Raw genomic sequence first — 72,089 nt, 5'->3', positions numbered from 1 at the left:
GGTCAATGCTCAGGCCTGAAAAAAAGGCAGCAACAGAACTTCACTGAGTAGGAGATATTATTAAAGAAGGCTGCAGAGCAGCCTACTGTTTAGCATTCTATAACATGAAAAGGCAGTATGTGCATGTTACTGCCCTGCTAATGTGGAGAGTAAAACTCAACCTTTCCACCTGCAAAACTGTTCAATCCAGCAGGCTGTAGAACAGCTAAAGGTGAGGGTGGGTTGTGATTGGAGAAATAATTGTCCCCACTCCCATAGAAATTAGGAAATTGGGAACCTAGTTACAGCTGTAGGAGTGGAAGATGCAAAAAGCACTTGATTGAGATTTTGTGGTAAGAACACTGATACTCTATATGCATTTTACACTAAAATGTTATTGGTTATAATGCACATATGAATTTTATATACACATCAGTCTCTCTATATACCAAAGGATATAGATTAGACTTTGTTCATATCTTGTCCATTCATTTTTTACTGTGATTAGAGAACTACTTATTTATCTTCTGGTGACTTTCAGTTAAAAAATATTTGCCTGTTCCATCTTCCTGTAGTTTTTTAAATGTCTCTTGTACCTCATTTTACACTTTATATTCATACATTCAAGAAAACATGTGGAGGTACTAACAAATAAACAGAACTCATTAAATGTCCTTCCTAGATGTTTTATGGAATTCAAAGAAGTTTATATCATTGCCTAAAATGATTAACAGCAAAATTATGTTTAAATATTTATATCTGTAAGAATCCTTTTATCCCACTGATGGATCATGCATGATTTTAACACTGTCGAAATATTATTTGGATTCATTCTTTCCTTTCTTTCTCTTCCCCTTTGTCACGGTTTAACCCCAGCCAGCTACTGAGCACCACACAGCTACTTGCTCCCTACCTCTCAGAGGGGTGAGGGAAAAAATCAAAAGAGTAAAAGTGAGAAAACTCATGGGTGAAGTTAAAAACAGTTTAACAATTGAAATAAAATAAAATGATAACAATAGTAATAAATTCTAATGAAAAGGAAAATAAAACAGAGAGAGAAATAAAAGCCAAGAGAGACAAGTGATGCAAACAGAAACAATTGCTCACCAGCAACTGACCAAGTCAGTCACCGAGCAGCAGTCTCCCGGCCAACCTTATTCCTAGTTTTATTGGTGAGCATGACACCATGGAATTGTCCTTTTGGTCAGTTAGAGTCAGCTGTTTCAACTGTGTCCTCCATAACTTCTTGTGCACTCCCAGCCTACTTGCTGGTGGGGTGGTGTGAGAAACAGAAGAGGCCTTGACTCTGTGTAAGCACTGCTCAGCAACAACAAAAACATCCCTTTATGATCAACACTGTTTCTGGCACAAATCCAAAATATAGCTCCATACTAGATACTATGAAGAGAATTAACTCTATCTCAGTCTGAATCAGCACACCCTTCCCTTTCCTTTTGTCTTATGACCTCTTAGCCTGTATGGGATATTTTCATTCACATAGGATCAGCTAGGAAATGAGATAAAAAATGTAACTGGCTTCTGAAACATTTGTTCAAAAACACAGTTCAAATATAGGAAACATTGCTCACTTGACAAAGATGCTGATTTGATGGGCATACATCATGGTGTGGAAGTTAGTTTATGTATGCAAGCAGGAGTTATCATTCTACCCTTGCCAACACTTCCTTGGTGCCCGTTCACTGTAGAGTTGATTGCTTTTATGTAGAAGCAAATAGAAATAAGAAAGACTGACAATATTTTTGCAAAACGCCAATCTCAGTTTGACTATGCAGAAAGTAATCTTTGGTTCAGTTGGAAAACAATGTTTGTACAGACATTTTTAATTCACGCAAATCTCCAAAGAGGAGCTCTCTTTCTGAGAATATGGATATCCTTGTGTGAACAACTGTATTTGTTCTGGAAACATTCACCTTGTTGCCTTAGTTAAACAGATGTGTGGCATTTAGGAGGCAGGCAGAAAACAGGAGAATGTTTAAAATTCATTGTCTTTCTTGGATATGAGGAACTACACAATCATTTTAACAGAACTGGAAGAGCAGAAAGAAAAACTAATGGGAACACTCAAAGAACAAGTCTTCTACTGAGATCTAATTTTTGGCATTTAAAGTGTGTTCTACTGCATGACACGTAGAAAGACAAAGTCTGGATAAATATGCTTTTCAGCTGGCACTAAACAATGCAAAGCAGTTTTCCCAAATGACTATGTCCAAAGTACTGCAAGACATGAATTTAAATTTAAAGGAGTTCTCTGTAACCTTCGCAATTAGGACAACACAAATGAGTTTTTTTCCCTCGTGTTTTTTTCTTTTGTGCTGTTCTTAATTTTGTTTTGTATTTTTAACTTCACAAGGAAGCAAATGTATCTGTCTTGTTTATTTCTCCCTTTGTCAAGCTGCCCATTTATCAGCATGAAATGCTTCACAGACCTCATTCTACAGACAGTAGAACACAGAGTCAGCTGCTGTCTGGGATTTACACTACGGGTATGTTCACTGTAGCTTCTAGAGGAAGGAACTGAGGGGACAGCCAGAGAGCCAGAACCAATGATGAACTAAAACATTCTAGTTCCAAAAAGTTCTAAAATGTAGAGCTTCTTTTTACTTTGGACTTTATTTTTAGGGTTATCCACTTTTCCTCTGACAGTTCTTGTGCACTTTAAGGGGCATATGTCACATAGCTACGGAAAACTAGTGGATAAGTGAGGCTTGCACATCTGAAGGATTATGTATTGGATTCAATCACATGGCTGATGTCATAGTCTCCTATTCAAAACAGAATTTTATACATTTATGATAAAGATGTATAGATTGTCTCCTACTTCGTCAACTCTTTCTACACACAACTTTGAAACTCCTGTAGCCAGGATGAGTGTACCACCTTATTTGGGTCCCTGCTTAAAGAAAAGTTGCTAAAATATCTGCTCCCCATATATGACCAACTCTTCTGGCCTCTTCCAGATCATATGGTGCCTAATCACAGGATCAATACAATGACACATGCCATGCCAAGTTACATTATTAACGAGCTAAACTCTCTTCCCTAAGCACAAGGTTCTTCAAACATTGGACCAGAACGGACACTTAGAATGCCTGCTAACTAGTAAACTAGTAATATGAAAAATATAAAATGGTAGTGAAATAAAGATGAAATTATATTGTTACTTCATCCAGTGTGGAAATATCTTTTGAACTTGTGAGAATGCCCATGTACACAGGAAGACAATGTGCCAACTCTATTTATTACTTAAAGAATTGGAAGCACAGGCAGATGTAAGGGCTGTAGCAGTTTCCTTACTAAGTCTAGGACACCTGGCCATTACACAATCTCATCACTCAAAATGTTGAGCAACATCTGAGCTAGGCGAGAACTGACACAATTACCTCCTTGTAGTAATCAATCCTGAAACTTCTTTTAGAATCAGGTAGACAACCTACATAGCAATCTCAGATAGAAGGTATTAGAGTAACGTCTTTCTCAATTCCTAGCACTTAGGAGATGAAACCTAATTTCACTTTTCATTTTACCTGAGAGAATTAAAACATGCATATCTTATTCCTGTTAAGCTGTAAGTTATAGGTTAAACTCTCAATCCGTCTTGGGAAAAGCTGTTCCACTTTAATATTAATTAAATATTCACAGGGACAGAAACAGAAGAGTTTTGATCTGTACAGCCTTGATTTGAAAAGGAGGAGACACATTTTTCATTTTACACATTAATGAAAATTTAAGTATTATGAATTAAACACTCACTAGACCAGCGCTTGGGAGACAGGTTTTCCCCAGGACAGGTAACAACCCTGACCATTTGGTTAGAATTTCATGATGTCTCTTACTCAGTCTTTCTCTGGAACAATGTTTTTTAATTATTTCGTGCAAAACTTAATAATTTGAAGGAGAGAGCTGAAGATCCACACTCCTATACCTGATAGCCAGCTGGTTAGTTTATTCACCTGGAAGAGCAGATTGAGAGAACTGAAAACCCTTTAGCAAAAAAGAAAGTGAGCCTAGGTTTCTGAACTGCTGAGTAAAGCCCTGGGATACCATCTTCTTTTCTTGCTTTGACTTTTTGACTTAGGAATGCTGAGAATTGCTATCAGCTTAGGTGTCACAAGCAATCCAAAACTGTGTTGCCTGGATTGTGTGTGTGCAGCATCTTTAAGTCTGTTTATCAGTTTGCCTGTTTAATCCTAGGTATTGCTAGAAGCAGGCATTTAGTCCTTAATGATCTTGGAGTCACAGAAACAACGTAAGTGACCATCTACTTTGCTTTGTGGTGTCATTACTAGATTATTAACCATACCAAAACTAAATAGTCTGAAGCTCAATCAGCTGTAATGTACAATGTAACCAATGTACAATATCCATTAAAGCCTGCATAAACCAACATTAGGAAGGTCAGATGCTGATATTGTCAGAATAACCTTACAGTTAGGGAATAGTCAAAAGATTGAATCCACATTTTGGAATGAATTTGGATATTAGTTCACTGTATCCTTAAGGAACACTCTTAAAAAATATTTTCCTGCACTTTGGTGGATACTGGTCTGGTACAAATCCAAACAATTCAGTTATTTGCCTGCAGAAAAGCACCAACGGTAATAGCACCATGTGTCTTACCTTGTGTTGCTGAATCACCTGTTTCCTCTTTTTCCTCCTCATTGGCACAGCAAACAGGAAAGCAGGGGTCTAGTAATATAGGCTAGGACTACTTATTTTCCCTGACTTCTCTGGTGTGACAGAACTCTGGAGCTACCCTTACACTTCTTACACTTTTAAATTAAATCATCTTGGGATCATTTCCAGTGACTAAGGACAACTGAATCATATCTGTATCATTAAATTTTTCAGTCTTTCTACACTAGTGCTCAAATTATGCCCAAACGCTAAGAGAATACTAGCTGGCATCTAAAATCTGAAATGGATCTTTCTAGTAATGTAGATGAATTAAGATCCAGGGTCTGGAGAAGTTTTTTGAGACTGACTAATTTACCTGTAGCCACGTATTCCATAGTCCCAGCAAAGCACTTGTCACATATAATGCTTTCAAAATTTGTGATAATAATACAGAAGTGCTTATTAATACTTTTTAACCCTGTCAAAAATTCTATTTCATACTTAGATACTTAGACATCTGTGAGTATCAGGTCATTTACAAATTATATTTTGCTAGAAACACTCGTAGTAATGTACTAAAACACAATAAAAAAATCAATTGACTTTGATCAGAATTTAGCATTAATTAATATATACTTTTATATAGAGATCACTCTAGATCCATATCACTATAATTATTACATAACTTCAGTTAAATTCCAACATGTGTTAGAAGGGCAACTTTGCATGCTTTGTCTTGGTTAATTGGCAAAGTAAGGGTAAAACAGTATAACAAATCAAAGATCTTGTAGAATATCTTGTGAAATGGTGGGAATAAAATAATTTTTTAAATTTATTATTACACACATGATGATCGACAGACATTCTTACAAGTGTCTGGGAAAGATGATAAAATCACTATGGTATATGTAGTATTAGCTTTTATGGACTATCTTCTCTGAATTTCCTCTTTAAGAAATAATATTGAGTTCATTTCACCTTTTCTTATATCTCCAAGGAAACTGATAATTACAAAACTGTCCAGGGTTCTGCTTATTCAGGTATTTATAGCTTCTATCATAGTGTTTCCCAACTTGCAATAATTTATTCTTACAGCATCCTTTGGAGAAAGTAGTAGTAACTCTTGATTCTGATGAGACATTGAAGACCTTAGATTGCATAAAGTTAAATGCTGGAAGTCTGAGGAGAAACGGGATGATGACCTCTGCCTGGGGTAACTACATACAATAACATGTTCTGTTGTTTGTTACTTAAAAAAAAAAAAAAAGCCAAACCACAAATAAAAAAATCATGAGTCTTTCTTCTTATTCCAGATTAATTATAATTTTTTCTTTCTGAAACTTCCTTCATGACTTGGTATCAAGATTTACTCTTCCAGTCCTCACATAGTGTATGACAGACTGCCATTGGAAACCACTTAATCAAAAATTCCATGAGAGGTAAGAAAATACTTGGAAAAATTATAATCTCACTCACAGGTGTTGGGTTATGGTTTGGTTTTTTTTTGTTATTATTGAATTATTTTTTGATAAGTGTAACCAGAATGTGAATTAATTACTGTTATAATTTATCACTGTTCATAGAAACAGAGGTCATGTCAACCAACATACTTACTAAGGTCATGCTATGTTTCAGCCGAAGATGCAAAGGTTTCTGTGCTTGTTCTCACTGATACATTGGATGCGTTGAACAGTTAATAACACACAAGGAACCTATTGTAAAACCAATGAATTTGTCTTTATTATTTCATGATCCCCACTCCTCTCTTGACTCTAATGTCCCTGTAGTGTCAACACTTACACAGACTTAAACTCCCTCTCTCCACTGCTTTCCAGCCTCTGGAGCCCATCAGAGGTGGCCAGGACACTTCACTTTCCAAAATACGGAATTACCATGCCTCCATATCCCCAAGTCTTCCATGTCATGTCCCTTTCCCAGGCACCTGTACTTGACCCGTCTCTGTGTCACCTGGGAAAGCCCACTGACAGCCTACAATAATTATATGCTTCCACAGCAGATACCTTATAAGACCAGATCTCTGTAAGTTGTGAGAACACACTGCACTGGGAGGGAATGCCTGGAGGGCAATAGCAGGCCTTACTTTCCCTGTGATGAGCCATGTCTGTGGCTTCTTCCACTCTGCCCATGGCCAAGGACCCCATTGCAGTCCCCTGGGGCCATCATCCTCTGCCCCAGTGATGCTACAGCAGGGCTGTTCTCCACTTCTCCGCAGTCCTGCTCAGCCCGGCCACAGGCAGGTATTTTTCTAAACTAGTTCTTTTTCTAAAAATTCTATTGGCATTTTATAGTGTGCAGAAAAAAGAGAATACATACAGCTAGTCTTTAGTGAAAGTAAAAGAACATTTGCTCTAGTTGAAAATCTATAGGATTCGAAAGAAAGCAGGAACAGCTGTTGCCCTAATTATTTAAGACAAATAACTTATTTCATTATATTTCTGTCAAAACACCAGTATGATAGATGTACTGTGAGAATGACCCATCATTTGCAGTGAGAAAAGAAAATGAATATGTGATTTCTGTTACCCACCTATGTAAGTTGAGTAAGATGTCCAGGTACTCACCTCCACCAAATGAAATATGATTCCATCCATGTACAGAAGCAGAGTTTCTAAAAATTTGAGTAATTTAAAAGAAAACAGTTCTTCTTAAGATGGCTACAGAATTGTTCTGGTTTTGGCTGGGATAGAGTTACTTTTTTTTCACAGTAGTTACTATGGGACTATATTTTGGATTTGTGCTGGAAAATCTCGATAACATGGGGATATTTTAATCATTGCTGAACAGTGTTTATGTAGACTCAAGGACTTTTCTGCTTTTCACACTACCCCACCAGTGAGTAGGCTCGGAATGCACAAGAAGTTGGGAGAGGACACAGCCAGGACAGCTGACCCAAACTGGACAAAGGGATGTTCCATACTATAAGATGTCATGCTCAGTATATAAGCTAGGGGGAGTTGGCCAAGGGCAACAATCGCTGCTTGGGGACTATCTGGGTGTCAGTGGATGGGTGGTGAGGAGTTGCATTACTTCATTTACTTCATTTTTTTCTATCTTTTTTTATTTATTATTATTAAACTGTCCTTATCAATAACCGCAAGTTCTTACCTTTTTTTCTCCAATTCTCTCCCCCATCCCACTAGGGTGTCAGGGTGGATGAGTGGCTGGATGGTGCTTAGTTGCTGGCTGGGGTTACACCACAACAAGAATATATGTATTTCTACTATTAGTAGAGGATACATGTTTTTAAATTTTGTGGTTTGGACTTAAATTCTTTTTTTAAAAAAAAAAAATCACTTTAGGTGGCTGAGTCCTCTTTGGAACTTTACTCAAGCATTAAACTTAGGGTGTACTACAAACTTTTCTCCCACCAGCTAGTATATACTAGCATATTGTAGCTAGAATACTAAAGAAGACCTACATACTAAAACCAGAAACAGGTATGCAAAACTAGCACAAGTTAATTTAAAAAAGTAAGTCTTGATCACTCTTCATATAAGGCTATTTTAATTTGTGGCAAACACAAATATTCTAAATGATTTTACAGCAACTTTTACTTATTCAGATAGTTGTTTATCTTATAATAGTAGTACATTTTAGTGTATTTCTGATAATATCTTCTCTTTTCTACTAATGAATTTTCCTCTCTTTCTGAAATGTGGTTTGAAGTTGCATGACTGTCTCTTATTTGCAAGTTACTGGAATCTTCGTATACAGATTTACTTTTCCTTGTTATTATCATAGCCGTTTTTTCTGATTCACTGCTTCTTTCATGTTAGTATTACATCAGCAGTTTTTGTGACTGCAAGAACACTGTTTGCTTTACTTGTTATCAAATGGTTGTGTTACACTACTGCAGATGGTCTTTACAAAAGTTTATCAGCTTAATATTCATCCTATTTTCCTGTTCATTGTGACATTTTTAATTTACTATGAAGTGCTGGATTTTTACAGGCTGTTGAAAAGAACATAATCATAATAGTTATATCTTTCTCTTCTTCATAATTTGTCAAATATCCTTATTGCTGATTTAATAACTTTCAGTTTAGCCAATAGTGACTTCATAATATGAATATATCCCTGCTGCTCAATGCTAACTTCCCATTTCCATTTTCTTTGGGCACATCTGTGAAACACACAGTACAAACCAGAAACTAGGTTTGAAGCTTCAGCATCAAGGAATTGAGAGCAGTAACAAGACTCAAAGTCCCTGATGCATGGAAGCCATGAGGAGTCCCATCTCAAGCCCACCTGGGGCCATCAGCTGCTGCCCCACCGATGTCACAGCAGGGCTGGCCTTCAGCTTCCCATTTCTCTGCCCTGTCTGAACATGGCCCTGCTTCTGGCACCCACCTGTGGGCTCATATCCCAGCCCAGTCTCAGCCCATCCCTGTCCCCATGGAGGTGCCCAGTGCCTGGGGCTGGGTCTTTCCCGGCGGTCCCCAGCTGCCCTACTTCTGGCTGAGGCAGTGGGAAGGACTGGTAGCGCTTTGTTATTTAAGGATCTGCCAGTTCGCATGGCACCCTGACACTGAGTTCAAATCTTGAAATCCGGAATTTGGGATCCCTGCCTTAGGCTTATGTCCTGGTTTAGCCCAGCTGGTAGCTAAGCAACCAAAGCCGCTGCTCACTGACTTCTCCCCCTCGGTAAGATGGGGAGGAGAAAATGGGAGGAAAAAGGTAAAACTCACAGGTTGGGATAAGGAGAGTTTAATAGGACAGTACAAAAAATGAGAAAGGAATAATAACAACAATAATATTAATAAAAGAGCAGTACAAAATGAGTAGTACAATTGCTTACCATGTGAAACCCGTAACTCGAAACCCAGCCAGCTCCCAATCAGAGAATGCAAAAAAAAAGTCCCTTGGTTAGCTCCCTCAATATATGCTCTGGGCATGACATCATATGGTATCACTAGCCCCCTGGCTAGTTTGGGTCAGCTGCCCATGATGTAACCTCTTCCAGTGTTCCTGTGAAAAGTTAACTTTATTCCAACAAAACCCAGGACAGCCTAGAAACCCACTGACCCTTTGCCAGTCAGCATGAAGAAGCAGCTGTGTGTTGGATCTGCAGACAATGTTAATGTATTTGAATGGACTAGCTTGAGGATTGCCCGTTCCAAATACTGTTACTATCTCTCAAATTTTCTTTTAATTCTTGATGCCACCCCATCCGCCCAGGGGGGAAAAATAACACTCGATATCTCCAGAAAAAAGCTTTCATTTCGTAAGTTATCAAGGGTGTGCTTCTTTGGAGAATAAAAAAACCACAAAACGCTGCTAACACAAAGTTAAAATCATTTATTGTTAGCAAGTAGCTGAAGCTGAGCCTCCCTGTGATTATGCAAAACACAGTGAGAATTAACACCTTATTGATCAGTTGAGAAAATGAAAGCTGGAAAAATTGAACACAAAGTTGCCTGCAATCATTTTAAAAAATAATTCAAATTAATCCTCAAGTTTCCTTTCTTTCCCTTTGGGAAATTTCAGAGTTTTCTGTTAATCATCCCCTGATGTCAGCTACAGATTTTCTCCCTAGTTAACTCAGTCAGCAGTCTGTCGAAGTTCCTAAAGTACCACTTGTGCAAAAGTGTCACCTTTTCTCTCCTAACTTTATACTTCTATATAGTGAACTAGTTGTCTTAGTCTCCCCTTATGATCAATAGAAAGAAAAAATATTTCTGGGGAGCAATTAGTGTACCCTATTTCAGGCAGCTACTTTAGGATGAAAAGAATCACTCCCTAAATGTATTCGTATCTATCCCTTGACAGTAATGGTTAACTGACTGTAGTGATAGCCTTCAGTGCCACACTCAGAGGTATGTGTACATTTTAAGTCTCTAGAATTAAGAAGTGGATCACATTTAAATCCCTAGAGAGTTCGCTAAGCTGCCAGATCTATGAAATAAAAAAAAAAAAAACAAACCAAAAACCACAACACTTAAAGTAGTTGTTCAGTCAATTCACAAGTGAAGTTCCCTCATACTTGGTTAGTATCTATGCAGCGGTTTGGCTGCTTTTGAGCCAGTGGCTTATCCTGGAGTTCGATGTGCATTTGCCATCTGCAATAATGCCAGTTTAAGCAGCCCTTCTGCCTCTGTGGAGTAGCTATTTCTAGCTGCTAGGGGAGCAGAAAGAATTATGTGTGAAACAAAAAAAAATGGATATAAATAATGACCCAAGCAGATACTCAAAGCAACTCAGAGACCTAATGGTGCTCAAATACAGCTAGAAATGTGAAGTGCTAAGATACAGTAGAAATAGTCTTTGTAACTTGACTTTCGTATGAGCTTGGATATGAATTTCAGGGATATAGTCGTGCATGTTTATTAACTCATAACCAGAGTTTAAAGCTACTCCCAGTCTTTCAGTAGTCCCAGGGTTATTTCTTTAACTTTTCCTAACTGTAAAATTATTTATTGAAGCTTATGGTACACAAGAAATCAAATTAAATTCACCTTAGAAGTGCTGACTTCTTTCCAACAATTATAAAGGATTAGTTGAGGTATAGACATTGTTTCCATCTATCAGTCTGAATATTTTTATCATACTTACCAAAGTTCAAGCATACACAAAAACCTGGGGATGAGACGTTATAATTTGACCAGTTAACTCAAAAGACACTCTGACCATAATAGCTTGTACTTCCACAACTTCCCTCATTTTTGGATTAGACTGTTATAACTCATTATAACAGCACAAAAATTAAAGATTGAATGATATTGTCTCCACGTAAAGCACTTTGATGACCCTGTATTGTGACTTAACCTTGCAGGCAGCTAAACACCATACAGCCATTTGCTCACTTTCCCTCACCAGTGGGATGGGAGAGTGAATTGGAAAAAAAAAGTAAAATTCATGGATTGAATTAAAGATAGTTTAATAGGACAGGAAAAGAAGGGAAAATAATAGTAATAATAATAATGATAAAATGTGCTGGGTTTATGTGATGGGGTTTTGGTAGCATGAGAGGGGCTGCAGAGATACAACCCTGTAAGAAGCTGCAAGAAGCTCCCTTCTGACCAGGGCCAAGCCAATCAGCGCCTCTGCAAATGCCATATTTAAAAAGGAGAGAAAGGAACTGAACTAGGCTGGACCTATGGTGAAGAGAGGTGGTAGGCGGGTGGCTGACACCCTCAGCCTCCCAGGTGGGCAACTGCCCGCATTGGGCCACCACCACTCAACTGGAGATGGCTGCAGTAGTGCAGCTGGGAGATCTCCAAATTGCCCCACTCCTGGGGTGTCCTTTGTATGGAATTCATGCTGCTGGGACTGCTGAGGTTCATCAGGCCAGTCGGGCCCAGTGCGGCTGCAGCAGGGAGAGGACTGAGATCTGAGAGAAACCACTATGGAGATACCAAAGTCATTGAAGATGGAGCTGAAGAAGGTATGCCAGAGCTGAGATTCCCTTGCAGCCTATGGTGAGGCAGCAGGCTGCCCCTCTGCAGCCCATGCAGAACCCTATGCTGGAGCAGAGATGCCTGTGCCTGAAGGAGATCCTAGAGAATGGTCTCTGTGAGTGGCTGGAGACTGACGACAAGGTGGAGAGGCATCTGAAGTCCACAGAGAACCCCACACTAGAGAGGGTGGCAGCTCCCAAAGAAGTTGTGACTGTGTGGGAAAAGTGTGTGCTGGAGCAATCTGATGGATAAGGATTGCATCCCGTGGGAAGGATGCACGTTGGAGAAGTCTGTGGACTATGTCCTGTGAGTAGGGGATCCATTGGAGCAGGGGAAAGAGTGTAAGGAGTCCTTCCCCTTTAAGAAAGGAGCAGCAGAAACAACGTGTGACAAACTGACCTGCAACTCCCCGTTCCCCAGTTCCCCATTCCCCATTCCCCATTACCCTTTGCTGCTGAGGGGAAGAGGTAGAGCCAGTAGGAAGGGAGGGGTGAGGGAAAGGTGTTTTTAAGATCTGCTTTGTTTCTTGTTATCCTTTCTGAAAACCATTAATGAATTAAATTGATTTATCCCCAAACTGAATCTGTTTTATCCAGGGCCATGGTTGGTGGGTGATCCCTCCCTGTTCTTATCTCGATCCTCAGGCCTTTTGTTACATTTTTCTCCTCTCCACCTCACTGAGGGAGAGGAGTGAGCAAAGGAAGGCTTGGTAGCTTGACTGCCAGCTAGGCTAAACCGTGACATAAAAGAATGTACAAACCAAGTGATGCACAATGCAATTTCTCACTACCTGCTGGTCGATGCCCAGCCAGTTCCTGAAGCAGCAGCTCCCCTGGCTAACTTTCCCCCTACTTTATATACTGAGCATGACGTTTTATAATATGGAATATCACTTTGGCCAGTTTGGGTCAGCTGTCCTGGCTGTGTTCCCTCCCAGCTTCTTGTGCACCCTCAGCCTACTCACTGGCAGGGCAGTGTGAAAAGCAGAAAAATCATTGATTTAGTGTAAGGACTGCTCAGCAACAACTAAAACATCAATGTTTTAGCAACATTATTCTCATCCTAAATCCAAAACACAGCACTACACCAGCTACTAGGAGAAAAATTTAACTCTATCCCAGCCAAAACCAGTACACACTTCTCACCTCAGGGGGGAATGGAAAGCAAAAGGTGCATTTTTAGGTAAACTAATTGAGATACAGTCATCTTCTGCTTAGTCCTTATGAGGCAGATTTCATTGAGAGGTCACATTCTATGGCAACTTCAGTCAGTGCGTTATCCCATGCTTAACAACCTAGGTCTGACTCCTCTGTCAATCCTCACCTTACAGTTTCACAAAAATTACTATTTTTCACTCATGCATGAAATTCCGGAACTTTGTCCTTGGGAAGATTAACTGTGGCCCTTTCCAGATGATATGTAGATCAAGATGTAGAAGACTTAAACAAACTTTATCCTCAAATCCATACTCATATAACTACTGAAGTGTATAAACCCACAGTGCAAAATCACACTTGACTTCATGGAGAGAGTTGGGAGAATGCGTGTTCCTTCTCTCTTTTTTTTTTTCCTTCTCCTCAAAAAAAAAAAAAGAAAACAATATGACGTATATGGAAAGTCTATACTGGAGATATATAGTAGTAACATTACAATATATAATCTATGTACTTACATTGTCTTTAGAAACAGTATGTGTTACCAAATTATCTGTGAGTAATTCCCAGATTATCTGAAAGAAGCTTATGACTGAGTAGCAGTGTAGATTGAATTTATTTATGGTAACAAAGTGTAATTTTCTGCCAAGTCCTTCTCCTTAGTATTTTAATTGTATCTGCTCTGCTGCTGTAGCATGCTTCCTTCCTTTCTTAGTAGCTCTGTTAATTCTGGTTGTCCTATTTTCTTTTCTTTTGGAAAGGGTTATTAAGGGTATAGTTCATCTGAAAAGAGATGTGTGGGTCATTGTAAGTGCAGATAAGCACGAAACTATATACCTGAAAGTACAGCAATTTCTTTTTTTTTTTTTTTTCCATTTTATCTGAACCTTATAGCAATCTGGCATAAACTAAATGAACAGAAACAAACTTTTACAGAACACATTCAAGTCACATAACATTAATCACAGTTTCATTTTACTGCAAGCAATTATTAAAATTAAGCCATACATCAGAAGCTTATGTGCTTAAGTTCAAGTGCTTTTTCAACTATATTAAAAGGATAATGTTCTAGATATATTTGAGTTAGTCTAGATGTTTTTCCTCATTAAAATACATTTTTAAATAAATTCATTGTATCTCAAGACATCTAAGAGTGAGTATAAATTGTACAATAATGTTCTTTTTTATTTCATAGACTTTAGTCAATATTGCCATTAAAGTATAAAAAGAGAGAATTAATATTACAGTTTATTTTTCTCCTTCTCTTACTTTTTTTTTATGCATTTTATAGTTGTCTTGCAATTGCTTCTCATTAAAAAAAAAACAAAACAACAAAACTGCACACAAATTGAATTCACTGACATTAGAAATGAACTTCAATTATGTCAGAATATTTAAGGATGGTGTTTTTATAACATGTTAAAACATCAAATTAAGCTCTGTACTAGCTCACAGATCTTTTATGAGTGCAAGATCTTTATGACAATTAAAAGAAATGCAGGCACATATTGACTTTAAATACCTCTGTTATCAAAAACAATATTATACATGGTGCTAAATTCTTTGAGTTAGGGCATGCTATTAATGTTGCAATATAGTTGCTTTAGTTGAACAGTAGAAGTCATGTTTTAAAAATGTTAAGGATTCTACCCCTTCATCAAGAGAGAAAATTCCAGCTGTATTCCAAGTCTGTATAAGATGCTAAAACTGGAGGTATGGTTTCTCCTATCTGATACAATGTACTTAGTTTTTTAACTGCAATAGCTAACCCATTCGAAGCAAACCATGCTTTATCTCTCCAGTCGTTTCCAGAATCATGTATGTACAATGTAAACCTGGAAATTCTGTAGATGGATGAAAATCATAGTAGCCTGCAGGATATAAAGATCAAAACCAAAATAAATTTTGGTGGCCTTGATTCAACCTTTGTCAATGGTCTCAAATGGCACAAGAAAATAATAAGCAGAAATATTTTGCTAGTATGAGCAGTTTAGCTGTTGATACAGATTAATGGGCTTTAAAAAGAGGTTGCTTCTTGGTCAAAGCAAAATAGTATTCTGTGTAATCTGTCCTTGATATGAACTTTGGAAGTTGAAAGCATGAACAGGAACATAGAGGTAGACATAAAGAGTGGAACCGCCAATACTACTAGAGACGTTGCTACCACCCAGTCTCTGCAAATAAAAAAAAAGTTTTTGCATCCTTGCAGGAGGCACGGTTGCTCATGATTTAGGTTTTCATGTGTATGACAGGTCAAGGATCTGAAGTACCTTGTCTTTTATCTCTTATCAGCTTATAAGCGAGTCAAGCCAGTGTCATGTTACAATGCAATGAGACAGGTTATGAACCATGGGGCCTAGAACTCTTAGGATTTTGGAAACACCTACTAATTTCTTATCATACTTCTTACTTCAATTCCTTCTCTCATTGTCCCAAATCTCAAAATAAGAGAGAGATGTAGTGTAGTGTAGAGAATGAGAAAAGTAAGAACTGTAAAAATTGCCTGCTTAATTATATCCTTTTACTGAATCAACATGTTGGTCAAGAAGAGTCAGGCTGTTCAGCTAAAGTTCTAGCTACAGGTTTTTTTTCTCTCTCTCCTTGTTTAGTCCCTGGCAGCTTGCTGTGGCACTAGGATTTGGGCATATGTGAAGTAGAAGAATAAATCTTTGAGAGGTGCTTTTATTCTACACTGTAATTGACTTGAAATCAGTTGAAATACTTATTTCTTCTGACATTTCTCTCTTCACAACCTGAGCATAATGATTTCTAACCATATCAAAGTTTATTTTAATTAGATGAAAGAAAATTACTCTACAACACTACCACAAACAAACAAACTAAAAAACTGCACCCTGAACCCTCTCCCCCCTAGTTCTCACCTTAATACTTATCCAGTTTATCCTTCAAATAAAATGACAGAATGATGTTCAGCTCTGTTTTGGTTGTATATGAATGGACTTCATTTTCTATCTTTTGCTGTAAAAAACCAAAATCATAACTGTGAAGGCTATTCACAGCAAGAGCCAGAGACCTTGACGGATATGATCTCCATCCAAGCACTATCTGAGAATTTTTCTCTTTTCTTCCTGACACTTTTTCTCCCTGACACTTTTTCTCCTTTTCCTCCTTCTAGTCTTTTCCACTGCTGTAGGTATGCAAAATTCCTCTCCAGATGATGTCAGAAGCTGATAGGTTTTGACCAAGATCATCTCCTTTTGGACTGTGTCTTTGCTTTTTCATCCACTGATACAAGAAGGAGGAAGAATGTAAGGGTATGTGGAAGGAGGATGTCTGCTCCTTTAAGAGTATCTGGTCAGGGGCATTTTCAATGAGGAAAAAAAAGGAGGAAGCCATAACCAAAGGATAATACACACAGGGACTCAAACCTGACCTAAAAATGATGGGAGAGGTGGTGATGAGAGCCAAGCCTGGTCAATCGCAGTAATTAGAAGAGTATGAGGGATTGTAAGAAGGTTTATTCCAGAGAGATTATCTGATTGCAGATCTTGTCAATAGGGAAAATAAGGGAAAACGGGGAAACTAGAAACAAAATATACCAAACACAGACCTGACAAAACGTAGAAACAATGACAAGAGACAAACCTCACCATTCACACTAATTGATGGGATAAGAAACTACAGGTGTCACTTCCTGGAAGATCAAGGTGTTCTTTGCAACTGGTAAGACTGGAAACCAGGGAGACCCTGGACTCCAAGGTGTGCAGGAATTGATAGAGCTGTACAGACCCATGGAGGGACATGCAGGGTAAGGGGGAGCAGAAAATATGGCGTAAAAGGGACCTGTGACGTGTAAAATTGGGCTGGTCAGTATGTTTGCCTGGGTGAGCCCTGAACCTGATCACTATTTGAAACTGTAACTTTGTTCTTACAAAAACACATACGAAGGTGAAATTTCAACATATATGTGATCAGACTTGGGGTGGAGATGGTATAGATAAAGCAAAAGTGGTAAAACTAGCAGTGTAGCACATAATGCTTTTCAGAAACAAGGCAAATTTCCCTCTGAAAGACATTGACACAAAAGAAGTATTAGTCATGATTACGTTTCTTGAATCATGAGATATTTTCTTAATACCGAAAAATAATCAATTAAAAAGAAAGTACTTAGATTCAGAATCTAAAACACAAAACCAACTTATTTTGAAGGTAAATCGCAGAGTTGAGATCTGCGTAACTGCTAAACATTTAATTTTTTTGAATACACCACATTTCTCTGCTTGTTGCCAGTGAATGCAAATCAAGCATTTCTATAACTTTGTTTTAGTTTGGAATGAATTGGAGGAAACACATTAACTGCCAGATAATGAAAATGTCACCTCAAATTCTTCACGTGTTCAAGTTCATTTCCCTCCAATGCCAGTAAATTGTAATGAGATGTATTTCATCAGTTTATTTTTGGGATCAAAGTGTAGTGTCTGAAAATGTTTGATTTGAAATTCTAACTGTTGACTAGTCTTAAGAATCCTACTGAATCTATAGCAAGACTGTAGTAGTAATATAGCAGTCTTTATAATGTATAATGTAAGCGAACAACTGTGTGGTGTTTAGTTGCAGGCTGGGCTAAACCACTATTCCTCCACAGCAATAAGCTGTTGCAGGTTATGAAAGAGCAATACAAGATTTAGAGCTTTTTTTTTTTTTTTTAAAAAAAAAGGTATATTACTTTTACTATGCTTTTAGAGTATTCATTTTAGAAATGTTTCTGATTTTCAAACTAATTTCTGGTTTTGTGTTTACTATTCACTTACTGACTGCACTGCTGCAAAAGAAAATCAAGAACATGACAGGTGAACAAAACATTAAATAATAACTCACAAAAAAATGAAAACATAAGTTGCATATAAATTGTAATATAAATCCAGATCTGTTAATGCTCTACATTTAGTCCGCCATTAGATATTAGGTGTTTATGATAAAAGGGAATTTCTGATATAAGGAATTGCTTATATCAGAAATAGTGTGGCCAGCAGCACTAGGGAAGTGATTGTCTCCCTGTACTCGGTACTAGTGAGGCTCCACCTCGAATACTGTGTACAGTTTTGGGCCCCTCACTACAAGAAAGACATTGAGGTGCTGGAGCGTGTCCAAAGAAGGGCAACAAAGCTGATGAAGGATCAGAGCACAAGTCTTATGAGGAGTGACTGAGGGAACTGCGGTTGTTCACCCTGGAGAAAAGGAGGCTCAGGAGAGACCCCCATCAGAATTACCTTTTTCCCAAGTCACTGCTGCACATGCTCACAATTCAGAAAAACATGATAAAGTTTATACATTTTCTGGGATGTTCCTTTCAAGGACAGCCAGTTCTTTATAAAATGTCTCCCTCCTGATCACTTCTGGCAGCTTCAAGGCTTGTCTTTTGTTATTTTCTTTAGGTATGTGCAAACAGGCTACTAAGCCCTTCATGAAATTCTTACACAAAAATTCTAACCCCTTCATTGTTGGATAACACACAGGCTGCAGGTGGGTATCTGCTCCACCGTTAATCTCCATGGGCTGTAGGGGGCCGCTGCCGTCTCACCACGGGCTGCAGGGGAACCCCAGCTCTGGCACAGCTCCTGCTGCTCCATCTTCACTGTCCTTGATGTCTGGGTAGCTGTTTCTCTCAAGCCTCAGTCCTTTCTCCTCTGCAACCATGCCAGGCCCAACAAACCTCTGCAGTCCCGGCAGGATGAACTCTGCCCAGCAGGCGCACAGGCAGCAGAGCACTTTGAGCTCTTCAAGCTGTGCCGCAGTGGCCATCTCCAGACTAGTATAGCGGTGGCCTAGCACAGGCAGCTGCCCGCCTGGGAGGCCGAGGGGCAGCCCCCGCCTCCTTTCTCTCTTCATTGCAGGTCCAGCCTAGTGCGGGCTCCTTTGTCCCCTTCTTAGATACGGCCTTCTCAGAGGCGCTGACTGGCTCAGCCCTGGCCCAAGGGGATGGGGGGGTCTGACCTGGCCAGAGACCAGCCCGATTGGTTTTGGAGCCTGGGAAGGTTTTCTACATCTCCTTACAGGGGCCATTTCCGCAGCCCCTCTCGTAAACCCAGCACACCCACTGTGACAGTAATTGCCGAGTGATCTCTCCCTGTCCTATCTCAACCCACGAGTCTTTCATTTTATTTTCTCTCTCCTGTCCAGCAGAGGAGGTGGAGTGATAGAGTGGCTTTGCTGGACACTTGGCATCCAGCCAGGGTCAGCCCACCACAGGATATTATTTTTAATGTACAGTAGCATCAATAATGATACCATCATGCATGTATAATATGTATGCATGTGTGCACACATTCACTTTTCTGAAGAAAGCTTGCCAGCATTGTAAATTGTGATTTGACATTTTATACAGTCAAGCCAATTGCTCTGTGTGATATTTTATCCTCAGGAATGGCCTTGCTTGCAAACGGGTTGTATGGGCTTTTTGAAGTCTGAGTGTCCTATTAATTTGCTGGAAATAGAAATGACAGCAAAAGATTTAGGGGACAAAATATGCAAGGAAGGAACAAATAGTGACAGGTGCAGGTGTTGAGACATCTCATTTTGATGTCCCATCCTTTTTTTATTATTAGATAGGCTATTTCTAAGAGTTCTTCCTTATAGTTAGGCAGCTTAGAATGGGACCCCACGTAAGGATTCAACCTATTATCAGAGCTGTGTATTTAAATTTTGTTTAGGTCACTGTTATTCATGCACACAAGAATCACTAATACTTGTCATTTTGTATGTTGCCTCCAATACAACAAAATTACAAAGGTACTTTCTTCAAAATGAGTTTTAGTAGTAAGATTGAATGAAAATACGATTTGTTATATCATTTTCTTCTTATTGTTACAGATTGTTTCCTGGTTTGAAAGTCAACTCCTAGCAGAAGTTTTTTTTTATATTTGAAGGACTATTTAAAATTATAAACTTAAATTAAATATTTGAGGGTTTTCAGTTAGTGTTTACTTTGCATCAAAATGAAAACAAGTTATGGCTAGATATTGACTACAATATCTATAAGTCACTGGGACTTAAGCATATTTTTTTAATCAATAAATATGCAGTGATATGTTTTGCCGTGCCATTTTATTTCAATGAAGGGTATGAAGGTTCACAAGAAAAAAAAAAAAAGGAAGGTAAGGCAAATCACTCTTATTTCCAGAAAAGATACTGAGGGGTATGTGTGTTCCTTAGAACAGTAATGATTTGCCTATTGAATAGAAAAAGATTATAGATTTAAAATGTTGATCTTTTTAAAGATCTTTGTGAAATAGGCAAACTGATTAAAAAGGATCACTCAAATGAAACTCATACATAGTAAAACTGAAATATCACCTTCCATTACAATGGGACTAATAAGTAGCCATTGAATAAAATGAAAGTGGCTTGTATTTCAATAAATTTCTGTATATTTTTTTCCTTTCAGCACGTTTTCCTTCCTTTCTTTTCTCTCCTTCCTTATAATCACTAGACTACAAGGTAGTTTTTTTTGAAGTGGGAAAATAACTTGCAAACTTTGTGGTAAGTAATCATGTTGAGAAAAAGTAGTTTAGGACCATAGTTCTTTTATTTGAATATGCTATATGGTTTGATAAGACTCTATTGGATACATCTTGAAATTCTTATCACAGCTTAAGCTCAGTAGTTTCTGGTTACGAAATGATCTTTAAATTATGAAGAAATTAGTGAATGAGGGTAGAAAGGGAGGAGTCCACCCCGAAGAAAAAAGGAAGTATGATTATATATTGTATGAAAGAAAAAGAGAGAAAATATTAATGAGCGATGAAGTGATTTAATTCTGACACATACAAATGCCCTCAGAGATCTTCTATGCCTACTTGATTCGTGTACTGTATTGATACCTTTGTTGGTGATAGCTACAGTATTATTGACACACTGATAGCTTTTAGAAGATGAATCATGTTCTCGCTACTCATTTGACACAAAGGTAGCCCAAATAACCACTCCTGAAAGTAATAAATCTAAAATGTGAAGTTCCAACAAAAAATGCAAAAACTATAACTCTTTATAGACATCTTGTGTGTAATGAGACAGATCCTATCTGGGAAACTCCCAGTAAGCTCAATAGAGTAAGTTGAATTATCTATGTCTGTCATACCATGATATCATGTCATGGGTTAGGTTGAACCACCCCACACACACACAGCCGGTCACTACCCCTCCCCCACCCCCAGGAATGAGGGAGAGAATTAAAGGATAAACGTGAAACCTGTGGGTTGAGATAAGAGTGATTTAATACAGATGATTTAATACAATGTAGGTGCTCACCACCCCCTCGTATGCGAAGCCCGTCTCATCCCGAAAACTGCAAATCCCGGACGAACGCGAGGCCCCGAAATAGAGAGGGGCTGAGAGGGAGAGATAGTACTCCGAGAGTGGGAGTACTGGGAGAGAGAGAGAAGAAAGGAAAAAAAAGAAAAGCAATAGAGCGAAAAAAAACACAGCAAGCGCAAAAGAGCAAAAGCGGCAAAAGCACAAAAGCCAGAGCGCAAAAGCCCTTCTTCCCATCTGACCCTCGCTTTTATACTGGGCATGACGCTGCATGATATGGAATACTAATTGGCCAGTTTGGCCCTCAGTCTTAAGTTCCACACAAATCACAAGGGGAATCGTGTCCCCCTTGTCCCATCTATGCTCCCCCCTTATCCCGCCGTGCTTCTGCACTCCAGCACACTGAAAAGTCCTTGGCAGCTTGTTATCAGTGTTCTTCTCAGAGTGAGCCTCTGAGTAAAACCAAAACATGGAGCTTTTCTAGCTGTTAAAAAAAAACAAACCCCTCTGTCCCAGCTAAAACTAGGACATATCAAAGTATCCAACTTTTGAATATATACTTATTATGTTCCTAATAAGCAAGCTGAAGCATGATTTCTATTAGCAAACCATTTTACTGTTTTATGTTGTATATCTATTATACTATAGATAATGAGGTTCTGAAGAATTCAGAAAACACCTAAGATGTTTTTTTGCTGGGAAATAGTGGAAGGATGTAGTGAAATCATCCTGAATTCTCCAGACAACAGAAACATAAAAGCCATGAAAAGAAAATTTCTGACAGACATGCCCCTGATTTTAGTGGTGTATATGTTTAATTCAGAACTCAAAACACTGTGGTTCAGTGTTGTGGGTTAGGCCGTTCCAGCAACCAAACCACTCCCCCCGCAGTCGTTGACTCACCCTCCCCCAGCCCCAGGGATGAGGGAGAGAATTAAAGGGTAAATGGGATACCCGTGGGTTGAGATAAGAACAATTTAATACAGATGATTTAATACACAGTGTAGATGCTCACCACCCCCTCGTATGCAAAGCCCACCTCGTCCCGAAGCTGCAATCCCGGACGAACACAAAGCCCAGAAATAGAGAGGGGCAGGAGGGGCAGAGAGAGATAGTACTCCGAGAGTGGGAGTACTGGGACAGAGAGGAAAAAAAAAAAAAGGCAATAGAGCAAAAGCACAGCAAGCGCAAAAGAGCAAAAGCAGCGAAAGAGCCAAAGCGCAAAAGCCATTCTTCCCAGCTGACCCTCACTTTTATACTGGGCATGACGCTGCATGATATGGAATACTAATTGGCCAGTTCGGCCCTCAATCTTAAGTTCCACCACAAATCACAAGGCGAATCGTGTCCCCCTTGTCCCAGCTATGCTCCCCCCTTATCCCGCCGTGCTTCTGCACTCCGGCACACTGAAAAGTCCTTGGAGTCTCACGTCCAACCACAAACATCAACTTGCTATCAGTGTTCTTCTCAGAGCGAGCCTCTGAGTAAAACCAAAACACGGAGCTCTTCTAGCTGCTAAAAAGAAGAGCTAACTCTGTCCCAGCTAAAACCAGGACATTCAGATAACCAATAACCTACAGAATTTTTTCTGTAGCTGATATTGTGAACACCATAATTTTTACAAAAGGGTTCAGATATGATAATCATTAATTTTGTGCATCTAGCATCACATGTTGATTTGACAAGATTAATATATGTTGCAGTAAATTTGCAGTGATTTTACTGCTTATTTTAAGGAAAAAATCTCACAAATATATTAACTCTTCTACAGCATGTAATGAATAAATATAATTAAAGTTAACAACAAATATTTCCAACATCTCAGCAATTTAATACAGAAGCATAATGAACTTCGCAATCATAGAGAAACATAATGAACTTTTTAGTCATAATGCAATAATCAGAGCTAGAGTTGGTGGAAATGAAAATAAAGGGATCAGATAAAGAGGTTTGATAGAGACAAGGTAATTTAGGTATTACATATAATGACATGATAAAATATCTCCGACATTTACATTCTCAAGTCCTTGCATGGCCTGCAGTTGTCTTTCGGCAGAGTGCCCACACAGGTTCCATGTTACTGCAGGTGAGTTTACAAGTTATGCAGAGACTTCAAAAATTCCTTAAGGACTTCAGTATGCCTTATAATCTTTTATTCATGTATATAAAGGAAGAAGTCAAAAATATGTCTGAGGTGTACATGTAAGCAGCTTTATTTTATTTTTTTTATTGTTGACAATCTATTTCTTTAAAAAAAAGATTTTGGTAGATTATTATTCAATTTCCATACATTTTACTAAAATTATGTGTTATGTATTGCATTTATTCTGACATTTTTATAAAAATTTCAGTAACAAAAATGTAATTTTTTAACTGAAAACAGGGACTTTATAAGAAAATTGAAAGCGATGTTGCAGTAAATTAGTACAGAAGATGTTTCAAAAAATAAATCCAATCCAAACTAAGTGGAAAAGAAAACAATGCTGAATACTAGAAGATCGTTTCTCTATTCCTGACAGCTTTGCTGAGCATTTGTCTTTGTATTTCCATTCTTGAATAGCTTGATGATCAGTCTCATTAGAGCTGAATTAGTCTTCTCCTGCTTTGTTTTTCACTCGTCACTATATATCTCAAGATCACTAAGGTTATAAAAAGACATATTTTGAAATTGCAACTCATATTTCTTTTCATCCAATCTTATTCACATATATAGAGCTAATAACTGATCCATTATTGACCTGAGACAAAAAAGATATGATTTATGCTAGTAAAAATAGTTCTTCTATACAAACAGTGCAAATTAGACAAAGATGTATAGTTTTGATCACATATTTTTCAGTTGAAAACATGGGCAAACTTGCATATGAAGGAAACTGATTTTTACTATTTTCTAGATACCTTACTGCCAGAGTAACATCAATGAATGTTAGCACAAACAATAACAAATAGATGGCATGGTTATGAGATTGCAACAACGATTAATTACATGAAACGATATACACTCTTTCAAAAAGATTCAGAAGTTCTTTGACATACCATTTTGAGCTCTTAGACTAAGTTGGAAGCCAGAATTCTAGCTAAAGTGGCAGGTTGCTGATATTTATCTTCCTCTCATCCAGATAATTTAAAGAAGACAAAAAAAAAACCCATCACACAGACACTAGAAAACTGAAAAATTCATTTACTTTCTTTGACGCTGTAGAATTCTGTGTCATATAGTCAAAGAATCATAAATTGTTAGTGGTTTGAGGGGAAATCTGAAGATCTGTATCATAGAATCATAGAATCATGGAATCACAGAATATTTTCTGTTGTAAGGGATTTTAAAATGTCATCTATTCTCACCTCCCCTGCAAAGAGCAAGGACATCTTCAATCAGATTAGGTTGCTCAAACTCCTGTCCAGCCTGACCTTGAATATTTCCAGGGTTGGGACATGCACAACTTCTCTGGGCAATCTGTTCCAGTGTTTCACCACTCTCATCGTAAAAAATCTCCAGGCTAAACAACCCAAACTCTCTAGCCTTTTCTCGTAGGACAGGTGTTCCAGCCTTCTGATCATCCTCTGGACCTGCTCCAACAGGTCCATGTATTTCCTGTGATGAAGACTCCAGAGCTGGACACGATACTCCAGGTGGGGTCTCACAAAAGCAAAGTAAAGAAGGACAATCACCTCCCACCACCTGCTGGTCATGCTTCTTTTGATGCAGTCCAGGATACGGCTGGCTTTCTGGCCTGTGAATGCACCTTGCTAGCTGATGTCAAATTTTTTGTCCACCGGTACTCCCAAGTCCTTCTCCCCAGGGCTGCTGTCAATCCATTTATTCCCTCACCTTTATTTACATCAAGAGTTTCCCCAACCCAGGTGCAGTAGTAATAATAACACCACAGTAATAGTATAATAATAGTAATAATAGTACCATAATAATGGTAGTCGTTCCATTATAGAAGGCCACTAGGTTTGTCAGGCAAGGCTTGCCCTGTGTCCTAACACCCAAATAGGGATCTCTCTAGTACATCCAATGAGGCATGATCATTGTAGTTATGTCCTGAAAATCTGTAGTGTTTGCTGGCTTTTGTTTTATTGTCTGCCAGGAAGAGTTTGACTTTACCGTTTTCGTAACTGCCCTTCAAATACTGCAGGCAGCTATTATACCTCCCCTTAGTCTTCACTTTTTCAGACTAAGCAAGCTCAGCTCCTCCAGTGACTCCTTGTAAGTTCTCTAGGCCCTTTATCAGTATAATACAAATTTATCTGTCTCAGAAACTGGGCATTGTTAAAATTACAGTTATACCACACCAATGGAGCCTATTCACCTCTACATATAGTTAACAGCTCTCCAATGAGCATTTTAGACATTTGGATGACATGAATCCAAACTGACTTTTTCTCTTACTGATTATTCAAAGAGACTAGGATAATTAAGCTTCCCTTGTAGATTGCGCCGTAAGTGCCTATAATTAAATAGAAGGCAGACTGAAGTCCTTATTGGAATGTCTTAATAGAGAGTATTACAGAGTATTTTAATGCACAATAATACACAAAAAGGCACGGATGAGGAAAGAGATGGACAATTTCAGACATTTATTTCTAATTACAATAAAAAATGGGCAATCTATCTCACTGCTTGGGGTATTAACCACTTTTTTATTTCTTCTTAAATTAAAGATGGTACAATAGACAAGAAGAGAACAAGAGTATTCATGCTGCTGTGGGCTCAGATAGTTATGTGCTGAACTAGGTTTTAAGTACTTAAGATTAAAAAGTCATTAGTTTTAATACCAAAAAAAAAAAGATAATAACACGGATATCAGAAGCCACACCTCCTGAAAAGGTGCCTTTTTTAGTCCATTTTTATACATCTACTCATGTACTTACCCTTTCCCAGAGGGATTTCATTCATTTTTTTTTTTTTTAACTTGAGTCATTCACCTTCTTTAGTACTAAATAGCTTGTAGGATGATACTAAGCTAACTTCCCTAAGAATATAAAGTTTCTTTGGTTGGTTGGTTGGTGGTTTTGCTTTTTTTTTAGTTAAATACAGTAAAAAAGAGTGATTTTTCATGCTCCACAACTTGGAATTATGAGGAATGTTTATTAAAGATGGATAAGATCACCTATGTTTTAAGAAAAAAAAAAAATCTGGTATCTTTGTAGGGAACACATTATTTTAACAGAGTATAACATAATTAAATACAAGCTGAAAACATGTGATGGAGTGCCTCAAAGAATACAAGAAGCCTTTCAGCTGCAGTGGGATTCTTTTTGATCCAAGTTTCACAATTTATCTTTAGTACGTAGTCTAAGTTCATTTTCTTTCTGCAGTTTGTGAAGAAAAGTCAGAACCTGCAAAGAAAGTTCATCTTGATTACATCTGACATCGTATTTACAAAGGGACAAATCACTATTGACAACAAGCTTAAATTAGATACTATCTGTTGGATGACCAATGTTAAATGAGATTCATCTCTCCTTCAGTCTGTGATGGTTCAGTGAGGAACAGGCAAGAAAAAAGCACTAATTTGATTCTTCTAATTAAACAACACATTTCTATATATGAACCAGAATAGATCTTCCACCTGCCTAAGAACAATAAGGTTTTTTAAAAAAACACAAACAAACAAACAAAAAAAACACAAACAAAAAAAAAACCAAAAAACAATCCTATGTCACTTATTGAAACAGCAACTGAATATAGTTTTCAGGATCAAAATTTAAGTGTCTAAATTCCCTTTTCCTTCTGGTTCTGATAATGACTTTATTAATCCCTTACTCAATTTCTACCCACTCCCTTAAAACTTATCAGATGAAGATATTGTTCATTAGTTGCAAACTAACTTGAATCCTATTATTATCCTTTGAACATCAGTTTCTGCTTAGAGCTCAGAAGAGTTTTATAACATAGCAATGGCTAAATGCTTCCAATTTACTTTTATGTCTTAATGCATTTCAAAAATTTCCAGTGTTAACATAACAAAGAGAAAGTTGAACACAGAAGGACAGAAAAGGAAAAAAAGAAATTTGTCAAACAACAGGCAGAATCTTTTATACTGAAAAGTTCGAGTATATTTACAAAAGTGATTTTACCTCTGTGTCCGTTTCTTCCCTACTGTCAGGCTCACAATTTGGCTTCAGATGTGCCATTGTCATTTTTCAGCACAGGAAGTCAGGACGATAAAAAAGGCAGGACAATAAAAAAAGGGGAAAGAAAAAGAGAGGTCAAGAAAATTCAAAGAAACAAGTTTCTTTTATATTTTGGACAAGTTTGAAACATGCTTTTTATAGCATGGTGCTAGGCAGAGGCTCATTTTCTGCAAATGGCCATGTCCTTTTAATAGCAGACACTCAACGAACAAAATGCACATCTCACTTTTAATCTACTGTGATGTTTTCAACTAAGTAACAAATAATTTCTGTTCTTTCATAAAGGGAACATATAATGGCAAAAGAAATCTTTAAAGATTCTCTTACAGATACTACACATACATTTTACATGTCTTGCTTTATTGGGTTTCATATAAAATTGGCAACTTTTCATTGGTATAACAGAGGTTCTCAAGCATGGAATAATATTTTAGACTAGTTTCATGCAACTCTTACTTTCACATAAATATAGGGAAACAGTGAATATGTGTTAAGTTTTTTTAAACCTTTCATCAGCATAACAGGAATTTTGCATTTGTTTGTTATTACTTATTTTGGATACTTCCTGTCTTAATTTAATTGGCTATCCAAAGTTATCTCTCAGCAGCAGAGGTACTTATGGTATCTAAGACATCCATAATTGACAGATATGACATGTGACTTAAATGGAATCCATGCTTTTCTGGACCACTGATTGTAAAGCATGTGAGATACCCTAAGGTATCTTGCCTAGCATTAGGCAACTAAGTTTAGGCAAACAAATCCAATCCTCATTTTCAGCTTCACATATTTGCATGCTGGGAGATGAGAATCTCAGTGACTAAAATTATAACAATTATCTTTTTTCAGGAGTGAATCAAAAACTGTAGATTTTTCAAGGACACTTAAACTCCCATGTTTGACTTCTGGTGTAGGCAAAAAGCAAATATATATAAAAAAAATCTTAGTTCTTAAATTCATGTAGAACACTGAGAACCAAGATGAAGAATGTGACAGTGGGAACTGCCAATTGTTCAAAGATTCATAAGTCTTGAGAATATAATGATGTTTCTAACTAAACTTATCTATCACAAAATATTTAAAAAAGCCAAGCAAGATAGATAGTTAACCCAAATCATTTATATAATTGTATTTATATTTCTCAACCACAGTAAGCTGTTTGTTAAATGTTCAGGACAACAAACCCACCTCATCTTGGCTGGTCATCAGGAAGCCTCTTTAAAAGATATTTGTATAGTATCTCCTTAGAGGCACATTTTTAAACATACTTTATGTTAGATCCTGTTAAAAAAATGTAATTCTATTGTATCTTGTTCTCAAAATACTACTCATTAAATAAAAAGAGCATTAAAGATTAAGAATGGACAATCTCATACAAAGGAAAACCTTTTTCTGATCTTTACCAGATTCATATAATAATAAGGTCTTTTAGTCTCTTCTAGCTATGTAAAGTGTATCAAATTGCAGCTTTTTCTTTTCTGCCAAACAAGAACTCTGTTAATACCTAAAATTTTCTTTAAAACCAAACAAATAAACATATATGCAAACAAAAAACACTGGAGGAAAATGTACACTGATAAAGAAACATGGCTTGATTTTTCATGAAGACAATCCAATAATTGTATCTTAGTGATGAGAACCTAGTTTTTGAGGTGCTTTCCCTCAGTTATAGTAAGGGTATTTTTCAGAAAAGTTATTTTGTTGATTCTATGGAAGCATAAGTCATATTCATTAAGAATGTAAAGAATAGCAGAAAAAAATAGATGAACTAATATATAATATCATGGACATCGGTATGAGAGGTCCCAAGTTGTGTATGACTTTTGGAGCAGATACTTCTTCCTGTAGCAATTAAGATCTCTGCTGGAAATGTGTATGGCAATGTATTTTTTTTTATCAGTGTAATCTCAAAGTAAACATATGCTAGCCATCTTAATTGTTATAAATATTCAGAATATGTAAGCCATTTTCATTCAAGATTCTGGATGTCACATTTAAATCTTCCTTCTAAGAAATAATACAGCAAATCATATTTATAGCCCTGATTCCAGAAACATTTTGAAAATGCACATTTCTCAAAATATCTCTGACCTGATGATTCAGTTTATTTCTTATCATGATCTCCATTATAGACATCCTACTTTAAATGATTTTAAACACCAGGATAAAAATATTTACCAAGTTCAAATGTAACACACATTTTTATCTTGGAAATACATGCTTTGTTAATAAAAATGGTGCAGATTTTAAGGACAATTTTCCCAGAATGCATGCAGCGTAATATTTTAGAATTGAATCTTTGGAAAAATAAAGTTTATTAAGGTCATTTGTATGTGGTACAATAGTGCCTCAATCATATTTTATACTGTAGGTAGAAGAAATACTTAGAAAGTAAACCCTATATAATTACATATAACAACAGTAATAATATGAGGGACTCAAATATCTGAGAAACTCAATTAAGTAAAACAACCAAAAGACTTCTAGACATAAATTTAAATTAATAAGATTGAGAAGAGAAAAGTAAGAAAGAACACTGAAAGAGAAAAGATGATTGTGATATTGGAACTTGTTGACTATTGCTTGGTGTGGGATTCTTCTCATTTAACTGTTAGTGTTCCACACAGACATCTTCATCTAGGCTCCCTTCTTCACGAATGCAGAAAAAAGGCAATCTTACAAGGTGATTCACCCTGCCTGTTTTAAACACCCACTTAAGATCAGGATGAATCACACTGTAAATGTGCCCATTTCCTTCCAGTAACCTCGACCAACTAACTCTGATATTGATGTTACACTGTAAACATCTAAATTCGGGTAGATGTTTACAAGGTAGATTCAAGGCATACAGGTAAGTTCAATTCCAATTCAAGCCGTATGTCTTGTTACACTTAAACATACGCACTGGAACGTTGATCCCACAAAGCATATATTGGGTTTCTTCATCTTCTTATTGTCATTAGTACATATTTTTGAACACTGTTTGAAGTTCCATCAGTGTGAAAGCGCTCTGTAATTCACTTATAATGAAAAGTAATACTGAGATTAAATAAGCATTCTCTCACCATTCTCCCTCTGAAAACTTGAGTAAGAATCATTTTTGTATCTAGCAAATTCTCTCCACATACAACAATAGCAGTAAAAAAACAACTCCAGATTTCTTTTTATTTAGCAGCTTCATAGATGGGACACTCTCAGAGCAGATTCTTGTGTTCTGAATATTGAATGTATAGGAGAGAGTGATGTGTACTACTGAATGTTGCTCAAGACCCTAGTCAGAAATATCCACGTTCTTAAGCCTTTTCTCCTGACTAATATAAAGTGGCTCTCCTGTAAGTGCATTACAGTGATTTCTAGTTACTCTTCAAAAATTAGTGGAAAAAAAAATAGCTAAAAACTCTCAATCATCCTACCATAATTAAGCACGTACTTGTTGGTATTATTAGACAAGGGTGAATGCTTAAAGTAAGCAACCATATATATCTTTCCTGTTAGCTTTTGTAAGGAAATAGTCCATTGTATAGTCTGTAAAACCAGCCTGTATGTTCAGCCTCTTGTCTTATACTAAAAATGACTGAATGAAACACAAGAATCACCCAATCTCTGTGAAGCTCCAATCACAGTCAATCAAAAGACTCACCTAAAACTTGACAGATCTACCACAGATTTTCTGAAAAGTTAAAATAATGAAAAATATTAAAATAAAATTTTATGTTTATGCATTAGAATATTTGTGTATTTTAAAAAAAAGTATTTCTATCCTTAGAACTAAGGGGTTTGAGGTTAATAAGTCTTCTTGGACTTTTGGAGAATAAATGAACTTTAAACAAAATAAAGGGAACTAAATCCCTTGTGCAGCTTTGGAAACCTCTACCATTTCATTTTAAATGAATTTTCAAGCAAAGTATGACCTTGACATCACTTCCAGGAATGATCTGAAAGGGAAAGTGTAGCTCAACATACTAATAAGTGAAAAAGGATTCAGAAATTAAAAAAAAAAAAAAAGAAAGAATGAAAATGAGTGAATGTTACCTCATTAACTCATGTCAGTAAGAATGTAGTGAAACATTAATTTAATGAATATTCTATTAGATTTAGCTCAAGTCAAGAAGATAAAGAAACAAAAAATCTTTTGGCCATCAGGAAAGGAAACTGACAATTAAGAAAAACAACATATCTATGAAAAGAAATTAAATGAAAACTCTTAAGAAAACAGTATAACAGCAAGTAATTTATTTAAATGTAGTTTGAGCAATACAAAAACCAATTACACAGTATATATAAAGCTGTGCCAAAAAGTATATAGCAAAAGTGTAGACTGAGAAAAATGACAAGAACTATAAATCCTTAAGTGTTAAGATAGTTTATTTTGATATGGAACTTCAGTGGTGTGAAAAGAATAAAAGTCTATGAATGGTGATTAGCAATAAAGCTGAAACCTTGATGTAAGCCTGCTTTCACAGGGAAAATAAAGTCTTTTAGACAGATGAGTACTAATCTAATTGAATCACACTACCATCTATTTATTGCTCCCAAAGATCAAGGCTTGTTTTAGAAATCCACACAGTATTTGAACTGGAGGGCTATAGGTGACCAATGACACTTTAATTAGTTCAGTCTCTGGATGAATCAATTCTTTGCTGGTGCCTGACAGCTCAGATGCATTCGACATTATTGATCTTTGTCCATTCATTCATCTTCTCTCACTCTAATTTGTTTGGATTCCTTAATTCTTTGTATTTTCACTGTCATCTTTCTAATCACATGCATGTAAGTTGCTGCAATAGATCTTCATCTACTTCATTTGTTCTTTTCCATGACATTCAGTAGAAGTCTCTTATTAAAGTGTTATTTTAAAGATTATTCACATATGACATTGAGTTATTTTTCTTGACCAGAGGTGAAATCTGTTTTCTAACATTCTCTGTGACTGCTACGTTTCTGAAGGGATGTAAAGAATATTTTTCTAAAAATTGGTACTTGACAACAGTACTGAAAGACACTCCAAATTTAGGAAAGGATCGCTTTCTAAATGATCACTAGATCCTTAGTTTGAAATGCAGCTCAAAATCAAAATTTCTTCGGCAGATCCTTATTATTCTTTGTTATTTTCTGAATTTTAATGGGATGATCAGAAACTAGTTACCTGTCCTATGCCAGTGTTCGACCATCTCTACTCTCTTATTAGAGAATATTCAGTGGATATGAATGCTGTTCAGAGGGCAGTTGTACATGGAAATGAAAAAAAAGTGGGAAAAATTTGTTGAATATTATTTGGAAGAAGACCAGCCAATACTTATTGCCCAAATAAGAATATTTATTATCTATGATCTTGAAGTACAAAATCAAATACCTATTTTAAAAACTAATCTTCAAAAAGTGATGTTAAACCAAACTATACTGCAATCCTAGAAAAACACAGGCTTACATTGTACATAATTTTCTGACATGATAATGACACTTTCTATTTCTTTTTAAGGATCAGGAAAATGATCAGTATTGATGACAGACAAGGAGGATCATCTATAACAGTAGTTACTATCTTCTTCTGATATGACACAGTATTGCCTTAACATTACTGTAGTGTTGTTCTGATATCACACTTTTTTTTTCCCCCTGCTTACACTTTTCCCATCTTTTCTGTTCTAAATGATTACATGCTCAACATACAAGAATAACAATCCAAAGATGGAAAAAAAATTCATTTGCTTCAGAACCACACAGTTCTACTAATAATGAGCCTCATTAAGCTGCACTCAAGCTTTACCCAGCTACAAAGCATTGCAATGTATGTCACTGAAAAAGAAAAAAAAATAATATGACCTTATCGGTTCCTTCCAGCATGACTCAGATCTCTTAAGTTATATTTAGAACAGATGGGAAAGAAGTCATGACATTTAGAATAAATATCAAAGCAAATTTAAAAGAAATTAATAAACCATAGCGTAGTTGGGAGGACGGAGGAAAGACAGACAAAACTGCAGTAAAGATATCAACTTGCAGTTTTAATGTCAAGGAATTTTCAGGCAAAATCACCAGTGATTACACTTGTTTACCGTCCTCACCTTCTCTTTGTGTGTATACATATACACACACATGCATTTATAATGTTATTGTAGCCACTGATACTTTACCTTGATAACCTTTAAAGTTGTTGGGAAAAAACAAATCAGACTTTTTTTGATTCTTTTTACAACTGCTGTGTCAATAATGGCATTAGATTTCTAATGTTCCAGTGAAAAATTTGAATAATTATTATTAGTTCTTTATGTAAGCCATGTTTGCTACTTGCCTTTATTAAAAGCATAGGGAAAGAGATAAATAAAACATATGTCTTTTATATGAGATATATTTTATCATCCTTTCTTTATCAGACAAACATAGTGGGCTAGATTTAGGGATCAGTTTCCCTGCTTGACTCTGCCTAGAAGCCTATGTATTTCCAGAACAAAAGGCAACATATAATAAAGTTTGGATTTTGTTTATGTGTACTGAATTCTTTTCCTGTCAAAAGTAACAAAATTAGTTTGCATAGTTATCCATTAAACTGAAGAGGATCAAATTTCATATGTGTTGGATGACAACAGAAATCTGAAAGTAGACTAGTAAACTACTGAGAGTGTATACTGTCCTGGTGGGACATATATATCTTTTATTTGAAATAAAAGAGCTTGAAAGTATTCTAACCAACTTCCATTTTAAAGAAAATAAGTCTTTCTAAAGTCAAACAGAATTTCTTAGCCAAGGGAAATACTTTTTTTACACAGAACAAACCTAGATGCTTTTTTACATTTAATAATATCGGTATGCAGTCAAAATGTCTTTTTGAAAATACATATTAGTGTAGCTGAAAGAAGAATTTAGTCTTCCATTTTTAAAAATGCATGACTAACTACAATAGAACCTGACCATTGTGAATAAATACACAGTTAGATATTAAATTAATGAGATTGGCAGATCTGCTTCCTACTCATCATTTTGAAACGTACCATGTAGTCTCCTAGAAGATCGTGCAGGATGGTAATCTATCAAAGCAGTAAATAACATGCCACAAAAATTCTGACAAGAAAAAGAGTTCTAGTCCTGTAAGGTAATAAAAATAATCAAATTGGTTTAAGTGTTTTTGCTGCAAGCACATAAACTCTTCTATTTAGTTTTCTTCTTTTATTAGAGTTCACTATCTTGTGAGGACTTTGGATCTACTATGGTGTCTTCTTATAAGCATTGACAAGTGGAACGCTATCTTACTGTAAACCTATTTGCAGCATTGCAGCTAAAGCAGTCCTAAGATGTAGAAAATAATTAATAAAATTAATTTGACTCTTTCAGATGTGCCATATTAGCCATTTTTATCACTCAGAAGAAAACTCCACTCTAATAGACTGATATAGATTTATATTTGACTATGAGGTGGAGTTGGGCTGTACAACAAAAAAATACAACAAATGTTCATAGCATAACTATAACTATCTGCTGCGATTGCATTCTTATCTTGCTAATTAGGAGTGTTTGTTTTCATTTCCATACTTTAGTAATCAATTCCCAAACTATTATATGTATGAATAAAAATAAAATATTAAAAAAAAAAAAGTGAGTTTTTTTCTGTATCACTGTGCCAGTAACATCCTGCTAAAATTTAGCATTATGAGATACAGGACAATCAATTAATAGAGGAAAATTGATCTATTTTAAATCTAACACTAACAATCTATATAGGAGGTCTAGAAGAACAACTCCAAGAGAGACATATAGTACTGTAACTGTCCAGAGTTAACAATGCTAAGAACACTTAACGATGGATTTAGACAAGAAAGTGCTACGGTTAAAGAAATGAATCTGTTTGGGTTTGGGGGTTTTTGTTTCTTTGTTTGTTTTTCTCCAGATCAGAAGATTGTATAAAATAGATCTAATCCATTTCAAACCAAATTTAAAAAAAAAAAAAAAAACATTGGTATGCTTAGTCATTAAAAAACTTCAGGACTAAGAGATCAGTAAGTCATGGATTTTGCAGTTATCATGTTTTTACACACTTTTCATTCCTAGAAGGTCTATTAACCAAACACATCCTTAAATGATCAGTTGTGAGAGGAGTTTCTCACTAGCAGTACGTGCCTTATTGTTACAATAAACAATACTGTTATTATCACATGGAACACACAGTATTTTAGAATTTAATGCTCATTAAGTCTTCCTGCTTTCATATAGTCAATAAATAAAACCTTCATCAGATCAAATTGAACACTTTGGGTGTCCTAGCTCTATACATTTTATAAAAACTCTTAATTCTACCATTTCAGATAGTAGGACTATATAAACACACTAAAAAGACACAGAGAAATATATTTCGATATTAATAAAAATGTGACAGCTATTCCTATGATGCTTTAGTCTCCATCAACTTCATACTTAGTTTTATACTAGTGCTGCTCATATACAAACAGGCAAATGAATGTTTACATATTCTGTGGAACAAATGAAAAAAATTTCTCAGTTCATCTCAAGAAGAAAGTCACAATCTTTCTTTGATCATTACCTTTTCTTTGGTATTTCTCGTTTTCCCGTGTCCGTTTGTTTTCTCACTCAGCCTCTCTGTCCCTCATTCACTGCAGCTTTATCTCTACAACTATTGCCCTATCGTTTCAAGAAAGGAAGTGCCTTGGTAAAGTGAATTTGGAAATAGGAATTCACAGCTGCCAAAACTACCATCATTCCGATTCAGTGGTCCTTTTTTGAGAGATACGTCTCCATATATGAAAAAAAATTTGCAGATTTTTAGATTGCCATTACTTTTTATGTCATGGTTTCATAGCAAACTTAAAGACGTTTTGTAAGAGAATCAAAGAACAACTGGTGATTGCGCAACCATGCCATCACGGCATAGGTGCTGGTTTCAAGTTAACTAGTATGACTGTGCACTGATGGGCTCTATACAATGATGACCAAAAGTGTTATTGGTTTTAAAATGGTTCATAAGCTTTGCTTTATACTCCTGAGTAGCAGCTCTTGACAACTCAAATATTGATTAACACTCCACATATATTTACATACTGAAAATAAACCATTTCTTCTCTCCCAAATACTATGTTTATCAGTTTTATAACGTACAAATGGCAGTATTTTTGTAATGTCCTGATACATGGATTAAGTAATTTGGTAACTTTACAAATAAAAGCTGTGAAATTAATTTCCTATTGACAAGAAAAACTGATAAAGTGGGAAATGCATTATCGTCTAGCAGTTTCAATGCATAGAACACTGTCTCACATTAATGGGCAGCTGATAGAAGAAAGCAATTCTGCACACATCTCATACAGAACCTTATGCCGCTGTTTACATTTCTTGTTCTGCAAAGAGAGAAAGGCTTGTAGTACCAAGAATATAAGCAAAACATCTCTGTTGCAGTGTAAGCATCACAGGGCAAGATTTTTCATGATAATCAGGAAAAAAATCCTCTGATTCTTGTTCTTAATATTGATAAGAAAAAAAACATAGTTTCTTATGTCCCAGGATCTGGGAAAGAGAATATCAAAATTAACCATCATCTCCAAGTAGCCAGAACTGCTTAAAATATTTATAGACAGTTACTTCTAAATAAGTATTATAATCTCTGAATTATAAATATTTATAACAAATTTTTGTTCTATTTTAAAATGTGCTGTAAACATTTGTAATTTTAAATTCATTTTTGAAAATGTGGAATGAACCTCTATCAGAAAGACTAGGGACCTTTCCTGCATTTCCATGTTCTTTACATTGTCAAGCAGCCACAAGCTCTCCAATTTTGAATGCTCAGCATGGACTGGACTCTGAAAATTCGTCAAGTGAGACCTGAAGCATCTTTCTTTCAGGATGAGACTTGCAAATCTCACTGTATGACAGAAAAATGGATTGTGGTGAACTCCATCTAGTCTCACAGTCCGGTCTGCCTGAGAGCTAGGAATGCAAAGCCCACCTGAGAATGCACTTTCTCCAAATTGTGAATATATGGTCACTTCCTGAGAACCTAACTGCTCTCAGGAAGCAGCCTAACTGCTGCTTCAATTAGCATAGTTTTAAAATAGTTAAAATGTAATATGTGCAGAGTTTTTCCTATTAAACTCAAGTGAGGAATTAATTTCTTTATTAAATACATTATTTTACTGCAAATACAGAAGAGGAATTGGTTTTTTTTTCTCCTTTTCAGCAGTCATTTGCTGCATCTTTTCATTTGAACTTGACAGCAAAGTGACAGTATAATAACAATAATAATAATCAGTATATTTGTTATTGTTGTTATTGTTGTTATTGTTGTTGTTGTTGTTGTAAAAAAACAAAGCTTATGCACAAAGGGCCACACTTAAAGTGAGGCTTCTTCACTTCAGAATTTCTCCATAGTAATGTCCCATTAGCTGCAAGGGTGTTCCTCTTACTTCACCTCAGTATACTTGTTCTCAAGGAAATTATCATACAGGGAAAAGTAGCCTTTGGTTTCAGTTTTGTATTTTCTCTCATATGTAGATGTTTTATAATTCATTTAAATGGAATAAAAGAACACGTGTTAGTTGCTGACAGTGACAGTGATCATGCATATTATAACAAATCTTAATTACACTTATTTGTTTATTCGATTTATTAAACACGAAGCAAAGAAAAAACTTAACAGTTGTTTAGATATGTGCTTAAGCCCAAGCACGTGTTCTACATTCTAAGTGACTAATTATAAATCAAGGTGGATTTTGACAGAACTAGAAGTACAAAGTCAAAGATTAGTGTCAAATCACATAACCTCTGTTAGGATTTAATAAAGTAGAATCATGTATTCAATGATTCTCATCAGCTTCTAGGAGGTTTATAAATGAAGCTGTCAGTGAAAGAAGAATTGTAAGAGATATAAATAAAAGAAAAATCAGCCCATTTGAAGTTTATGTACTCCACATTAAAAAAAAAAACAACTCAAAACAAAACAAAAGGAGCAGGAGGAGATGTTGCTCTGCAATGCAGCATTTCCTCCATTGAAGAGAGTGCACTTTCATGCAGCTACATGATATCACTGAAATGCACAATGTTTCTCAGACTGAAATCCATAGTGGAAATTGCAAGAACAGAAATTATTCACGGATTTCTGAAAAGTTACTTGGTAAATTGGTTTTCATTTTATTCTTCATTTTTGAAAAGAAAAAACAATTACAACAGCACAAAGATACTGTTGATACAAAAACAATGCAACCATGATTTGTTAAGTGTTACAAGATCACAAATTTCTACCATAGGAAGATAGTTAATATTTAATTAATCTTTTCAAGGTTTTAAATAAGTCTGCAGGTAGAAAAAAAATATTCATTTTTTAGAAAAAATTCTAATTAGTTTCTGATTTTGCACTCAAGAAAATGATTCATTTTCTTGAATCATCAAATGTTATACTTTTTCTTCCATACTCATGTTTCAGAGAGTAGATAGATGACTCAACCTTGATTTATGTAAGAAATATTTCCTTGTTTTTTGGTGGTTTTTTTTTGTGGATTTTTGTTTGTTTGTTTGAGTTTTTTTAATTAGAATGTCTAAGAAATCATATATTTGGATACAGACTAGTTTATTCTTCTTGGTTTTCACAATTTTATTACTGTTTCATATTAACAGAAGTTCAATTTTTTTTTAATAAATCCATTCGTTATGGTAATGACATTTTATATATTAGAACTTTGTAAACTGTAAGTTTACAGCAAACAGTTTATTTTCCTTTTTTTTTCCTCCCATCACCTCATAAAAACATTCAGTTTCCTAAAGCATCTAGGAAATTGTAACAATTTTTTCAGATTATCTGTGTACAAAAACATTCTACTGTGCTACTTATAGACAACTGATGTATTTTTTGCTACTGATTTTTAGTAGAAATTGTTTATGTATTTCAAAACTGTTAATCTACTTCAGTTTTTGACCAAGTGCAATTTCTTGCTTTGCATTTCAGAAATATATCCATGTTGTTCTTATTTTGGTATTTTTCAAGAGTAGCTTGTGGTCTTGTATAGCTATGTTTTCCTATGAAGTTTCTTTAAAACAGAATCTGGCAAGATAGGAAGGTGAAGAATGATGACTAACGAAACTGCCAACATCTGTCATATTTGATCACACAAAGGGTGATCTCCTGTTGTGAGATTCTTAAGGCTACCAGATTCATAGAATCTTAGAATAATTTGGTTGGAAAGGACCTCTAGAAGGCATCCAGTTAAAGTCATCTGCTTGAAACAGAGCCAAAATCGAGGTTGGAACCAGCTTCAAAGTTTGATGAAGTTCCCAGAGTCATAGCCATGAGTCTTTAGCATCTTAAAGAATAACAATTCCACTACCTTTCAAATCAACCTGTTCCAACAATTGACCTCTCTCACTATGAAAAAATAAATTTCTGTCTAAATCAGATCAAGAGTAGGAAACAGACCATGATTATTAGAAGTAAATTAGCATTGAATCAGTAGAGTATGTCACTCATCACAGAATAAAAACGATCTTGCCTGGTTCAACACATTTGTGCTTTGCCTTAATTCTTCTCAAAGATTCCAAGACTTAAACATATGGGTACTGAAGTTCAGTTAGAAACATTGTTCTGTCACATATAATTTCATAGTCACTAACAATTAAAAGTTTAAGAATTCAGGAAACGTATTTAAACAAATAATTCATAGTACACATGGAATTTTTAGGTTTTATTTTTTTTCTTTTGGATATTGGAAATATCAGCAATGACTAGAGAAAAAGAATACATACTAGCTAGTGGCTTAGAAGAATGTGGGAACTAAACTGCACACATTAAATGAGACTTAAATTTTGTATTTCTGAAAACGTGAATCTACTGTTGGAAAAGCACAGTGTCAAGAGAAAAGTTAGTAAAGGTATAAGCATCAAAACTTTAGACGCTACAGAAGCAAAACATACTTGTAGCCTTAAGAAACTACTAACATGACTTTCACAATAATCTGTTCTGACATCTATGTCAAGGCAATCATTGAGACTTACTCAAGTATTTAAAGTTTGAGTGCTTAATGCTTTTCTACTAGTAAGAGTGGGCTTTAACAGTCCATTTGCTAGGATTGGACTACTGAGGTCAATTTTTTTCAATTTTTTGCCTAACTGGATGTTTTGAATAACTGAGAGAAGGTAACTTTTCATGGTCAGTGAAAAAGTAGTATAATTACACTGAGGATTTGTTCTTTGAACTCATGCTAACAGAAAAATCATGAAAAATCTTCTTAAAAAGAAAAAGACCAAATTTGGAGCCTCATCTAATCACAAAGTTCAATATCTAATTGATACCTCAGGCTTGTGTCCAGTTGAGTTTTGAATACCTACAAGGATGGCAATTACAATATTTGGCCTCTCACAGTGGAAAAAAAAATGCTTAATGTCTAATTGGAATTTCTCTTATTGAAGCTGAATTCCCCTCATCCTTTCACTTTGCACCTGTGAGAACAGACTGGCTTTATATGGCATAAAATCTCCCATTTGATGAATGAAGACTGTAATTAGGCTTGTCTTTAGTCTTTTCTTCAGGCTGAAGAAATCCTGCTCTCATAGTTTCTTCTTGAATATCATGTTCTACAGCTCCCTGATCATCCTGATGACTCTTTACTGAATTTTATCCAATATCTCGTTCTCTTCTTGTAGTGGGGAGCTTAACTGGATGCAGTATTCCAGATGCAGCCTTACAATTGACACACAGAGGGCAAGAATCGATTCCTCGAAGTGATGGCTATTTGTCACTAATACAGCCTTCTATGTGGTTGGCTTTCATTGCCCTGAGAGCCTACTTTTGAATTGTGACCATTTTTTTTGTCTGCCAGGATCATTAGGCCTTTTTTATGGAAAGATCCTTCCCTGGCTGTTGGTCCTCAAACTATACTCTCACATGAGGTTATTCTGGTATAGACACAAAACTTTGAACATTGATTTTTTTTTAATTGCAGCTTTGTGGAAACTCAGCATTAATTCAAGAAAGGACTAGCACACTCTGCCAGCCTGTCAAGGTTCCTCTAAATGGTAGCCTGGTCTTCTAGAACACAGACTAGTTCCTTAATTTCATAGAATCATAGAATCACTTGGCCTTCTTGAGCTTCATGAGGTTCACATGTGTCCACTCCTCAAGCTTCTCAAGTACCCTCTGGATGGCATCCCTTCCCTCTAGTCTATCAACTGAACCACTCAGCTTGGTGTCAGCCATAATCTTGCTGAGGGTGCATTCTATCCCACCTCTCATGTCACTGAAGATATTAAATAGTATTGGTCCCTGTATGTATCTTTAATGGACACTACTTATTACTAGCTTCCACTTGGATGTTGAGCCATTGACTGAAACTCTTCGGATGTAGCCATTCAGCCAATTCCTTATCCATCTAAGAGTCCATTCCTCATATACATATCTCTCAAATTTAGCACTGAGAACGTTGTGTGGAACTATGTCAATAGCCTTACAGAAGTCCAGGTAGTTCTTCCCTTGTCCACTGATGCAGTCATTCCATATAATTTGATATAATCCATGCAAATTCAAAGGATAGATTCTGTTCTTTCATCTGAGTCATTAGGAAGGCTCTAGAGAGGGATCTGGACAGGCTGCATCAATGGGCCGAGACCAACTGTATGAGTTTCAACAAAGTTAAGTGCCAGGTGCTGCACTTGGGTCACAACAACTCCATGCAATGATACAGGCTCAGGGAAGAGTGGCTGAAAAGCTGCCCAGCAGAAAAGGACCTGCGAGTACTGATCAACAGCCAGTTGAATATGAGCCAGCAGTGTGCCCAGGTGGCCAAGAAGGTCAAAGAGCATCCAGGCTTCTATCAGAAATAGTGTGGCCAGCAGCACTAGGGAAGTGATTGTCCCCCTGTACTCGGCACTGGTGAGGTCGCACCTTGAATACTGTATTCAGTTTTGGGCTCATCACTACAAGAAAGACATTGAGGTGCTGGAGCGTGTCTAAAGAAGGGCAACAAAGCCGGTAAGGGGTCTAGAGCACAAGTCTTATGAGGAGTGACTGAGGGAACTGGGGTTGTTTAGTCTGGAGAAAAAGAGGCTCAGGAGAGACCTTATCACTCTCTACAACTACCTGAAAGGAGGTTGTAGCGAGGTGGGTGTTGATCTCTTCTCCCAATTTACAAGTGATAGGACAAGAGAATCATAGAATCATGAAATCATAGAATGGTTAGGGTTGGAAGGGACTTCAAAGATCATCTAGTTCCAGCCCCCGTTGGGACAAGTCATGAGACAGTCAAGTGTTCACGGATAAGGGTCAGAGGACAAGTAGAAGTGATGTCAAGATGAGTACTTGTTATGGCTAATCAAGAAAAGGAAGTAAATGAAGCCTTCTTTAGACAACAGGAAGAAACCATAGAATTGCAGGACTTGCTACTCATGGGGGACTTCAGCCACCCGGACAGCTTCAGAATAAATAATATAACTGGGTGCAAACAATCCAGGAATTTTCTGAGGTGTGTTAATGACAATTTCTTGAGCTGACTAGAGGGGGATTTTCTGCTGGATCTCTTGATGCTCAGAAAAGGAAAAAACTAGCTGACTATGTAAAGGTTTACAGCAGCCTTGGTCAACAAAGATTGTGGACAGAAGTGAACAATACACGTTAGAGTCTCAACCATGGAACGTGGAAGAGCAGATTCTGGTTTGCTGAAGGACTTGCTTGAGAAGATATAATGGAAGACTGTCTTGCAGAGCCAAGGAACCCAGAAGATCTGACTAATCTTCATAGGAGACCTCCTCAGAGCACAGGAACAATGCACAGAAAGTAAGTCAGGCCAGCCTGAATGAACAGGGAATTTTTAATTGAGCTCAAATTTAAAAGGAATTATAGATGAGGGAGAAACAAGGATGGGCTACTGAACAGAGTCAGGAATGACAAAGCTCAGCTAGGTTGAAAATTGAAAAGAATGTGAAGGTCATCAGGATAGGTTTCTATAAGTACCTCAGCTGCAAAAGGAAAGTTAAGAAAACGTGAGCTTGGTCCCCAGGAGCACTTGGGACACAGCAACAAAAGGCAAAGTGGTCAAACACTGGAACAGATTGTTCAGTGTTTGTGGGTTTTCCATCCTTGGAGATACTCAAAACTCAGCTAGACGCAGCTCTAAGCAATCTGGTCCAAGAGGACCTGGTATGAGCAAGATGTTGGACTGGGTGGCCTCCATAGGTCTCTACCAATGTACATGATGCTATGAAAATATTTTTTAATATTCTAAGGAATTGATTTAAGAAGAAAATAAAATTAATTCAGGTTTGAATTCTTTTTCCCAACAAAACTATCTTTCTAAAAGATATTATTTAGTTCATAAATATGTAGACCTATTAAAATTAGTGGTTCCTTCTGTTCACAGATATTCTGAATGAACTACATACATCATTAACAAAATTGTCTGAGAGTAATGAAGAGGAGGTAATAAATCCTTTAAAAAAGTTACACATAAAAGAAATGGTACTTTTGTTTTATTTTCCTTTACCAAGTGCTGCTGAGAAAGTATGATATTTGAGAGGCATTCTAAGGGAATTTTAAGCACATCATTGTATAAATTCTGGTTTGTGTTCTTAATTATCACAGTTACTTCCTTCCAAATCTTACCTACAATATTTATAAAAGAAGGAAAAGTCTATTTTACTTTCTTATTAACATATTTGGAACGATACTTTAAATATGCAGTGTTGGTATGGAAATTAGCTAATAAAATACAGACTTTCTGTTGGTATATGTATGCAGAAACCTATATATAGAATGTTAATATACTGGAAAATTAAGTTTCTCTTTCAATAACCCAACTCAAGCAAAACTGGTTTTAATGTAAAAAATCACAGTGAAATTTGGAAACATTTCTTATGGAAAAAGGACCACGACTTTTCTGTAACCATTATTGTTTTTTCAGACTAGGAAATGGACAGCAGTCAAAGACATGTACAGTTAAAACAATTATTCTGTAAGTGACAGAATAATTACAGATTTCAATTTGCTGCTTACGCTGTCATTTATCCCTTCCACAAAGGAAAACAGAACATTTCTATTTCTTTTCAAGATCTTGTGTGAAAACAAGGAAAAAGTGCAGCTGATTTTCAGTTGAAGTTACTTTCTATTTTTATTCCTTTTTAGATTACATTTCTGGTTTATATATAGAATTATCCGAATTACTTTCCTTAAATTAATAATAACATTGTACAATAAAATAACCATATTGAACTTCCTGATACAGAAATTTCCAGGATTTTTAACCTTTTAATATTTTGTTTTAAATAATATTAATCATACTGCTTTGGGTTCTGATATTTATTTACAATAATAATAAAAAATGCAATTATTTGATAACATGATCATGTTAGAACATCATTGAACTACTTAAAATATTTTGAAACTATGGAGCAAATACAACAACAGAAGGTTCAAAAATGAAGATCATGTAGAAATTTGTCCATTGAAACCTACTTGTAGGTATCAAATTATATGAAGATGTTGGATTCACTTTGCAATATTAGCACACAGAGGAAATCAAGGTCTTAACCTGGAAGAATCTGGTGCTATGACACAGTGATGAGAAAACCAAAAATAATTTTGAACTAGTGCAAAGGGCATCATCTATATCAGTAATAGAAGCATTAGTTCATGAGAAAACATTCAAACTGCAATGCAAGCAGTAAGAGAGAGTTCGATATTTTCTTTCTGAGCAACACTGTAGGTGTGAACTTCGTTTTTATCCTTCTCCGTAAGCAAATCTACCAGGACTTGAACTATCTTATCCTACCACTAAGAAGGTGAAGTCACAAAACCATATTTGAAACAGAGTATGTTCACTTATGATCCAATTCACTATTTTCTGTAATACTTTTTCAAGTATCTGATACAAAGAAGTCCCAGACTGTGCAGTTCCAGATAGCAGAGATGCTCATGGGTGCTCTTTTAGATGCTTTCCTGAGTCACAGTCAGATTTCTGTTATATAGTTTCTGGAGAGCAAAATATATTTTAATCTGAATTCCCCTTCACATCCTTCTCCTTTTAAAAATATCTCTGATAACATCTCACTAAAAAGTTAAGAAAAAAACACATTGGTCTTTTGTGATAAGGGACCTAGAACTACTTTATCAGTTAGGACATAAGAATTAAGAAGCGTAACACTTTTCTGAATTAGGGCTGCAGTGAAAAGTTGTTATGTTGGATCTCATAAAAAGTAAAAGTTCTGCGGAGAAGGGATTTGGAGAAGTACTGAGACGACTCAATATGAGTTAGCTGCAGGAAGTCTCGTTTATTGCGCAGTTCTTATTGCTTATATAGACAGTATTTGCCAATAATCCTGAGACCACACCTTTTCTACACCATTATTGGATGATACATATGCTTGTCATATTTAACAGCTTATTTCAAACAGGTACCCGCCTAGCGAAGCTCTGCTCTAAGCAAACACTACTCCCTTATCATACTGCATAGTTTTCTTATCCTTAACTTCAAGGGCATTCTGCCCTTGAGGCCTAACTTTAGAGCTCCAGTCTCTATTTACACAGGATTTTCTTCGTGCAGTCTCTTCAAGGATCTGCACTCCGACAAATCCCCCTTTCTTTTCTTGCATGAAGAAAATCCTGTGCACGAGACCGTCAACCCCAGTTACTAGCGTGTTGTTTTGGTACAGCCTTGCAAAAGCAGTTTCTAGCATACTACTTCCCTTTCTGAGGGCTTTACTATTTCCTTTATACCCAAGATTCCACTGAGCAGGAGGGTGTCAGTCGGCAGGGTCATCGCAGAGAAGAGAGGCAGGCACGGCACCTTCAGGGCGTCCCCTGTTTATCCACACAGTGTGCTCTGCAGCCTCCTTCCGCTCCGCTCTGAGCCATCCCTTTTACACCCTCAGCAGAGTCTATGAAATAGGTACTGACACGGCGTTGCTGCACGCGTGGCCAGTGCGTGCGACAAGGCCGCCAGGTATGTGCTCTGCTGGCCAACAGCGGATTTTTTAAGTTGTAACATATTTCTCCTAGCTTCCTTTTTCAAAGTTACGTGCTCACAACTAAGTCTAGTTTGTAATTCTTTGTCATTAATTCGGTACCAGTTAATTCTTTTCCTTCCAGTAGCTACGGGTGGAATCCATACACCTTCCGATCGGAGAAAAGACACAAAGCATATATACAAGCAACTTTCACACACGTAATATACTAAATCATAAGAAACATAAAGACAGTTTACATATCAATATACAATCCTCTACCACAATTCTCTCCGAATGCTCTCCAAGCCATTGCAATTGTTTGTGGATGGACTCACCATGGTCACTTAGATTAAAACAACACATGTTTGTGTAACGTGGTTGTTGCTGGCACTACCTACAAATTTTGATCCTAATAAATTTAACTCTTGTGGGGAAATATACGGAAGACTGCCCTTTTTTTTTTTTTTTTTTTTTTTTTTTTTTTTTTTTTTTTTTTTTTTTTTTCGTTATTTGCTTTAATGTTAAATGAATTCATTCAATAACCACTTGTCCCATAGGTGAATGAGGGATACTGGTAGTGTGCGTCACTCCCCAATCCTGTAAAAAGGCACCATACTGGATCACTGTCTGTCCCGATTTTCTTTGGTACTCCCATGGTTTTCTTCAGTGTGAGCAGTAGCAACAACAAAGGCAGAAAACATATCAACAGTTACATGCACATATTTAGATCGATTAAACGATGGAATATAGGCAATATCAGATTGCCATAATTCATTGGCACATAAACCTGTTAGATTTACTCCTGCTGGAGTATTTGAAGGCACAATATGTTGACGGTCAGGGCAGGCACCTGCAATCTGCTGAGCCTGATCTGCTGTCTGACCTGACAGAGAGCATCACCTACCACCAATTGACAAACTGTAGGATTATTCATCATTCCTTGAAGCAGTACAATCCAATGATATTGTTGCGTGGGTCGTTCATTGTTAAGCACTGGAACTGAAAAGGCAAATCTAGGACAATTGTTAGGGTGTAAATAAATAAAAAAGTAAAAAGGTGAAATAACCCAATCTTTTAAATCAATCACCATCAAATGCTAACATTCTAGAATCATAGTAGGATTTGGTACACCCGGTTGTAATGCACCCATTGGTGAAATGATTGCATTAATAGCTCTTAAATCTTTTAACATAAATCTCCGTTTTCCTGATTTCTTTGAGATAACAAATTTTGGAGTATTCTATGAGCTAGTGGAGAGAATTATATGTCCTAATTTGAGCTGTTCGTCGACTAATTTTTGAGCTCACTCCAGCCGCTCGCTTTTTAATGGCCACTGATTGACCCAGACCGGCTTGCCAGTCAACCAGTCCAGCTTGAGTCGGGGCTGGACATCAGTGATGTGTGCTAAAAATTTGAGGTTAGCCTCACATTCCAGTGATTCAACAAAGCCCGACCTCATAATGTATATGGGACATCAAAAACATATGGTTTCAAAATAGCTTGTTTGTTACCTGGGCCTACTGCTAACAAGGTCTGTGCACTCTGCTGTGGGATCTGTGTTCCACCTACTCTGATCACAGCTGCCAGGGCTTGTATCAGAGGCCGAGAGGGCGGCCAGTCAGGATTTTTCACTATCGATACATCAGCCCCTGTGTAAACTAGGCCAGAAAAGCCTTCCCATTAATGATTACTGTTAAAGGAGGCTGTGCAGCTGTGACTGTCTGTGTCCAAAATTCTTTTGTGATAGCAGAGTGACCTTTATTGTTATATAGGCAGCTTTTATAGATTATTACTCTGGCCACGATGTGTCCACGCGGCCCTCACCCAGCTGTGATTGGGTACAAACAATAGTGCACGCACCTATTTTAACTTTACTATTGGCTATGCCTAAAAAGGAGCTATTTTTCACTTGCTAAAGTAAACATCATTTTCTCACACACTCTATATCAACTTCCCAAACTCCCCATGTCAACTTCTCACACTCCCTGCACCAGCTGTTCACACTCCCTTTTCTTTCTCATCCTCTTTATCGGTGTTTCCCAACTTCAGAAAAGAGCACAGGCTTAAATCATCAAGGTGAAACCTCAACTGTAGCTGTGTGTATGATGCCACAATTCCCCTTTTTTGTTTTTCTGTGACCATTACTTGATGAACCGTACTCTGTACCGTTCGCTGGGAGCGTGACAATAGGCAGGGGATGATTATTACTATGCATAAAGAACCACTAGCAATATAATGTCTGCTTTACTAAAGATTTTAACCATCCTGTCAATTAAGAGCTTTGATAAAGCAGAAGCTGTAGCATTAGTTTGTTTTGCAAGCCAACAGCCCAACTTATTCAGTATAGTTAACACCTGTGCCACTCCAACTCCTGGTGCAAATATTGAAGCTGCAATGATTTTAGCTGGTTCCCAAAATTCTGCTCTGGAATCGCACTAGCTATCATAAGCATGCGTGCTGCAGCTATTCTGGGTGTGTCTATGACTTAGGTTCATGGTGGTGTTAGGGAAATACATTCTTAAAGTCCCTATAGTACATGGATCTCCCCTTATATGCAAAGGAATACCTTGCTAAGCTCTATTATAGCCCTGCAGAAGCAGTTACTAGCATTTTAGTGTTTTGTTTGTTTGTTTGTTTGTCTATTTTTTCCTCAGAATCAATTACCCTTGGGAGTACAAACAATCCTAATTTTGTGGTGGATGATCGTCCCAGCAATAGTGCACATAATCCTTGTGATATAAGACCAAAGACACCAGTAGGAATTAAATGCACCAACGTGTCAGTGATTACTGTTGACCAAAACATTTAGCTGCCAATATCTCTGCTTTATAGTGTTCCGAGCCCACATTGTGACACGCCTTTACTAAATCTGCAATCGTTTTTGCCCGATTTCCGATAAGATCAAGAGCTTGTTGGCAGTGTGTGTTAGCATTTTCAATGGCTAACTGGAATACCAACACATCTGCAGTAGCCGGATTTTCTGTTTATCTCTGAACTGCCATTTGTAGCTGATCAAAGAAAAAAAAAAAAATGCTCATAAGGTTCCTGTGCTCCCTGCCGAATGGAAGCAGAGGAAGCCTCCCCTGTCCCAAAAATCAGGGACACGTCTTAATGCTCTCTTAGCCAATTCAGTCAGTTGTTGGAAAGCCACTTGCTGTAACCCTGCCTGTGCCTGATTTTGACATGTGACATTTTATTCATCCCAAAATGTTTAGCTCTCGATTTAAGAAATTTAACACCTATAACACTTTAGCTATTGTTTCATTGGGAGATTTCCCTGTCATTCCCCCTTTTTGTTTTAAAGGCATATTCTCCAAAGTACCATGTGCATGTTCTATGATCGGTTGCTCAGTAGGATTGTAAGGAATACCAGTAACATGCTCAATACCTCATGATGACAAAAATACATACGTCTGATAAGAAGTGTATGCCAAAGTTCCTGCAAGCGTAAACCATGAGGATTAACACCATTCACTGGTGGCACGATCGTATTTTGACAGGTACTACACAATTGTACGATTGAGCAGGCTTACTCTCTTGTTATACCAAATTGTCACCTAATGGCGTTAGCATTCTGATGGTAGCAGTCATGCAAGATGTTTGCCTGCATGAGCGAGTTTGGTACCAGAGCTGCACTCGTGAGAGGCTCAGCTCGCCTGCTCCCTTCTGCTATAGGCCCTGGAAGCGCGGTGTGCGCTCGCAGATGTACAATGGAATATGCATGTTTATGGTTTTGCAACACTGATATTAACTGTTGAAATTGCTGGAACAGAAGAGAATTAGTTATTTGCCGCGATGCCGATCGAGACGATCCAAGTTAAGATGTGCTGTCTCGCGGTACAACCTGGGCCCCGGGCCTCAGCCGGGCGGGGGGGCGGGGCCAAGCGGCCGCTCTCCAGGCGCGGCCGGCGGGCGGGGGGGGCAGCAGCGGCGGGGGGGCGGGGGGGGGGGTGGGGGGATCAGCCCTCCCTCGCCTCAGCCGGGCGCGGGGGGCAGGGTGGCGATGACGACCCAGCGGCCCTGTGCCGGCCCCCCCTTGTTGTCGTTGTTGTTGTTGTTGTTGTTGCCGCAGCTCCGGCCGCTCGCGCTCCGTAACCGCCGCCGCCCCCTCCCGCCGAGGGACCATCAGCTGCGAACGAACCGGCGCAGCGCGGCCCGCCGCGCGTCTCCGTCCCGTCCAGCCGCGGCTCGCTCCGCGCACGGGCGACAGCGCCGAGGCAAACGCCGCGCCCGCGGCCCCGGCCGGCAGCAGCAGCAGCGGCGGCGTTCCCGGGGCGCCGCCGGGCGCGGTGGGCGGCGCGGCGCGGGAGTGCCGGTGTACCGACTTCGTTGGAAGAGGGGGAAAGAAAGAAGTCTGTCTTTCGTTCGGGGCCCTGGATCAAAAGATTCGATGATGACTTTTCCAGGCCAGCAGCATCCCCACAGGTGGCTGCACGCCAAAGTTTAACGTCTATAGTGTCCCAAGTCCTTGTCATGTATATATTTGAAGAGCTTGCCTCCGGTACATGGGCTGATACCCAAACCAGGAGTACCGGGAGTTTTATCAAGTCAGAACTGTTAATAGTGCTGGTTTCTCTAGCACTTTGTCAGCACTTTAACTACAGACTTATGTTCTGTTAAAGCCATGCTTCCCATTGTTCCCAGTCGCTTACCTCCTCCTGTTGAGGCAGTTGTCGCTTTTTTTTTTTTTTTTTTTTCTTCAGTCGCTTACTTCTTCTTTCCTTTGGTTCCTAATTCTTCGTGTTTCCCGATAATATCTTTTGCATACCCCCCTGCAATCAGGGGGGGCCAATATCTTTTTCCAAGTTTTAATCCACGCTTCTCTAAGAAGCTTCCCAACAACGACAATGCAACGTCCCGTTCCATCGTCTTACCGCGACAGTGGATCCTACAGATCTTCCGGCTTTCCCCTATAGGCCGCCTGTATGTAGATCTGCACGGCTTTCCCCGATGGGCCGCCTTAATGGATCCTGCGGATCGTCGGCTTTCCTGTATAGGCCGCCTGGGTAGATCCGCCCGGCTTTCCCCGATGGGCCGCCTGAGGTCGCCGTCCCTTCTCCGCTAAAATAACACTCGTTCAAAACAAGTAATAAATGTCCCGAGTGAAACGATGAGTCCAGCTCATTTTTTCCCGTCCCTGTTCGGGCGCCATAATGCGGAGAAGGGATTTGGAGAAGTACTGAGACGACTCAATATGAGTTAGCTGCAGGAAGTCTCGTTTATTGCGCAGTTCTTATTGCTTATATAGACAGTATTTGCCAATAATCCTGAGACCACACCTTTTCTACACCATTATTGGATGATACATATGCTTGTCATATTTAACAGCTTATTTCAAACAGGTACCCGCCTAGCGAAGCTCTGCTCTAAGCAAACACTACTCCCTTATCATACTGCATAGTTTTCTTATCCTTAACTTCAAGGGCATTCTGCCCTTGAGGCCTAACTTTAGAGCTCCAGTCTCTATTTACACAGGATTTTCTTCGTGCAGTCTCTTCAAGGATCTGCACTCCGACAAAGTTCCTTGAATTTCAGTAAATAAAATTGTAAAGAAAACACTATGCATGACCATATGGCTAAAGCTCTGGTCTAACACTAAAAACATGCATTTTATTCTTGATCAAAGACAAAGCATGTCCTTAAGCAAAGGACAATGATTCTCAAAGAATTTAGAAATAAAATTGCCAGATCCAAAGTCCGTAAAATTGCTGAGAAATTTTTCATGTGCTTTGGATCAAACTTTTAATGGTATCGCCTTTTCCTTCTTTTACTTCATAGTTTGTCTTTGCTTTCTTTGTCCTTTTCTACTTACCTATTGCAAAGAGGGCTCCAATCTAAGCAACACTATGTTACAAAACTAAATCATAAGGCTACTGTGAAGGTTCATGCAATACATTTACTTACCTGTTCATACAATTTCCTATTAGTGGAAAAAGAAATAGTAGGACAAAAGACAGAACACAGTAAAAATTTATATGTCTAACGCATCACTTGGTCAGATTTTAGAAAACAACACTCTGTGCAGGTTTGCTAGTCAGAAATCAAAATAAATCTTCCAACTGGATCTACTTATGTTAAGCTGACTACACAGTGGTGGTAAATAAATTTTAACTAGAGGGGCTTTACACCTATCTCATTTCACTTGCCAGCAGAATGCCTTATGTACCAGGACACCTTGTTGTAACCGCAGGAACACTCAGATGGCAGAGCAAGCTTTGTGTGTCTCTACTTATTCATTTGTGTATCCTAAGAAATATAAAATCCTGCTTGAAGCTGTCATAGAAACACAGGATACGGTTCCAACCTTTGAATCATGATTCCAAAGAGACATCTGATCTTATCTCATGCAAGAAACTGCAATATTATTATTATTTGACCCATAGTTTAGTACCCTAGTTGTTGTGTAACCCAATCAGAAAACTTAACTGTCTCCAGAGAACTTGCATGCCTAATTTGCTTTTGATGAATTATATGCCTGCTGCCAGGTGTCTCTTAAGTTTTACAACTCTGAACATTGCAGTGTCTTAGTATTCGTTTGGGATCTCTGCATTTGCCTTCACTTCTCCAAAACAGTTGTTCTCCAGACCACAGAGAGCTACCTCCAGGACATTGTAAAAGTTTCTTGGATTTTTGATATTTTGTGGGTTTTTTTTATGGAAAGAAACAAATGTTTTAGCCCATTTTCAGGTCTGAGAGCAAAAGATATCAGGTGGTCTCATCTTAAAATTTTACTGAATTTGAGCGAAATGTCCTATGTAGAAATTGTCTGTACTTGTGAGAGAAAAAAGATGAGGCTATTTTAAGAAAAAAGGGAGCAGAGGAGAAATATATTTCAAACTTTACAATAATACTCCAGAGAAAAAGAATTTGCTAGTTTCAACTTTTGCTATGTCTTTGTCCATCTTCGTATTGAAATTCAAATGGCAAGGTTGTTTTCACGAAAGCAAAAATTTTATTTTTCTTTTAACAGTTCTCAATAATGATACATCAGCTGAAGTAATAACCTGTGCTGTGACATCAAAGCTATTTACTCCTCAGCTAGTCGTAGTATTACAAACAGATGATTATGACTAGTTGTGTATATAATAGTGCAAGCAAGAAAGCTCTTTAGAAATGAACACTATGATTATTCATATATTTTTAGTATAAAAAGATGATGATGGAAATAAATAGTCGAAATTGATTCTAAATATAATTCTTATCAAAGTCTTTTGTCAATCTGATCTCTAACAAGATTATATGCCATGCTTTATGTGCAGCTCTCCCTTAGGATCTTTTTTGAATTTAAAGTTTGAAAAAAAACCCATGCTGTTTGTATTGGCACTCAGCAGGAAGATTTATTTTACTATTTTTAGGAAGAAAAAACAAAATAATTTCTACCCCTGAAAAAAGGAGGCAAAGCAACCACCTTCTAATAAATATAAAATGAATGTTAACACCAGTAATTCATGTGTTTCAAAATTACTACATTGTGTCTAAACACATGCCAGTTTCCGGAAACATTTCTATAACAATTAGAGTGAAATAGCAGGTTTTATTTTTATTCATAGTAATTTTTGACAGTGTTAGATGCAAATAAATTGCTTATTGGCATTTCTCTGTGTTTGTACTAGTTTCCTTCCTCTCCTTTTCTATTAGTTTATTTTATCTGTTATGCCAAGAAAACATAAAATTTAAGTGAACATGGTATTTTAGTTCCCTGTAGAAATGGTACGCAGATTACAAATGGATGATGGTGATGATGATGGGTGATTTAACTGAATGATATGCTGGAAATCCTGAATCGCAGTGGTATAGAGAGAATTGTATAACTTATCAGTGTTTCCACAATGTATATCTGTACACAGAAACATGACAAGGAATGAAAATGGGGTTATTATTCAGATAAGAAAATATCTTACTTTTCTTAAACTATTTCCCAGAAAAATGTGTAGATCTTTGTGAAAACAAAACAAAACAAACAATAACACACACACTCCTCTCAAAAAAAAAAAAAATCGTTGCATAACATTTGTTTTTGTATTTATTTTGAACTTTCAAATAAACAAAGAACTGTATCTTTCTAGTTAGGTATTTGCATATTTATCCCCCCAGACTACGTATAGACCACTAGCTATGGGCTAAACAACTGCATTACACATTTGTCTAGATATATATTCACCAATTTTATATATTGGGGGTAAAAAAAAAAACAAATAGAAAAGCCCACTGCAATCGTAGGTTCATTGATTTCAGGTTTTTTATCTACCTTTAAAAATGTGTATTTTCAAAAAGCTTTCTAGGAGTATAGCATTACATGTCAGTAGCCATCCGGGCAACAGATAAAATAAATAGTTTTTGAGCCAGTACTGAATTGCTAAATTTGCAAGCAGTCAAAACCAAATTTAGTTAATTACTTTAATCATACATTTGCCATTTCCTTTCTTTCCAGTTCTCATTTTTATTTGTATTTTTATAACAGTGAAAGTTCATAGGACTGTCGCTTTTAAAATGGGAGATGTAAGCAACAGGTTTGAGTTTTGATTTTCCTCACTATTGAAACAGATACGTGAAAATAACTACTGAAAATAAATTAATTCACATTTTCAGTCAGAATAACCGAATTTACCAAGGCTTATACTCTGAATTTAAAGTTGTTTGATATCAATCTGCACTTGAAAAACTAGATAACTTTGACAAACTTTAAATATTACTTTTATAAGATTAAATTCCCCTTAATTCGCAATAAAAGAACTTTTACAATTGTCAATTAAATTTTTTAAATGTAGAGAAACTACTGGCTTCAAGAACACTTAAACACATACGGTATTGTTTAAAAAGGACTATCTCATTGCCCTATCCAAAGAGCCGGGAAAACATAACCCCACTGATACTAAATTTAGAAGACATCCTACAATTTGTCCCAGTCAAACTTGAAGTGCTGATGTGTGTGAAGATTTTTAGTGATCGCAAAGAATTACCTACCTGACCAACAAGGTACAGTCTTATCTCAAGGCCTAATATTTCAATCTTCGTTTAAAGTCAGAAGTATGCTATGTACTGCAATGTGTAATAAGAAGTAAACAAAGATACTTTATGCTGGGTTCAATCTTGTCATCCACAGCTGGAGGGTGAATGGGTATTTTGTGATCAGGATTCTAAAGAGTAATAGTGCTTGGCAAGTATTTTGAGACACTTCTCATGTGTGTTCTTTGGTACCTCTTTTTTGGACTGAATCTCCTCTTTATCTTCTCTATCATCAAGTATTTACTGAACAAGTCTATAATTTGTTGTATTCCAATGAAAAGCACCATTATGATCAATTAATTTTTATCTGTTCTTAGCAAGTATTATTCACTCAGACAACATTACAAGCAATGGATAAAGAACATCACTGCCATTAGCAGCTGTACCCATGCCGCGATTTAGCCCCAGGTGGCAACCAAGAACCACTCAGCTGTTCGCTCACTCCTTCCCCGCTCCCGGTGGAGTGGAGAGGAGAAAAATGTAACAAAAGGACTGAGGGTGAGACAAGAACAGGGAGGGATCACCCACCGACCATGGTCCCAGGCAAAACGAACTCAGCTTGGGGGCAAAACAATTTAATTCATTATCAATCACATTCAGAGAGGACAATGAAAACAAAGCCAGTTCTTAAATCTACCTTCCCCCTACGCCTCCCTTCTTCCCGGCTCTACCTCCTTTCCTCAGCAGCACAGGCGGACGGGGAATGGGGGCTGCAGGTCAGTCTGTCACACGTTGTTTCTGCTTCTCCTTCCTCCTCACACTCTTCCCCTGCTCCAGCATGGAGTCCCTTCCCATTGGAGATGGTTCTGCACAAACCTCTGTGAATGAATCCTTCCCATGGAATCCAGGCCTTACCCATCAGACTGTTCGAGCGTGGGCTTTTCCCATACAGTCATGATTTCTTAGAGCGCAGTCATCAACTCCAGCATGGGGTCCCATCCCATGGACTGCAGGTGGATCTCTGCTCTGCTGTTAATCTCCATGGCCAGCAGGGAGGACACTGCCGTCTCACCATGGGCTGCAGGGGAATCCCAGCTCTGGCACAGCTCCTCCTGCTCCATCATCACTGACCCAGTGTCTGTGTAGTTTTTTCTCTCATATCTCAGTCCTCTCTCTGCTGCAGCTGCATCATGCCCGACAGGCCCAATAAACCTCGGTGGTCCTGGCAGATTAAACTCCCTCAGGCGCGTGCCCTGGGAGCGGGGCACTTCGGAGCTATCCAAGCCATGTCACCACAGTCATCTCTAGTCGAGTGTTGGCAGCCCAGCGCAGGCAGTCGCCAACGTGTGAGGCTGGGGGCCAGGCCACTCCCCAGCTCATTTCTTGCTTCACTGCAGGTCCTGCACGGCATGGGTTTCTCTGTGCCTTCTTTAACATACTTATTCACAGAGGCACCAGTTGGCTCAGCCCTGGACAGGAGTGGGTCCAGCCTAGAACTGAGGAAGCTTCTTGCAGCTCCTTAAAGGGGCTGTCCCCAGCGCCTCTCCCCTGCTACCAAAATCCCACCACATAAACCCAGCACAACATGCAGCTCCTGGAAGAAGCGTTCTGACGTTAAGTACAAAGGTTCTTGGGAAAACACACATATAAATCAATATGATTTCTATTTTTTAAAGTAAAGAGATTAAAAAATAGCAGTTTGGGGTTTTTTTTTAGTGCTACTCATTTTTTTCATCATTTTCGTATTTGCTCGTGTTTTATTAGACATCTAAAATGAAAATTCAAGTCTAGATTTGAATGAGAATCCAAGTTTTCCAAATTTCAATGCTCATATAAGACTCAAAAAAAGATGCTACTGAATCATTTATTGGGACAACAGCCAAGAGTGAAATGGTGTTTCTCTGCATTTTTATTTCCCCAAGGTCAGAAGAGAGGAAACTCCTGAAACAGTGTCTGGTTAAAAATAATTTCCTACACTAATTAATGTGGTCAGTGTTGACACTGAGTAGTGAGTTCTTAAAAAACCCAATAGATCAGCTTCCTCCTGTGCCATTTAAACTTGCCATACACCATAATAGTATCAGATGGAAGCTTCTCCCCCTCCTTTTATTTTTTCCTTCTTTAAACACAGACTCTTAGTATTTTCAGGACACTGTTTTTCATTAAGACCTTGAGAAATACAATAACAGAGACCCCACAGAGTAACTGAGTGTCTGAATATTAATAAATATGCACTTTATATAAGGTAAAAATTCCCTAGAAAAGGATTTTGTAACATAGCCAAAAAGACAGCACACTTCCCATGTGGTAAAATCAGACTGAACTAACCAAAAGATGGATTCTCTAATTCTGACAGTGAAATTCCAGCTCTAGGAAAAAAAAAGATGTTGTCCCATGCTCTTCCTATTCTCATTTACCTTAAATCATTTTCTAACATTAGCACAAAGAAATCCAAGTTTTTCTTTGTAATGATTCTGATGGGATGTCAGCACTTTGAACTGACAGTATCGTGTTACGTTTATGGCTAATTTTCATTGTTAAAGTGAAACAACATCAGCATGAAAAGATACAAGCACAAACTTATCTCAAATTGAACAAACAATTGTTACATTCCCTGTTTTTATGGCATTTATGTTCACCTTCAGGAACAATAGAACAATTTAATGGAGTCATATTTTTTCTTAAGGGACACATCAACTGCAGCTGCTTTGATTTGGTGTCAACACTTGGAGATATAATGAAGACTAATGTTGACTAAATGTCAAACAGAAAACATCAAGAAAAATGAAAAGTGATCAATAAAGGTCTTCCATTGCTCTGTGAGATACTTCGGCGTTCTATACGTTCTCTTGTGGATCTTTAGTGTTATCAGCATGCTGAGCAGATTGTTCATGTCGGATATGCCAAGTTCTGCTCTGAGATGCACACGTGGATGTCTTACCCTAGAATATCTCAAATATAGCAAGCAGCTATGGTTAGGCAGCTGAACTGAATAGCTACCTGATATACTTTCAGAGCTGAAGCACTGAGTTTACATGAGGATACCTGCATTTGGACACTCACATTTTACTGTCTATACTTTGAGTTTAAATCTATAAGACTATCCCAGATGTATTTCTATTCCTATTCTTTTTTTTTTTTTTTAATTCATTCATTCTAGTTACTCTATAAACTAGACCGATGGAGGTCATTCTGCCCCTCTACTCTGCTCTCATGAGACCCCACCTGGAATACTGTGTTCAGCTCTGGAGTCCGCAACACAAGAAGGACATGGAGCTGCTGAGTCCAGAGGAGGGCCACAAAGATAATCCAAGGGCTGGAACACCTCTGCTATGAAGACAGGCTGAGAGAGTTGGGGCTGTTCAGCCTGGAGAAGAGAAGGCTCCGGGGTGATTTTATTGCAGCCTTCCAGTACTTAAAGGGGGCCTACAGGAAAGCTGGGGAGGGACATTTTACAAGGGCATGGAGTGATAGGACAAGGGGCAATGGTTTTAAACTGAAAGAGGGGAGACTTAGATTAGATATAAGGAAGAAATTTTTCACTCAGAGGGTGGTGAGGTATTGGAACAGGTTGCCCAGAGAAGTTGTAGATGCCCCATCCCTGGCAGTGTTCAAGGCCAAGTTGGATGAGGCTTTGGGCAACCTGGTGTAGTGGAGGGTTTCTATAAAAAATTTACTTTGTCATCTTTTACTGATCAGTTTAAGCATTTTACTAGTTTTGGGGTTTCTTTCTTAGAATAAACTCAATCTTTTTTCATTTCTGTCTTATCTTAAGGCCTCTGAGACAAGTTATAAAATGCAATATAAATACATGTCCAGCATTTTTTAAAAAAATAACAAATTTTACAGATAGAAAAGAAAGTTATAGAATTATATCATCATAGAATATAATCATACAATGGTTTGAGTTGGAAGAGACTTTCAAAGATCATCCAGTTCCAACCTAGGAATCTTCCACTAGGACAACAAGCTCAAAGGCACATCCAACATGACTTCGACCACTTCCAATGGGTGGGCATCCACAATTTGCCTGGGAAACCTGTTCCAGTGTTTCACCACCCCCATTGTAAAAAATTTCTTCCTTGTGCCCAGTTTAAATTTACCTTCTTTCAGTTTAAAACCGTTGTCACTTGTCCTGTCACAGGCTTTGGTAAGAAATCTGTCTGCATCTTTCTTATAAATCCCCTTTAAGTACTGACAAGCTGCAATCAGGTGTCCCCAAAGGCTTCTCTTCTCCAGGCTGAATAACTCTAACTCTCTCAGCCTGTCCTCATAGGAGAGGTGTTCCAGCCCTCTGATCATTTTTGTGGCCCTCCTCTGGACTCACTCCAGCAGATCTGTGTCTTTCCTGTGCTGAGGATACCAGAGCTGGATGGAGTACTCCAGGTGGGATCTCACTAGAGCAGAGCAGAGAGGCAGAATCACCTCCCTTGCTTAACATGCTGGCCATGCTTCTTTTCAGGCAGCCCAGGATATGGTTGGCTTTTCTGGACTGTGAGCTTACATTGCCAGCTCATACCCAATTTTTCATCCACTAGTATTCCCAAGTCCTTCTCCACAGGTCTGCTCTCAATCCATTCATCCCCTAGTCTGTATTGATACTGGGGCCTGTCCCGATTTAGGAGTCAGACTTCAATTAGATGTAAGGAAGAAATTTTTTACAGTGAGGGTGACAAAACACTGGAACAGGTTGTCCAGAGAAGTTGTCGATGCCGCATCCCTTGACGTGTTCAAGGCCAGGTTGGATGAGGCTTTGAGCAACCTCGTCTAGTGGAAGGTGTCCCTGCCTGTGGCAGGGGGTTTGGAACTAGATGATCTTTAAGATCCCTTCCAATCCAAACCATTCTATGATTCTATGATTCTAAATGACATTCACCATGCCTACACGACGTGGTATATCACCAAATAATTCCGAATGGAGTTAGAAACTTTGGATCCTTTTAAAATTAAGTTCTGCTTAATCCTCAGAAATTGAATATTAAACTATTTCCAATATTGAGACAACATATTTGGAAAAGCTTAAAGTATGTGCAACATCCAACTTTTTGACATATGGTCAAATCTTTCTCATGAGGCTTAAACTGCTGGGAATTTTGCTGTGTGGTTTTTGATATCAAATTAATCGTTGTCTAGTGATACTTATTCAGTTCTATTTCATACTTCACATGAGTTCTGTGTCCAAATTTTGATCTTCATGTTCTTCTATAAAATGGCAAGTGACTATTTAACAATATACTTCTGTAAATAAGTTTAACTCTTCCAGAAACTCTGATACACACAAAGTAGAAGTATGTTAGTAAAATAATGCAATTGATTATAACGAAGCTATTGCTTTACCTTTATTGCAAGCAGACTCTTAGAACTTTATAGCAGCATCTGAATTTAACCGTCTATTTCATATCAGCTCTATACATTGTATTTGACGATGATACTTATCTCTATGCATTGTTTTGTTCCTTTAAAAAAAAAAAAAATCCAATTTCCAAATCAGTTTAACTTTATATTAAACTGCTGGATTTTTCAAACTAATTAATGTATACTAAAACCCTATTAATTCTATCATTTTTTTCTTGCTAAAGTAGTTTACTAGAGACAATTAAATATATGCTTGTTATATTTGAAACTTTTTGACATTATAAAGGTTTGAAGATTATTTCCTGTTGACATTATTGGGAATTCAGTTCATGAGTCAGTAAAACAGCTGAAAAAATAATATGAAAGAAATAGGCAGCAGTGCTCAGAGATGTAAATTACCATGTCATTACAATGAAACTTGCAGAATTGATTATTGTAGTGCAGTTATTTCTTTAATTGAGGTCTCATTACATAAGGAGTAACTTCTTTTTTCTGTGATGTAAGTATGTATGGTGAAAAGATACATTCTGAATAAATGTATTTTAGAATAATAGTTTTACTTGTATGTTAATCTATGCCTGAAATATTTATGGTAGTTGTTGTGGGTTAGGCTGAACCCCCACACACAGCCGGTCACTCCCCCTCCCCCACCCCCAGGAATGAGGGAGAGAATTAAAGGATAAACGGGAAACCCGTGGGTTGAGATAAGGACAATTTAATACAGATGATTTAATACACAGTGTAGATGCTCACCACCCCCTCGTATGCGAAGCCCGTCTCGTCCCGAAGCTGCAATCCTGGACGAACGCGAGGCCTCGAAATAGAGAGGGGCAGAGAGAGAGAGAGAGTACTCTGAGAATGGGAGTACTGGGAGAGAGAGAAAAAGAAAGAAAAGCAATAGAGCAAAAGCGCAGCAAGCGCAGAAGAGCAAAAGCGGCGAAAGAGCCAAAGCACAAAAGCCCTTCTGTCCGGCTGCCCCTCACTTTTACACTTGGGCATGACGCTGCACGATATGGAATACTAATTGGCCAGTTTGGCCCTCAATCTTAACTTCCACCACAAATCACAAGGGGAATCGTGTCCCCTTTGTCCCAGCTATGCTCCCCCCTTATCCCGCCGTGCTTCTGCACTCTGGCACACTGAAAAGTCCTTGGAGTCTCAAACATCAACTTGCTATCAGCATTCTTCTCAGAGCGAGCCTCTGAGTAAAACCAAAACACGGAGCTCTTCTAGCTGCTAAAAAGAAGAGCTAACTGTCCCAGCTAAAACTAGGACAGTAGTAAAATTTGAAAAAGGAAAATCAGGAGGTCAAAGAGGCATCAAGGGAAGACAGTGACAGCCATAGCTAACATGAAATATAAGAACAGCCAAATTGTTACTGTAACATTGTTTCTTTATGTGGTATCAAAAAAATATTTGTCGGATGCAATGTTAACCAGCAAAACTCTTGATTATTACAGCGCAATTATATTAATTTCTATTACTCGTAAATCTTAACAAGTATTTGTTTTTAACCCTTGAATAAAATATCTTGTGCGAGAAAAACTCTGTACATAGTTCACAAGATCTTCTAACCACTCTCATCAGCAGTCCTCTCTTTTCATATAGAAACAAAATGAAAGATAATGATTTGAAAACAAAGCACTGAAAAGCTAGTAGTATGCATTCGGAACTGGGCTTTTACGCTTAGATCGGTACCTAAACGAAAAATGTTGTTAGATATTTCTCCAGTTGTCCCAGCCTCTAGTCCACAAAGCAATGCAGCTGTGAGTGTTTTTAACTTGAAAATTTATTGGTTGCCTAAAGTTACATTTCTAATGGGATGTACAAACCAGGAGTTGCTCTCGTGAAACCTTTCCAGATTTTCAGTCTGCTGATAAATTTAGACACCTTTTCAGTAAGGACATTTCTGGTCTTTGGGCTAATGAGAATGAATAACAGCACAGCTGTGGACAGGAAAGGTGTTCAAGAAAAGTTCAGTGACCATTTCCTCAAAGTGACATTGCCTCAAAGTATAAGAGCGTGTTCTCACCATCATCACCTCTCCTGGTCAGTGAATTCTGAGGTATTTTTCAGACTAGGTAATCTGAAGTAAGACTCCAATGATTTTAACATGGGTGACTATCAAACACCTCTATCTTAAGCACTTTATATGAGCTCTTAGAAGTTGTGTAAAGAATATACTGACATTAGGTGTCTTTCTGTTGTGTATGCCTGCAGATTTTGCCATTATTATGTGTACTTTCTTCTCTTCACCCTATGAGGAATGCCTTGATTAGGATCAGGTAACTCTTAGGTCTCCATTCTCTTTATTAAATCTAGCAATTTATTCAACTTAACAGCTATAACTTGAGCTAAATTACTTACTTTTGTTGTGTGTTTGGTCTATGCTACATTCTGTGTTTCTATAATTGCCTAGTGGTGTGATATTATTTGAAATGTAATCTTCTACCAGTATATTCAATACTACTATTGTCCTCAGAAACAGTCTGTCCTTTTCTAATTCTTACAGTCTTCCTGGATCTCAGGACAAATCATCTCCAATGGCCTGACTTCAGAAAGAATAGGATTTCTTCTTTCTCTTTCTCTATTCAGAGGAAATTATTTTTAGATCTAGAAGATCAATTCTACTGTTTTGAACTTTCAGTTAATGTAATACATGAGAAAAATCAGAGGAAAGATTGCTTCCATGGATCAAGATGCAGAATCTTTCCATCAGTTAAAACAGTTGAAGAAACATGTCATTAAGCATCCACCATCTGATGTGTCAATGATGACATATATGTGTGTTATATTCATGTTGATGCTTTTCAAATAATTACGAGATATATAAAGAAAAGAAATGAAAGATTTTTTATCAGCTCAGCCTGTAAAAATGAGATTTAAAAAACCCCTTACTATTGTTATCTCAAAAATTGAAAAAGAGAGAAAAAACTAAACGACAAAACTCTGAAGGTTAGAAGATTATCATTAGTGTAACAGAGGTATATATAGCATATCTATTCACCTCAAAGGAAAAATGACGGGTATTTCTGTGATTTGACTCTTTAGTACTCTAATCAGTCACCAAACATGCATGATTTGCAGCATGAAATAAACAAAAGAAACAAAAAAAAAAAACAGTCACAGCAACACGCAAACATTCATAGCTTTAATAGCTGACCTAATCACAAGAGACTACTTTTCTTTCAATATGTCTAACATCCACCTGAGGCATTGCAGTAACAGTTCCCGGCTCCCTGTCATCCATTTCAGCTTTTCTATTACTCCTGTGCTGTAGGCAAGTTTAATAAAACAAGAATTTAGGGATTTGAATTAATTATATTTTAAATAGTTAAATATTTGGCTACAGATTAGGTCCATTCAGTATTCCCTACCGTTCTATTAATAGTGTTCTAGTTTCTTTCTTTAAAAAAAAAAAAAAAAAAAGAACCAAAACTCAACTTTCTTTTTGACTTATCACAAAGTCTCAAAACAATTCCACATGGACCAGAGGACTGTCTTAGCTAAGAAAAAATTGCATAAGCTTTTTGCCAATGTCACCTCAATTATATAGTCATCAGTGTTTTCACAGTAGGACACGAAAGCTGGTGATATATTTACTTTCCCCAGGGTTCATTTTTCAACTATAGGCTTGACATGGATACTACTAAAGTGATTGGATTAAGATGCTAGTTTCCTATTGGGAAGTGAAGAAAAAATCTGTTACTACCAAGTATGACCTCAGTCATCCCCTCCCAGTAGTAAAAATTATTAATCCTATGAAAAGAAGCATTTTTTTTACATGAAAAGAGAAGCTTTTTTTTTATTCTAAGTTCACACTTTCATTATCGTGTGCATTTAAAAAACATTCCAAACTGAAAGTTCCACTTCACCATGAAATCCACAGTCTAGATTGTTGACACCGTATATTTCCAAATAATCCTGAAACTGACAGCACTTGTAATGTGAAAATAATAAAAAAACAACAAAAACCCAACAAACCTGATAGGCATATTTGATCTCTTCTAAGTCTCAACAGAAACCAACCAGCTGGAACCATGTGTGTCCAGCATAGGGCAGCCCCTGGCCTTTATATCACTCTTCCACACGTATATATGCATGTATACAGATCTTGTAATTCTAGTTAAAATTGTGAGCATTAGAAGACCACAAACAACTTTTTTGAGTTATCAGGTACTACTATTTTTCATAAAAAGTATCATCACATTCATGAATTTCCAGGAATTCAGCTCTTAACTTTAAGTGTTCGATATTTAGTTACTGCCTTGAGTGTTACTCTACTCTTTACTAACATCTGTCTTATTTTGCCAAATCTTTAAAGGGATCTTTATTATTTTTATTTACCCCTATAAGCAGCGATGCCATTAATCATGTGGATGCAATTCAAAACTAACAAAAAAGGAAAAAAAAAAAAAGGATAAAAAAGAAAATAAGTAGGACAAGGTCATTACCATTAAAGCCATGTAGAGAAATAGACAAGGAGTAAGAGAAGATTTAAAAAAACTATTCATAACCATGTTTTTTAACAAGCTGATTCCACGCTTGAGAGTTTTATTTATTTATTTGTTTTATTATGTTTGTTTTTTCCCTTCTGAAATAATAGAGTTAGAGGAGGAGGGAAAGTTTTTATGCTGAATAGCATTTGGTGTATTATAGTATACACATCACAGTCCCCCAGTCAGTTCTGCAACCTTCTAAGCCTGTATAAATGATTAGAATAAACCATTCCAGAGCATTTTAAGCATCAAAGACTGCACCTGATCTCTTCTACCGATATGGAGAATCCTTTGCTGGAAGAACAGATGAAATTCAGATTGTGAAGACTAAAGAGGTATACCTACTGTAGGAGCTGCTACATAGGTATCCTATGTTAACCTGAGGTGATATATTTCTGAAGGCTGGAGCCATGAACCACTTTCAACCTCTGCATAATCAGAAGGTTATTTCCTATCTTTAGGAAATTATTTCTTTAATTTTTACCCCTTCACTGCACGGATTTTTGAGGGAAGATTAATAACACCATAGTAAATTTATCCTTTAATCTTTGTTGGAGAGAAGATAGATTTGTTTAATCACACTTAAGGCTGGAAAGCCAGTGTAGTTTGCTTAGATTAGATTGAAGGAGTAGGCAACCTGTCTTGCTCAGTTTGTGAATATATAATTCCTTCATAAATTTTTTAAAAGGTACAGATCATTAGCTTTAGTAGCTGTTTTCACTTTTAACTGAAATCTCTGCACTTCTGTGTTTAGACTGTTTGCCTTCTCTATGGCAATTAAATTTGAATAAGTTAGGTATTTAGCACACAGTTTTAAATGTCCTATGTGTTGTGTGCCTGACTAAATAAAGATTGTTTGTTATATCTTTATCTTGTATGAGCTGCATTTTTGATGTTATAATTATTTTCCAAATTTCGGTTTTGCTTACTTATGGATTCTTCCAAAATTAGTAGAGTATTCTTGGTTCTTTTCCTCTCTGTAAAGTAGGTGTGGTTATTATCGTTCTGATTTTTAACAGGTCAAGCAATGTGACATGGAACACATTTGGAAGATTAAATCAAATGTATAGCTTAGCAAGGTATCTGTTTTCTGAAAATTTGTCCTTTTTTTTTTATTCCCCCCACTGCCCCAAGTCTTATTTACTTCATTACTTCAGCTTGTAAAGCTCAAGGTTAGAACAATGTGAAGATGAACAGTGAGAGAAAGTTAACATACATCTATTTATCTTACGCTATTGGTTTATAGCTCTTTTTTTTTCTTAAATAATAATCAAAGTTCCTTGAAATTTGTGGAATAAAACCTAATGAAATAGATCATGAATGGCTGAATGTAGCCCTGTAAGGTCTCCAATGAGATAGCTGAACAAATAAGTAAACACAAACAAAAAATTAAACATTATCTGTTGTACTAAAAAGAAAGCTGAAGCTTATTGGAGGAGTTTCTAGAGATTTCATTCCTCTTCATTTTTTAATACTCATAGTTCCAGCTCATCAGGAAAAAAAAATCATCTCATTGCTACTTTTCTTAGTAGTTATTAAATGAAGAAAAATAAAGCAAGTTGCACACTAAAAAGACTCTAAAAGGAGATGAAGAAACTGGAAAGGAGGGAAAAATAAGATCTGAGATAAAAACTGAGGCTTTAGAATATCCTTATTGTGTAAGAGAAGTAAAAAAAAAAATGCCTTTATGTTCTTTGGTTGCTTGCTTAATTTATCAATTCTGCCAAAAACCTTTTCATTTTAGCTTACTCACTTCATAGCATTTAAGAAGAAAAATTAATTAAAATCCACTACTTTTTTTCTTATTACCTCAGTGGCAAGCCAAGAATCCGGTAAAACAGTGAAAAAAATTTTCACATTACTTGGAAATTAATTGAGACTAATTAAATAATCATCTAGCCTTTGAGTTTGATTTAGTTACCTAAGACCTAGAAAACTCTTATGCCATTTGAAATGGGAACTATTGACAAGACAGCCTCACCTTCATGACAAGTAAGAACATAGAAAGCACACGGATGAAAGAGAGCTGATTAGAGACAGCCAATATGACTTGACCAAGGGCCGATCATGCCTGACTAATCCAGTGGCCTTTTATGATGGAGTAATTGCATCAGTGGATAAGGGAAGAGCTACAGATATCATCTACCTGGACTTCTGCAGGGCATTTGACACTGTCCCATACAATATTCTTGCCACTTAGTTGGAAAGACAGGGGTTTGAAGGATGGACTGTTACATGGATAAGAAACTGGCTTGATGCCGCATCCAGAGTTGCAGTCAATGGCTCAATGTCCAAGTGGAAATCAGTAACAAGTGATGTCCCTCAAGGGTACAGGAACCAATACTGTTTAACATCTTCATCAATGTGTTGTGGTTTAGCCCAGTCAGCGACTAAGCTACCATGAGGTCTCTCGCTCACTCTTCTCCTCAGTGAGGCGGAGAGGAGAAAAATGTAATAAAAGGACTGAGGGTCGAGATAAGAATGGAGAGAGGTCACCCACCAACCATGGTCCCGGGCAAAACAGACTCGACTTGGGGACAAATCAATTTATTAACAGTTACTTGAGAGGGTAGAGAGAAAACAAAGCTGGATCTTAAAAACACCACCTCCCTCCACCATTTCTTTCTTCCTGGCTCTACCTCCTCCTCCAGCGGCACATGGGGGACAGGGAATGGGGGTGCTGCAGGTCAGTTCATCCCATGTTGTTTCTGCCGCTCCTTTTCTTAAAGGAGGAGGAGTACTTACACCCTTTTCCCTTGCTCGAGTGGATCCCCTCCTCATGGGACAGTTCACAGATCTCCAACATGAGTTCTGCCTGTGGGATGCAATCCTTACCCATCGGATTGCTCTGGTGTGGGCTTTTACCACAGTCACGGATTCTTAGGGAGTTGCCACTCACTCTGGCGTGGATCATCCCATGAACTTAGATGCGTCTCTAGTTCGTGGTGAGTCTCATTCTCCACGACCTCCCTCAGGCTCAGCATCTCGGTTCCAGTGCGGGCTTCTCCACGAGCTGCGGGTGGGTCTTTGCCCCACCGAGTCTGTCACGGCTGCAGAGGGGCCACTGCCATCTCACCTCAGGCTGAGGGCAATCCCAGCTCTGGCACAGCTCCTCCCACTCCATCCGCGCTGACCCAGTGTCGGTGTGTCTGTCTCTCCCAGATCTCAGCCCTCTCCAGATGCGCTTGGCCCAGCAGCACCCCGGCACAAGGCGCTTCCGAGCTCTTCCAGCAGTGCCGCTTCGGCCATCTCCAGCCAGTGACGCCGGCCCGGCGCAGGCAGCTCCCGGCCAGGATGGGGGCAGGAAGGTGAGAGGCAGTGCCTTCCTCTCTTCTCTCCTGACTGCCGTGAAGCACCTTTTCTAGTTTCTTTGTCCCCGACTTAAATAGGGCATTCGAAGAGGCGCTGATGGCTCTACCCCGGCCTGAGGGGATGGGGGGTCCGACCGGGTCAGAGACGGATTTGACTCGGTCTGGAAGCCCAGGAAGTTACAGAGGGCGAATCCCCTTTCCCGCCACCAGAACCCCTTCACACAAACCTAGCACACAATGACAACAGAAGATGGGATCGAATGCACTTTCAGCAATTTTGGGGATGAGACTAAGCTGAGTGGTGCAATTGATAGACTAGAAGGAAGGGATGCCATCCAGAGAGATCTTGACAACCTTGAAGAACGGACCTGTGCAAACCTCATGAAGTTCAACAAGGCCAAGTGCAAGGTCCTTCATCTGGGTCAGGGTAATACCCAGTATCAGTACAGGCTGGGGGATGAATGGATTGAGAGCAGCCCTGGGAAGTGAAACTTGGGAATACTGGTGGATGAAAAATTGGATATGAGCCAGCAATGTGTGCTTACAGCCCAGAAAGCCAGCTGTATCCTGGGTTGCATCAAAAGAAGCGTGGCCAGTAGATCGACGCAGATAATTCTGTCCCTCCCCTTCACTCTCGTGAAACCCCACCTGGAGTATTGAGTCCAGCTCTGGGGTCCCAGGTTTGAGTAATTTGTTCTAGTGGAAGTTGTTCCTCCTGTGACGAAGGGATTGGACTACATGATCTTTAAAGGTCCCATCCAACCAAACCATTTTATGGTTGTATGGTTGTATGATTCTGTGGCGGGGACCAAAACAGGAGCAGGGAAAAGTGTGAAGAGAAAGGAATGACAGAGAGGAACTGTTATAAAGTGACTACAACTCCCACTCCCATTCTCCATCCTCCTGCACTGCTCAGGGTGTAGGAGGTAGAAGATTCAGGAATAAAGCTGAGCCTAGAAAGTAGATGTATGGGGGTAAAACATTTTTAGTTTTATCTTTGTTTCTTGCTGTCCAACTCAATTGGCATTAAATTAAGTTATTTTTTCCCAAGTCTGTTTTGACTCTGATGCTAACTGGTAACTGATCTCCCCTGTACTCGGCACTGGTGAGGCCGCACCTGGAATATTGTGTCCAGTTTTGGGCCCCTCGCTTTAAGAGAGATATTGAGCTCCTGGAGCGAGTCCAAAGAAGGGCAACTAAACTGGTCAAGGGGCTGGAAAATAAAACTTATGAGGAGCAGCTGAGGGAGTTGGGGCTGTTTAGCCTGGAGAAGAGGAGGCTGAGGGGAGACCTGATTACGGCCTATAAATACTTGAGAAAAGATGGTGGGGAGGTGGGGGAAGGGCTCTTTACATTAGTGATGGGTGATAGGACAAGAGGAAATGGGTATAAGCTTAGTCAGGGGAGATTCAGGTTGGATGTTAGGAAGTATTTCTTCTCTGAAAGGGTTGTCAGCCACTGGAATAGGCTGCCCAGGGAGGTGGTTGAGTCCCCATCCCTGGATGTGTTTAAGAATAGGGTGGATGATCTACTTGAGGATATAGTTTAATGGGGATTAAGGATGGTTGGACTCGATGATCTCTAAAGTCTTTTCCAACCTAGAAATCTATGAATCTATGAATCCTTGTCTTTGTCTTGACTTGTGAGCTTTTCCATCTTATTTTTTCCCCCTGTCCTATTGAGGAAGAGGAGTGAGAGAGTGGCTGGGTATGCTTTTGGCCCTTAGCCAAAGTAAACATACCACAATTAGATAGACTTCCTGCTTTCAGTGGGTTATGTGGGTTAATTTACTCTTTTCTAGTAAGATACAAAATTGCATTATTGTGTGGCCAATCATGAGTTTCTCCCTTACTTCATCTCAAAGCCAGAGAACAAAAAAAGTAGGAAGCTTACTGAATGGTAAGCAGATCCCTGACACTCTCATTTATTGCTACTACTTTTCAGATGGGAGAAGAAAATGCTATGAAACATTAGTGCATAAAAAACACATGCATAACATCTTCAAGAAAAAGTTTCTAAATTGACAATAAATAAACATAAATGAGAAAAAGGTGAAAAACCTTTATTATTAAAGTTGTAAGAAATAAGTATGTAACAATCAAGCAAATAAACATATTTTCCATATATTAAAAGGAAAAAAAAAAAAAGAGAGAAATGAAGTTGAATCATACAGAAATAATTTATCTTGATTTGGTCTTAATACTAGTTCCACTGAAATCTGCATTAAAATACAAACCAAAAAACCTGTGAGTTAGATACAGTCAGAATTATACAGCTACCTGTAAAAGCTGAGATAATGGCATTCTTGGCTTGCCCTATGGAATCTGAATGTCATGAATTCCTGGTTTGAAACATAACTTAATAAAGGTCACTTACCAAGGTGGAAAACAGGGGACATAAAGAAAAACCCTGCATAGCACATCTGCTTGGGATGAACTGATGTGACACAGTTATTAATTATCACAAATGCCTTAGGGTTGGAATAAAGCTGTCAACTCAGGAGCAAAATGCTTTCCCAAAGTTAGTGTCTTAAAAAAATTGCAATAAACTCAGAAATGTTCAATTAATTCTGACAAATATCTTTTCAGATTCTGTGACAATATTAAGGTAAAAGACTAAAATGTGTTAGGAAAGTCTTAATCAAAGGGAAAAAAGATTTTTATCTGAGATAAACAGTGTTTGATTCAGATTAAATAATTTCATATTAGATTTATGAAGGCAACGACCTAAAATATTGGCTAATATTTTATCACTCATTAAAGAAATCAATTAATATAGGACTTGGAACTTTAGCAGCTTTAGCACACACAATGATTCAGCTAAGCTATATCTCTAGTATTTTCTGAAATAGATGACTCCTGTTTTCAAATGGCATGGGCTTTTGCAGATAAAAGCAGATTGTGGAACAATGTAGGGATGTCGAACATATGAATAGTTTCTCTACAAGTACCCATACAGTCTTGTGTAATTAATGTAGTTTGGTCCTGGCATTTTGGCCTAAGAACTTTCATCAAATTGTTTTGGATGATATCTATAGCATTATCTCCCAAAACATCTGTGATATCATATAGGAAATGAATGTGGCTGCACAAATGTTACTTACCCTTTGGGAAATACTCAACCTTGGCACATATTTGGACAGGAAAATACTTGGGAAAGTAGGTAGGTAGGAAGGTAAGTAGGTAGGTAAGTAGGTAGGTAGGTAGGTAGGTAGGTAGGGGGCATAACATCAAAGTAAAATGTTTGAAAGGAACAGGCCAGTGAGTTGTAAGGTGCAGTTTACTGTTACTATTAGTACTGACAATATAGACTGAGAAAATAAGGATGGGAAGAAATGTGTTTCTATAGCTGCTTTTACTTAGTAACAAAATGCATTTGACAATTGGGTGTCTTGGTGATTATTAATGAGAAAAGTATATTTTAACAACAAACTTTCCTCGCATATTCTTTGGT

The sequence above is a fragment of the Tauraco erythrolophus genome, chromosome 1, assembly GCF_009769465.1.
Source record: "Tauraco erythrolophus isolate bTauEry1 chromosome 1, bTauEry1.pri, whole genome shotgun sequence".
NCBI lineage: Eukaryota > Metazoa > Chordata > Aves > Musophagiformes > Musophagidae > Tauraco > Tauraco erythrolophus.
The sequence above is the reverse complement of the archived record's forward strand: the minus strand, read 5'-3'. Positions refer to the sequence as shown.